Source organism: Spea bombifrons, chromosome 2 (genome assembly GCF_027358695.1).
Source record: "Spea bombifrons isolate aSpeBom1 chromosome 2, aSpeBom1.2.pri, whole genome shotgun sequence".
NCBI classification, from domain to species: domain Eukaryota; kingdom Metazoa; phylum Chordata; class Amphibia; order Anura; family Pelobatidae; genus Spea; species Spea bombifrons.
The window spans coordinates 45,407,085-45,471,947 of record NC_071088.1 but is presented as its reverse complement, the minus strand read 5'-3'; the positions used below and the strand labels follow the sequence as shown (position 1 = coordinate 45,471,947).

The 64,863-nt window shown below is 40.8% G+C and overlaps 1 protein-coding gene and 1 long non-coding RNA gene across 2 annotated transcripts; one reads left to right on the top strand and one right to left on the bottom strand.

The window, feature by feature from the left end:
- Positions 1 to 11,191: 11,191 nt before the first annotated feature.
- Positions 11,192 to 50,282, top strand: LOC128473652 (tetraspanin-18-like). Its single transcript, XM_053455904.1, has 7 exons — positions 11,192 to 11,248; positions 11,454 to 11,648; positions 16,515 to 16,589; positions 20,965 to 21,063; positions 24,197 to 24,376; positions 33,751 to 33,834; positions 50,058 to 50,282. The coding sequence occupies exons 1-7, from the start codon at positions 11,192 to 11,194 to the stop codon at positions 50,280 to 50,282; spliced, it is 915 nt and encodes a 304-aa protein (XP_053311879.1).
- Positions 50,283 to 55,523: 5,241 nt separating this feature from the next.
- LOC128475250 (uncharacterized) lies at positions 55,524 to 55,885 on the bottom strand. The gene is made up of 2 exons (XR_008346482.1): positions 55,748 to 55,885; positions 55,524 to 55,679 (listed from the first exon to the last, which is right to left on the bottom strand). It is a non-coding gene; the product is annotated as an uncharacterized LOC128475250 (long non-coding RNA).
- Positions 55,886 to 64,863: the final 8,978 nt, after the last annotated feature.

Below are 64,863 nucleotides of genomic sequence, written 5' to 3'. Positions count from 1 at the left end.
TCTGCCTCCAGAAATGCCTTTTACTCCTTATGTCACTCTGCCTCCAGAAATGCCTTATACCCCTAATATGCCACTCTGCCTCCCTGATATGCCTCAACCCTCCTATATGCCCCTCTGCCCCGTGATATGCCTTTTAACCCCCCTTTTGCCACTCCACCTCCAGATATGCCTTTTGACCCCCTATATGTCACTCTGCATCCAGAAATACCTTATACCCCTATATGCCACTCTGTCCCATGATATGCCTTCTAACCCCCTATATGCCACTCTGCCATATAGGGGGTTAAAAGGCATATCATGGGACAGAGTGGCATATAGGGGGGTATAAGGCATTTCTGGAGGCAGAGTGGCATAAAGGGGGTTAAAAGGCATATCATGGGGCACTCTGCCTACAGAAAAGGCTTATGCCCCCTATATGCCACTCTGCCTCCCCAATATGCTTTATACCCTCCTATATGCCCCTCTGCCCCATGACATCCCTTTTAACTCCCTTTATGCCACTCTGCCTCCAGATATGCCGTTGACCCCTTATATGTCACTCTGCATCCAGAAATGCCTTATACCCCTATATGCCACTCTGACATATAGGGGGTTAAAAGGCATATCATGGGACAGAGTGGCATATAGGGGGGTATTAGGCATTTCTGGAGGCAGAGTAGCATAAAGGGGGTTAAAAGGCATATCATGGGGCACTCTGCCTCCAGAAAAGCCTTATACCCCCCTATATGCCACTCTGCCTCCCTGATATGCCTCAACCCTCCTATATGCCACTCTGTCCCATGATATGCCTTCTAACCCCTATATGCCACTCTGCCATATAGGAGGTTAAAAGGCATATCATGGGACATTTTTGTTTACTTTATATGGCAAGCCGATCCAGCTTGCCATATTAAATAAAAAAATAATATATGCCACTCTGTCCCATGATATGCCTTCTAACCCCCTATATGCCACTCTGCCATATAGGGGGTTAGAAGGCATATCATGGGACAGAGTGGCATATAGGGGGTATAAGGCATTTCTGGAGGCAGAGTGGCATGAAGGGGGTTAAAAGGCATTTCATGGGGCACTCTGCCTCCAGAAAAGCCTTATGCCCCCTATATGCCACTCTGCCTCCCCGATATGCTTTATACCCTCCTATATGCTCCTCTGCCCCATGATATACCTTTTAACCCCCTATATGTCACTCTGCATCCAGAAATGCCTTATACCCCTATATGCAACTCTGACATATAGGGGGTTAAAAGGCATATCATGGGACAGAGTGGCATATAGGGGGATATAAGGCATTTCTGGAGGCAGAGTGGCATATAGGGGGACACACTTACATACACACACACACCGATTTTTTTTGTTTTTAACAAATACAAAACACATAATACAGTACAAAAAATACATCATTTTACTCACCTTCTACTTCTCTTGACTTCCTGGTAGCTGCACGCTGTTCTCCTCTATGCTGACAGCCAGGATGCCACTGACCTGACATCCGGTGCTGCAGCAGTCTGAGCGCGAGGGGGCGGAGCTTCCACCTCACGCTGCTCCCATCACTATGCAGCCATCAGACTGCTGGGAATGTAATCTGAACGGCCGATGCGTGCTGATGCCGCCGGCCGGAGCTACTTTAACACTTTTTTTTTTTATTTATATGGTAAGCTGGATCGGCTCGCCATATAAAGTAAAAAAAAAAGTATTAAAGCAGAGCCGGCCGGCGGCATCAGCACGCATCGGCCGTTCAGATTACATTCCCAGCAATCTGATGGCCGCATAGTGATGGGATCAGCGTGAGGGGTGAAAGGTCAGTGCGAGGGGGCGGAGCTTTCACCCCTCACACTGCTCCCATCACTAGGCGGCCATCGCACACGGCTGCTGGGTGCTGATGCCGGCCGGCTGGCCGGCCGCATCAGCACCCAGCGGCCGCTTTGATTAGATTTCGGGCAGCCTGGGGAGCAATTGCCCCCCTGCCCAGCCCGCCCCTGGCACCGAGGGAGGCGTTGAATGCCATTTGCAGCCGCTCAGCGGCTGTCTTCAGGGTAAGTCTGCTGGCCGCCCAGCCCACGGACCTTCCGGCCCACCGGGAAATTTCCCGGTATCCCGGTGGGCCAGTCCGGCCCTGGGCATAGGCACAGACTGACCGAAATGGGGGGGAAAAAAAGCGCACTTCCCAAATGTGGCCTTTTAACCCCAAACAGCAGTCAAACCCATGCATGGGTGGTATCACTGTACTCGAGAGATGTTGTTGAACACATATTAGGGTGTTGTTCCCACACTGCTGAGCATAGCTGGCGAAAGTCTCATTCCATTGCTGACTTTCTGCACTATAAATGTATGCTACATTCCTACTACTCTGCTCTCAACCTTGCTAAAGAAACCTACTTCACCTCCCTCATCTCCTCCCTGTCTCATAACCCTAAATGACTCTTTAGCACCTTCAATTCCCTTCTTCGACCTATACCTACTACCCCTTCCACTAACCTTAATGCCTCTGACTTTGCCACATATTTCAATAATAAAATCAAAACTATCAGATATGACATATCTGCACAGTCACCACCCTGCCCTCACCCTCCCTCTGACTATGCACCCTCCTACCCACTGACCTCTTCTCCATTCACTACATTACTTCAATTCTCTGCTGTCACTGAAGAGGAGGTACGTGCTCTTCTTCTTCAACCTTCCCACACAAAGCAAGGCATCATCCATAGCCAAGCCACCAGGTACCGCCGCATCTGCTCTAACAGTGATGACAGATACATGCATCTAAAAACACTGTCTGAGACATTCAAACAAAAGGGATACAAACCAAAGATCATAAATAAAAAAACACCACTGAACACCTGTTTCAATACAAACAAACATCCTCACGCATACCTTTAATAGCCACGTACAATCCTGCCCTAGAAGAAATATGAAAAATCATCAAGGATCTGCAGCCAATGCTAGCAGAGGATGAGGTGTTAAAAGACATTTTCTGTGAACCCCCATCTTGTCCTTCAGACAACCAGCTAATCTTAAACAAAAGCTGGTTAGTAGGAATCTACATACTGAAACAACACACACAGATAATGGGACCAAACCATGCAACAAAGCTCGATGCAAACTCTGCCAACACATCTGTACCAGCAACACAGCCACCCACAACAAGACATACAACATTAAAGGATCATACTCATGCACTTAAACAAATTAAACAATGGAGTTCCTGCCTGTTTGGCAGCCAGGCTGGAGCCATCTCTGACTACCTTGGGGCCTTGTATGACAGGTCATGAGGTTGTAAGGGACATAAGCATAAATACATATACATAAATACCTATACCAAATAACCACACACTGATAAATAAAAACAAACACTATGCTTGGATGAAACAGGCCGTGGCTTTTATTTAGTTTATCAAACATACATACTTTCAATGTAACGAAATAACTTTGCAACCATTGTAACATAAACATAACAAGCCCTTGGCACAAGCCCAGGGCATCCGACTAAAATCACATAATCTTGCCAACCGCCATAAAAGCCAGCCGGCATAACTTAAACTTACAGTTCCCCCTAAAGATATAGGGTAACTATACCCCGATAAAAGCCACGACAAAGAAACAACAATATAATACAGGGTGGGTGGGATGGCGCATCTTCATTAATTCCTCCATGGAGTCTTCAGCTTACCAACCTCGCCACTGCTCACCAGACTCAAAGGTCAGTGCAGTATCGGCTCAGCGGTTCGCCAGGTAAGTGAACAATCCCCTCAAAACGGCCCTATTTATAGGCGGTTTTCCCGCCCATTGCGCAGCGCAAAGCGCCCGCGAGGCAGGCACGCGGCAGCACGAGACCACTAAAAAGCGCGGCAATGCGCTAGCGCATGCGCAAACGCGCAACCACTTACATAACCTTCACATTTTTTTTTTTTTAATATAAACGTCTGACCTTTCCCTGACCCCACAGCCTATCCCTAGCACTAATAACCTGACCTTTATTTGCCCCCACAACCTCATGCCACCCTGCCCTATGGTTGCAGGCTTTATCATTCTGTCACAGTTGTATACATGATTCGATGCACCAAATGTACAATAGGGTGTTACATCGGTGAAACCTGCCAGCAACTTAATAAAAGGATGGGCACCACTTTACCCACACAGGTCACTCCATACATGACCTTAAAATCAAAACACTAAGAGGTAATGTCAAAAACACCCAAGAAAGAAAGACATTTGAAGCTGAAATTATAAATTTTTACGATTGCAAAAACAGAGGACTTAAAGTGGATTTGAGCTTCTTAGCACATTATCAAACTTCCTATAACCTGTGCCTTTTTTTCCTACATGCTGACCCCTGGTGCCTCTCTCCCCCTAGCCTTATCTGTTCAGTATATGCCACTATTTTCTATTTACCACCCTCTTGGTTTTGTGTCTGTTTTGTGTCTGCAAATACTTTACCTTGTTGTTTTAACCCCTGTTTTAACCCTGTATCAGAACATGTACTGGTTAGTTTTAAACTGTGTTTTTCACTTACTTGGTTGGAAATGCTTTCGACTTGATAAAGGGAGGACTCCCGAAAGCTCGTCCATTATTTTAAATACGGTTAGTCCAATAAAAAAAGATATTACAAGGTTCTGCAACATTCAGTTTTTTTTGCATTATTATACACTGGACTAACTCTTGTCCAACCACATGCCCCCCTGACCCAATCCCTTCCTATCTCACTCAGTCTCTTTCATCTACTCTTGTCCCTCCTCTAGCTCACATCTTAAACCTCTCCCTCACCACTGGATCCTTCCCATCCACCTTCAAGCATGCTACCATTACTCCAATCTGTGCGCTTCAGGATTCATTTCAAAATCCTAACTCTTACTTTCAAAGCCCTTCACAGCGGTTCCCCTACCTACATCTCATCACTCATCTCTAAATACACTCCACATCAGTCTCTCCACTCATCCAATGATCATTCTATCCTTTCTTTTGATTTCTAGCTCTCATGCACGCTTACAAGATTTCTCAAGGGCTGCCCCATCCTCTGGAATGCTCTCCCCCGGCCTATCCATCTTTCTCCCTGCCTTTATTCCTTCAAAACATCCCTCAAGACCCACTTCTTTAGGGACGCTTACAACATAGCACATTAACACCCTCCCATATTCCTTAAGGCTCACCTTTCCTATTCCCTCTCCTGCAATACTTTTACTAGTGTGGCTGGTCCATCCCTAACTATGGCACTTTTACCTATTGTGTAATACACCCTAAATCCCTCTAGATTGTAAACTTGTTTGAGCAGAGCCCTCCTCACCTGTTGTCTCTGTAAGTGTCAGGAACTGGGTCCATACAGATGACTGTAATATCCCAGAGCATCCAAAGATTGTGTTCAGGAGTTATTGCGCAGTAGTGGAGTTGGATAGGGCCTGGTGCAGGGCGACTGCACACACCGGGTGGGCATCTGGTACTAAATAAACTAAACATGAAATCTAAACACATATCAGAGAGACATACCTGTAGACTGCAGACTGAGACAAACATAACGGGTGGGGCACACCTCATAAAGGAAACAGCGCTGAAGCAAAGAGCAGAACTAGAATCCAGGAATCAGAGGTTCAGGACAGAACACACGGAAATCCAGAAATGGACCACAGCAATAAAGGGAAACAAAAGACATGCAGCTCCGCAGTCTGGATGGAGCCTGACAGTAAGTCAAATTGTTATGTTACATACTACTTGTTATGTCCTGTCCACCCATTGTACAGCGCTACAGAATTTGATGGTGCTATATAAAACAATAAATAATAATAATAATAAGATACATAAAAATTCAAACCCCCAGACAGGACTATCATTTGCGGTATTAAGTTTATGACACGTATATAAGTCTGAACATGTTGATTCCTTCTTACAGAGGTATGTTTCTGAAGTACGTGTTAAATATTATTAAAAGACATTAAATGGTGTGCTGATTTTGTCTGGGCTACAGTGGATGTCTCCTCGCTATATGTCATCGAACATCATAAAGGCCTTAAAGCAATAAATAAAGTCCGTTTAAAGGATGTTGATATCAAACTCCCCCAAATACATTTTATATTACATGGTATATCTTTTTTTAAATAGAATTAATTTTGGTTTGAGGCAAAATTCTATCTACAGAAATGTGCACCAGCCATGGGCACCAGATTTACACCAAGCATATTGGGAACAATACATATGGACAAGCAATCAATTTGGCGCAAATCTGATGCTATGGAAAAAGTATATAGATGATGTGTTAATTACATGGAAAGATTAAAAAAATATTTTATTGGAGTTCATTACACAAATAAATAGTAATGGCTATTATTTAACTTTTACCTCAAACATCTATTAAATTATATAGAATTTCTAGATTTACATTTATATTTAGATAATTGTCAAATAAATAATTATTTCAAACCCACAGATTGCCACCACCCAACTTGGTTAATAAATGTACCCATTTTAAATTGGCTGAATCATGTAATTACCGTATTTGCTCGATTATAAGACGAGGTTTTTTTCAGAGCAAATGCTCTGAAAAATACCCCTCGTCTTATAATCGGGGTCGTCTTCTAATCAGACCTCAAATAGAGGTCTGATTATGAGACTAGGATCCAGATCCCCCGCACCACTGCAGGGGACCTGGATCCTCCTGTCTCACCCCCCCCTCCCATCATACACACACTTACCGGTGCTTCCTGCTGTATTGCCGGGGCAGCGGGTTGACGTCTACGCAATTCGCGTAGACAACGTCCGCTGCAGCCGGAAGGAGGTGTGGCTAGCAGCGGGGGTTGTCTGCGTCCGTCGCGTAGACCTTCCCCAACTGTCAGAGATCAGAGTTCCCCGCACCGGTGCCGCACCGGTGCGGGGAACTCTGATCTCTGACAGCCGGGGAAGGTATTTGCGACGAACGCAGACAAACCCCCGCTGCCAACTCCACCTCCTGCTGCAGCGGAAGGAGACGTCAACCCGCTGCCCCGGCAATACAGCAGGAAATTGGAAGCACCGGTAAGTGTGTGTGTGTGTGTTAAATGGGGCATAGGGCATTTCTGGAATGCCTTATAACCCTATATGCCACTCTGGCACTTAGGGGGTTAAAAGGCATATTATGGGGCAGAGTGGCATATAGGGAGGTATAAGGCATTTCAGGAGGCAGAGTGGCATTAAGGGGGCATTTAATAGAGCACTCTGCCTCCTGAAATGCCTTATACCTCCCTATATGCCACTCTGCCCCATAATATGCCTTTTAACCCCCTAAATGCCAGAGTGGCATATAGGGGTATAAGGCATTTCTGGAGGCAGAGTGCTCTATACAATGCCTTTTAACTCCCTTAATGCCACTCTGCCTCCTGGAATGCCTTATACCTCCCTATATGCCACTCTGCCCCATAATATGCATTTTAACCCCCTAAATGCCAGAATGGGATATAGGGGTATAAGGCATTTCTGGAGGCAGAGGCACATAGGGGGTCAAAAGGCATACCATGGGGCACAGTGGCATATAGAGGGTTAAAAGGCATATCATGGGCCACAGTGCCAATCATAGCTTTTATTAAAAAAATAGTTTACATGAATTAACATTTACTGGTAAAACTTTTTTCCTTTAGGGTCGTCTTATATTCAGGCTTTTTCTTTTTTTCCTAAGTTAATATTCAGATTTTGGGGGGTCGTCTTATATTCAGGGTCGTCTTATAATCGAGCAAATACGGTAATAGTTATCCATCTACTTATGAATATACGGTATAATATAAAATTCCAGGTGTATTGTTGGAATTTTAATATTGTCACAAACTATGTATCAGGTGTCATAATATATATGAATGCTGAATTAGGGTACTGGAGGTTTTTAATAATGATATGCTTTTCCATGAGTATAACTGCAGGAACTATATTCTCTTTGTTAGTTTTTTTACGTGAAGGGGATCCGTACTCTGTCTGCTACATGGTGATTGCCCCTATAAATGGAACAGCATGAACAAACGATCTACATTAATGCTTTATTTTACCTCCTGAGGAAGCTGAGATACCAGCGGAACACGTTGAGGATAAGAAAGTATAAGAGGGCGTTTATTGCTGAACTTAGTTTTTAGTCCACTTATTTATCTATCCATTTTTTCAATTATTTATATATTGTGCGTGAGTATAGCATCCTGTATAGTGTTTTTTGCACATGATTCCAGTTTACATCTTGCAGCACTTTGATTGAGAGCACTTTACAGAACTTTATTGGGGGTTTTACAGTATATGGACTAAGCACTTCAATCACCTCATTATTTTGGTGGAGCTACAGAGCATGTTCTAGTGCAATATATAAATTGCAATTTATTTCACACCTCCAAATGGTAGGTGCCTAATCCCACCATTAGAGCAATTGCAGCATTTTAGAGGTTAATACCCATTTTGTACAGGGCATTGCTGCTGTTGGTCTGCCCGGAAAGCCAAAATGGAGCACATAGTCTAATATGGCTGCCTGTTACCATTGAAACAGAAGTAAAGTAAATAGTACTAGCGTGATGGCATGTGATCTCCCCACTGTCACTCCCACATAAAAAACACAAAATCACATACACAGGCAATAAATATATATATATATATATCTTCTTTTTTTTTTTTAGTAAAAACAAATTGGCTTATGGGCTTTTGTGAACTACAACGTGCGTGATAAGGATTGCCAGATGTATCTATGTTTCACCTATTTGTCCCATGGCAGTAATTTATTGTCCCTATTGATTTATTCACTAAAATAAAATAAATATTTTCATATGGCCTATATGTCATATTCATGTTCGAAACTGTAGGCACATAGATCACATCTTGAAAGGCTCACTGCTGAATTGGTAAGCAACAAGTAACATTTTCCAGTAAGCTGGTTAGGAGGCGGATACTGGTCAGTTCTGGAGCACTTTAGTAGGCAGCAAAGGAGGTCAAACAGTGATGAGCCTGGGCTTTCTGGTCACCCTACATAGACACCAGATAAGTGCTAACATAGTAAAAGAAAGCCTAAAGCCAGAACATGCATTCCAAATCTAAATGCAAGATTTGTTTCTTGCTGGAGGAAATTGCCAATGTTGGCCCTTCATAATGAATAATTACGATGAAACCACAACTGTCTTGCAAGCTATCCTGCCAACTATCCTTTTATCTCTCTCTTTCGCGTTGGCATCCAATGGCATACCAGGTGCATCATAAAAAAATCTCCCAACAGGACCAATGCCTAAAAAACATTCCTTCTCCCTGTGATCATGAGCTGGAGAGAGACAGAGAACAGTAATAAATAATGTTCACTGGGTCCCTGGCTTTAGGAATATATATATATATATATATATATATATATATATAATTTTTTTATTTTTAACTGTGGTTGAATGTTCCATTTTTATTTTTTGTTTTATTACATTTTTCTTTTTGTTTTTAATGTAATTCATGTACTAGTCATTAAATTATTAAAAGTAGAATTCCACCACTATTGTTCTCTCATATGTGACAATTCCTCGGTAACTGCCTACTCCAAATACATTCGATACGCAATCAAGCCTTCCTTGTTGCATCTTTTGCAACAAGTCAAGGTAAAATAAATAAATAAAGCATTACCAACGATTCTCAGAACAAGGGTGTCAGCAAAAACATTAATCTTACTCAAGCAAAAAGTGAAAGGTAATACAATCTAGGGCAAAGACCTATTTGAACAGAAGAGAAGAGGCTAGCTGGCATATATATATCTACCTATGTATGTGTGTACAAACACCCAGTATTATGAACAGACAATAATTCACCCATCCCAGAACAACATATCCCTAGGTATATTTTCTATAATACCAGTTTTATCACTGTTTTTGTTAATCCATTGCATGCAATTTTTCAGAGGGGCATTTCCATTTCCATGGATGGAGGGGTTGGATTTCCATGAAGTAATATAGAAACATAGAATTTGACGGCAGATTCTACATTTGGCCCATCTAGTCTCCTGATGTAAAGACTCAAACCATAATCCGTTTTTGCTTTTACTACATTTAGGAGAGCCATATCACATGCATGCTTAAATCCCCACATTTATATAACAGTGTATACGCCTTCACTTATCTATCACACTAGATCAGTAAAGTAAAAATTGTTTACATTGCAATTTTTCTTCTATAAGCATTAATATATATATAGGTATCAGCAGTTTTACTCATTATTGGGAATATTTGCCAACTTGATTGTGTTATAAACAAATTGTGAATCAATATTTTAAAGAAAGATTATTTTAATATTCATGAAGGTGCATTGTTACAGTAGTGGCACTTGTTCATTTGAGTCAAGTTGTAAGGGACGGTGCATTTAATTAAACTACAGCAAGGTCAGATTCTACTTCAGCCCTCTTGCGTTATTTTTTAATGACCTCTTGCATTACAGCCTCTTGAGGCCAGGCTCCCAGCTGCTCTTGTTTAGCTTGTCAATATCTAAAAAAGGGAGATTTTTCCCCCCCATAATCATTTGTAGCAGTCTCTTCACAAAAGCATCTAGAGGAAAAATATAATTTTTGGACAATAAGGACATTTTCTCAGATTACAAATTGGAAAACAAATTTAAGGTATGTTTTTCTTTTGATCATTTTAATTAAGTTAAAAATAAAACATTTTTGTCTGAGTACATATAAAAATAATTAGACATAAGCATTAAAGGATGAATACTATGAATGGTCAATATTTCAAGCACTTTAATAAAAACTTTTAGTAAATGAATGAACTTCTGGAAGAGATGACTTGCCATTTTTCTTAAATGTAGATTTGTTACTATTACTTTTAGTATTTTAAAATATGGGCTAAACAAGATTTTTAAATTAATACAAAAAAGATACTCAAAAGAATGCAGAGGATTAACATTAATATAGAGCAGAATTATCCAAACCAACTAGTGATTAGTAATGTGATTTTTTTTTTTTTTAAAAAATCCAGCATTTATGTAAAAACATTCTCTTGGAGTACTAGGAGTATATATATAAAAAATCCTCATTCATTTTATAATTAAATCAAACTAAGGTTTTTTGAAATCCAATTTTAGATGATTTAACAAAAATGGTAATTTGAAAATATATTTAAGATCATTTATCAGTGTTTTTCACCACTTGTTCATTTTACAATAAACTAAACTACAGATATCTTTAATTTGATATGTTTTAGAAATTGTTCAATTTTGAATTTCAGGTGACCGAGTCTACAATATGGGAATTTTAATGTTAATGAAGTATATGATGTTTCTCTTCAATGGTCTTATATTTGTGAGTACAAATTTGTATACAAGATAAACATATAAAGCTTATGTTTAAATTACATTTTTGTTTAGAGGTTTTCATAGGACTAATCCTTTAGTGACGTGCATGCGCACGTGTATGGGGTTCTAGACCAAGTAATTGCTGTAATTAAATGTAACAATACACATTTTAAAAAAATTAATCACATACATTTAATTTCATTTCTCTGCAGCTGGGTGGCATTTGCCTTTTAGGCATTGGTATATGGATTGTTGCAGATCCAGATGGATTTCAAAGTATCTTTACATCTAATCCATTGCTATATGCTGGGGGTTACATCTTGCTCTTTGTGGGGCTGGCGCTGTCGTTAGTAGGATTCCTGGGATGTTTTGGAGCAATTCGGGAAAACAGATCATTGTTATTATTGGTGAGTACATCTGAAAGCTGTAGAGTTATTTAAATGGTATTTCCATAGACTGTCGTGTCATTCCACACTGTTTTTATTCATGTAACATATTTTAAAGTGAGAATAAAGGTAAATAATTGTGTGAAAAAGTATATAAACCCTTTGGAATTACCTGGATTTCTGTATATTTCTGTGGAGGTTGTTGCTGCCAAAGGAGGGTCAACCAGTTAATAAATTATAAATGATAACGATTCACATACTTTTTCCACCCTGCATTGTGAATGTTTACATGGTTATTGTCTCTGTTTTACTAGTTGAAGTAGACTTTGTTGGTATCAAATTTAATGGCCCATATGCACAGAAACTCAGATTATTCCAAAGGGTATACAACGTCCTTTTCAGACATGAGTCTTTGGACATATCTGTGTGACCATGTAAGAATCATTGTTGAAGGAAGATGGGCTTTGAGTTAAACAAGGCTAGTCAGTCTGGCTTCATCAAGCAAATTCTTTATTTTACTTTCAATTTACTTAGGAGGCACAAAGCTTAACATCAAGCACAAAATATTTGTACAAATGACCCTTTGGTAGTTACAGCTGAAATTTTTTTTTTCTTTTTATTTTCTTTGTGTTGATTAATATTAAAATATTAAAATAAAAATAATAGTAACCTTTTTCCAAACTACCTCTAGCTCGGGCCAGTTGCTTTTCAATCAGTGTAATCTCCTGCCCTGATGTTATCTTATTTCCTTCACCGCAGCCTTACAAAGGCTGTCAGAACTGATCAACAACAATGAAGGTTGATTAACTAAACAGGTTGATTAACTAAAGCTGGATATTGTTGTCAAACTGTGGTTTCAACTCTACCTGCTTCACTTTTCGTTATGGAGGTCCAACTCCATTAAGCTTTCTCTAAAACAAGAGGAATACGCTTTTAATTTATAGATAACACTCTTTAGTGCCAGAGATCTGGACATGTTTCTTCTCTGGAGGTCTGGAATGATTTTAGTAGATTTGCTATAGATATTTAGGTAACAACTTTATAAGCAGTTAGCTGAACCAGCACTGGAGCTGACTAGCGTTAACATGGCAAGAGATATGTTTTGGTTGAATTATGGAAAACATTGGGGAGGTGGGGAAAGGGCCAAATCCTCTAGATTGTACGTTTGGGAGCAGAGCCTTCTATACCTAATGTATCAGTGTATCTTAGATTAATACGTACACATTCATGCTCACATAAACTTATACACAGACATTCATGTTCACCAACACTTATACATAGACATTCATGCTCACCTGCATTCCAGGTTGGAAGGGCCCTTTCTAAACTAATTTGAAGCGGCACGAGGAGACAGGAACAAGCAGTCGCAACAAAGAGCAAAGAGCCAGCATGGCTTACAATAGTCATTGTCAAAATGTTGTAGTAAAGCCATGTTCATTGTATAACTACACCAGCTGTTGTTGAGGTGTAAAATAATGCTAAAAAGCCTCTCCCTCTTTGTTGTATCATGTGCAAACATTTCCCGAGGCTTACATGAACCTTGGGACAAGATATACCTCTTTATCTTTGTATCTGTAATGTCTAATTGGAATAATCCCCTTCTCACTGAACAATTTTATCAGTTTCCTTGTCGACATTGCAAATTATGCAGTAAACCTCTGTTTCTTTACTATGCTTCTTTTCATGTGATTTTCTAGTATTGAGTTTTTGACATCAAGTTGCTCATATTATAATGACTCTTTGGATTCACCTAATGTGGCAGGGTCATCCTCTTTTCTTGCCTTGTGATATAAACCTTGGACATCAGACTTCCTTGGTGCTTCTCCCTTGACAATCTCTGTTATCAAACCTTTTGCAGAAGTCCACTTATTTTGGTTTAGGTGACCTTAAAAAAAGTGATTTTGAAACTAAGCTTTAGCTGTCACATACTCATAGCATTGCTTTTTGTAGTTCTCCCAGTAGACCTGTGCATTTGTATTCAGGCAAACCTGAAAACAAACATGAAGGGTTTTTGTTGTTCAGCCCGAATACCGAACAAACGAACATGGCGGCGGCAAAACGTATATGAAGGCAAAGACACACAACACGAAGAATCTTCGTGTTCGTCCTTGTTTACTAATCTCCATGATCCCTTCCCCATCTAGTATACCTTATCTATGCAGCATTGCAGGGGTTAACGGCAGCGGAAATCAGTAGGTTCGCCGTGCAAGCTACTTTATTAGTCGCCTGCAGGGGCCTCCTCTGGCATCAACCAATTGGTTGGTTTAGTTTTTGCCTTCATAGATTCTTAAAAAACAGTGCGTATTAGAGAATGTATATATCCCATACCAGGATATATTGTCTACACAGAAGTTTGCCTCGGAAGAGCAAAAGGGACTTGTCTATGAAGATATTCTGTTCTAGAGTATATTTAAGCAGAGAACTTTTGAGGGGAAAAGAACAATAGGTCTTAGTTCATATAGCCTATCAAACTGTGGATCACCTTTGGGGGGCCATTGGGCATTATCACTGAAATGCAGGACTCTAAGCAGGTCCAAATATCTGAACTTGCTCATGGTTCAGAGGAAAGGGGGTTGATAGTTTGATGTTTGTGCCCCAACGTGACCGATTGTTTTTTTTTTTTTTTTTATAATACCCATCATTATGGTCGATGCCCAGAATGTTTACATTTCATATGGGTCAATAGCATGTCAGCTTTGATAGTCAGGTGAGCCAAATATTGGTCAGTATAAACATTTCTCTGTCAAGACAAAGATTAAAAAAAAATTGTAAAAAAAAGAAATAAAAAGTTTCTGAAATAAATGGTCTCACTGGCATCAATACTGCTAGCGAGTTTCCATAAATAGGGAGATTTCTGGGGCTACCATGTTTAGATGTACCGAATAACTCTCCACAACAGGTGCAGGGTCAGTGCACCTCCTTTTGTGCGGTGGAAGGTGAACATCTCTGTCACCTTGTATGAAACATTGAACGTCAGATAAATATTCGCTATATGAGGCTGAAAGTATAACAACATTGGGGCATCTGAATCTGACGCCAAAATAGTGTAAGTTTCTTCAGCAGTGAAGAAGCGCATCATTGTTTTTTTTTAAAGTTTTCTCCCTTCTTAACTCTATAACCCACTACACTACCAAGCTGATGCTCTCTGTCTACTTAAAATCACAATGATAAAGGAGACAGGTAACGTCACAGAGCTCAAAAGCCATTGAATCATTGTGATTGGTTATTACAGTGATCACATGACTTTAGGCTGTTTCTAATAAGCTCCCGCGGGACTACCTTGTTTGGAGAGCCATAATTTTACAGCACACATTGAAGTGCGTTGCAGCAATTTGTTCAGGGCATACCGGTGCACCCTAAGAGGTGCCTTGGCACAGCGTTTTACAACACATTGTGCTTTCTGCAAATAAAGTTAATTTCTGCCACGACAAATATCCTGACCACAATCGTACCGTAATTACCCCACCCATCTTCATGCCCCAATGCCATCTTACTTCAACAACACACTATCATTTTCATCTTACTGCTTCAGCTGTTGTAGAGCTTCTCGTGTGTCGAGTGTTTTATGAGTTTTAGTCTACAGCAGCTGGAGTGGTAAATATACTGTGTGTATAAGTGTACAAACAGTAATGTGTGGAGTTTATGGGTACCACAGTGCTCCTCAGCAATTATACATTTTGTGCCTCCATTTGTTTTTATCCCCTTTTCCTTACCAATGGCACAACATATACATCAGCAACAGCTGCAGATATGGTCATGCACTACTGGACAAGTAATGCAATCATTATTGTACCTCACATCCCCTGTATTTCCCCCAGCAATATTCTACAGACCCTGTATTGCTCTCACAGTCCCTGTAATACACCCCCAGCAAGGGCGTAACAATCATGGTGACAGGGGTCGCAGCTACAATGGGCCTGCAACTCTAGGGTGTCTGGGTGACACCTGCAACCTCCCCTTTAAAAGCTGCTAACTGGGGGTAACACCTGCTGCTAGCGGAGTGTAGAGATCATCTGATCAGACTCCCTGCACGCTGTCTGACTCAGTATGCAGTAAGTGACATCACATCCACTTCCTGCATGTTGGATCAGTCTAAATGGAGGGAAATAAATGCAGGCAAGCTGTTTGGGGGTTAAGATGACACAGGCAAGCTGTTTGAGGGCTAAGATGGCACAGGCAAAGTGTTTGTCGACAAGGATGGCTCAGGCAAGCTGGGCACAAAGATAGCACAGTCAGGCTGTTTTGGGGCTAAGATGGCACAGACTAGCTGTTTGGGGACAGAGTTCGACTGGTAAACTGGTGGCAAAGCTGGCACATTTTTTTGCACCAAAATGTTGGCCCTGTGGTTTCTATGTATGTACTGTACCCCAGCCCTTGCATTGTACCTCCAAGCACATTCAAAGTATCTTCCAGCCCCTGTAACGTATCCCTGATTGCCTACCTTTTTTTGTTCACTGGTGGTGCGTATCCCTTGCAGCTGGTTTAACAAGAATGTGTCCAAAACGCCAGATCTGATGTCAAATCTTGTGCAAAAGAGAAACCTGACAGAAGACCTGCTTTTCCATTGCTGAGTTAAGTGGGCCAGTGAAGAGTGATCCTATGTATGCTTCCCTAAGTGTAAGATTATCCCCTAACTATGACTATAGGAAAAGTACAAAAATGCCATGGCCTCCTTAGGGGAAAATGTCTCTGATCTCAGACACTCATTGCTATTAAAATAAACTTCCCAATGGTAAGTCACTTTCCTAATTACAAAAAAATTATGAAAAAACTGATTTTCATTAGATTAGTCTGCTTTAAACATATGCATGTTTTAATGTTGTGTTTCTGTCTAATGTCACTTATTGATAACTAATCTAATTCATTGTATGTATTTTTTTATTCTAGTTCTTCATGCTGATTTTGCTATTCTTCACCGTGGAACTTGTTGGTGTTATTCTTGCACTAACATATCAAAAACTGGTAAATAACTCCAGATTAATGAATATGCTAATGTATGCTAAATTACAGGGCAAAAGAGACTTATTAGAAGCACAATAATAATTTTAACAAGAACACAACTGGTCACTGATTTAAACTCATTAAAACCAAATATAAATTGATTAAGCAAAATTAATTAAGAAAATCATCAAATTGAATAACACCATAAAAATATATGGTTTTGGATATTTGATATGGCTTTTCGCCACTAGGATCTTTAACCCCTTGTGTCTTGCTTGCTGATTAAAAGGCATGAACTTAAATCTTGCTAATATTTCTGGACGTTTGCTATGCACTTAAACTGTAACACATTTATAAGAAATGCCTCATACACACAGTAGTATAACTATTTTGTTCTAATTATAGGCCGAATATAAAGTGTTCAATGTTGTTTTAAAGTTGTTTTTTTGTCATTTAGTATGCTGGGTTTGTAACTGGAATATTGTACAAACAACCCACAAACCACCCACAAAAGTACCGTATTGGCCCGAGTATAGGCCGCACTTTTTTCCCCCGCTTTAGGTCTTTAAAGTGGGAGTGTGGGTTTAAATTCGGGGTTTGGTTCAGTTCGTATCTCCTGACGCCCAGGACATGCAGTTCCAGGTGCCGGGCAGGTGTTTTTTTTTTTCTTTTTCCATTTACCCACAGCAGGGTTAGGATCCAGATCCGCCGCAGCGCTGCAGGAGACCTGGATCCTCCTCACTGGCAGCCGTGGACGTCTGCGCTTTGCGCGTAGACAACCTCCGCTGACGGCACTTCTTCTATGGTGGGGCACCGGCGTGACATAACCTTCTGGTGCTCCACCATAGAAGCCCCGGCGGAAGTGCTGGTAGCGGAGGATGTCTGCGCAGACGTCCACCGGCCCCGCTAGACAGACAGGAAGAATGGGGGTGCATTGGTAAGTCGGGGGGCACTACTAGAAATCAGAGTGGCATATCAGGGGGGCAGAGTGGCATTTCTAAGGGCATAAAGCATATCTGGGGGTCAGAGTGGCATATCTAGGGGCATAAAGCATATCAGGGGCAGAGTGGCATATCAATAAGTAAGGTGCATAATGAATTAAGGGTGGGACCTTAAAATGGCTATTGGTTTTCTGTCTGTATATAAGATAGGCTGACAAACTGATAGATAACAAAAATGTTAAAATACATGTGTTCCTGTTCATTAGATAAAATACCGTTTTACCATTTCACTAATGTATATTTTTTCTTTAAAAAATTTTTTTTTCTTGAAAATAGCACCAAACTTTAAGGGTACGGCCTATATTCGAGCCAATACGGTATATATTTCCAGAAAACAGACAACCCAGGCTATGTTGGTAGGAGCATTTGGACATTTGCCATGCAGCCATTTGTCCTCCAATCACTGCAACTAAATGTATTTCAACGATTTTGCCAACTGTTCTACTTTGCCTAGTTTTTGCCCAGGTTATCTGCTGTGGCAGAGAAATTTCCCAAAACATGTTCAGATGCATCTCTAGATTAAGGAAACGCCCAACCTTCATGTTTATTTGTTGACTTGGTGGATATTACAAAAATGTAATACATAATTTTACCCATACAAAACATTGTCGACTGTTGGTCTCAAATCAGAAACAAATGTGTATAATCTATTAAACAATTTCTTTCTAAAAACAAACTAGAAAAGACACCTTTATACATTTTAGTTCGAAGAAGCAATTTTGCCTTTATATAATTAATCACCTTCTAGAAATCTAAATTGAGCACTGTACTTTATTGCATTATTTGCAAAGACTTCCCTTATGGCAGACAGGTAAAATATTCCATGTCAATACCACAACATGATTTTGCCAAACTATATATTGTCGTCATGTGTACTAATCTATACTGTATACTACAATAATCTTACTTACAAAGCAGAACCAATCTATACATACTAGGAAACCAATCCTTTTGCATAAATTCCTAAATGTATGCAGATGTCTAAGCTAAGAACAAAGTTGATTTTTTTGCTATTTCTCATTTAATAGTTATGTGCCTAATTGTTTTTGAAATATTTAAATTTCCACAGTTTGGTTTTTCAAAGCAGGCACCAGATGACGTTCACATCAGTAGGTTGTTTTTTTAGTGGGCCTTAATATTTTTATTTAACTAGTAGAATCTATGTTAGGCAAAGCTGACGGCAGCGGGAAACACCCCCATTTAAAAGAATTCGGTTCTTGACCCGGAGAACCGGAGGACCAGCGCTTGCCCGGCAATCTCCGGGTCAAACCCGGAGAGTTCCCAGGTATGCATATACAACAGCTACTGCACCAAATCTGCCGCTAGTGAGTGTGTTGCAGATGAACAGTCGGGCCAATTTTACTATCCTTTTTAGGTATTTATATAAATATTATTATAATATTTTTTCTGTTTTTAAAACACTAAATGGTAGCACTTTGGATTGCGTTCCGTGATACAGAACATACATATTTTTGTGTTTATTTACAAATAGTGTAAGGATTCGGCCCCAGCCCTGCAAACTGGCAGGAGTGGCCGTACCCTTTAAGAGGTCTGCCTGGAGTTGAGCTCTTCTCCACGGCTTGTTGTTTGGTTTACTGGTGTGACTGAACCCTGATAGGTTTTTGGCTAGGGTGACCACATTTTTGCCATTCAGGGACACACTATGAAGCACATGAGATTACACACAGGTGTATATTATATACGCACTGATTCACATATGCACTCCATCACATACACATAAAATACAGAAAGAAGTTTATATATTCACATGTAAACTATTTTTTCATATTTAATAAAAACAATGATTGAGAAAAATGCATATTTATCCCCGTCAGAAGTGCCGGCAGCAGCGGAGGTTGTCTGCGCGCATTGCACAGACCCCCAACTGCTTCCGGAGAGGAGGATCCAGGTCCCCTGCAGCGCCTCTATTTGAGGTCTGATTAGAAGACGACCTAGAATATAAGACCTCGTCTTATAATTGAGCAAATACGGTAATTATTAGGAAGCCTTGGAAACCAAGTTGATTTCAGATTTAATAATATACTTATAATATACATACAATCATTACAGACATGGGCATATTCCCCTCTATTACCAGACATGAGCCGATACAGAGAATAAACTCTTCTTTACCAGACACTACACACACACTCACTCACACAAACAGACAAATGCAGTCACACAAACAGACCAACACAGTGACAGACAAACGCAGTCACATATATAAGTCAAACACACACACCTGGTGCTGGATGCAGCTTACACTGAGCTTGGTGTGAAGGAGGGACTGTCAGGCAATCAGGAGAGTTGAGAAGTGTCTCATGTTTGGCTGAGACTTCATTTACTCAGACTTCTATTTCCAGGACAATGCAGTGTCCTGAATTGAGACAATTGGACAGAGGATGTTGCTGTAAATAAATAAGGGGTATTTGTTATCAGTAGGTACCTAATTTCTGGAATAAACCCGAAGTCAATTTTGAATCAATTTTTTTTTTCCTTATTGCTGCCGTATTCGACATATTATTCACATTTCATGAAAGATTATTAAAAATAAGTGGTATAAAGAGAAAGCCCTAGCTGTACTTGAAAAGACAATGTATAATTTGTGTTATATCGTAACAATGATATTCTAAAAATGGTAAGACCCTGCCACTGTCACAAAGGGTTTATGAAGGGGATCCTATTTGTATTTTATTAAAATTTTTTAACATATGTTGCCATGGGGAAAGTGGAAAGATATTTGAGGAAAGTGGATGGGGGCTTTTGGGGCAAATGGAAGGCACCTTGGGAATTAACGTAATGGGGCCTGACCGGTGGGAGACAGAAATTTATGATGTTGCCCTGTTAATGCCCATGAGCAGAAGAATACCTTAGCTGTGAATAGGCAACAATGAAAATCTTGTCATAGGGAGGTCTCAAATTCTGACTCACTTGTCATTTCAAAGTAAATAATCTCAAGAACAGTCCCATTTAAAAAGGAAGTTTAGAGCCCAAATACAAATTAAATTTCCCTACCAGGTTTTAAGTGATTGGTGCCATCTTTATCTTGGTCCATCTGCATCTACTTTTTAATTGTCTATGCTCTACCCATATACATTTACTAAGCTGCTACACATTATTTTGTGTTCTTTGTTTTTTTTTGCCAGTATGACCTTGCATATTTCCTATAATTGTGTTGAGCCATACATTAATGTAAAATTAGCCAATTAATGGTGAGAATTCGTGCCAAATGGTGATATGGCATGCTAAATATCTTTCCTGAGTATGCATTTATAAGTCATTAATAGATTATCTTGTCTATCTGTCTGTCTATCTCTATACATTCTGTATATCTATCTAAATCTAAAACATAATTATATGAGACCTGATGTTATGTTTTTTTATGTGCCCAATAGATCAAGGAAGAACATTTTCTTGTTGAGTTGCAGAAATTTTACAAAGGCGACAACTCCACCGAAGTCTTCAGTCAATCCTGGAACACCATCATGATAGCAGTAAGATATTCAGCTTTTTGAAACATTGGATTCATTCTCTACTCTACTGTTTTAAACTCTTTGCTCCCAAATTAAAGTGTAGGTATTAACCATTATGACTTTATTTCATAACTATGACTGTGCAGCACTGAAAACACATGTAACGAAAGTAATCAAAACACCATCCAAGTCCAGTTAAGTTAATTTATAAATAATATCATCATATCATTGAAGAGGTGTTCCTGGTGTCTACAAAGAGTGCACAAAATTTTATTTTTATCCAAGCAAATTCTTAAAAAATAATACATATTGTACGCTTCACATAAAAAAGGGACTATGGTTCAACAAATGTGGTTAAATGTCTTTAGGTAACAAAAAATATTTTTCATGAAGGAGTTTCTAACAAATTTTTAAAGGCTTCCCATATAGGTTACATTTGAAGAAAATGATTTACTACAGATCCAAAACAACAAGAAGTAATGTTGGGCGCTGTGTCAAATGCTGACTATCCAAGTTGATTGTGGCTAGCGGGACAATATAGTATTGTAAACCTTTTAAATATGTGTTAGAAAAGTTTTATGTTTGATATATTACAACACGGAAACTGGTTTTCTCTGTTTTCTCCTTTTTTTCTTTTCTGACAATCATTTGAGGCTATGGCAACACATCCAAAAATACACAGCAAAGTTATCTATGGATACAGTGATGATTTATTATATTTATACAGACTTATCTGGATTTGGGTAGTATTTAGTTGGTTATTTTTTATATTTAGTATTGTATAATTGGAGTTGGCAATCATGCTTTAGCTATTACTGCAGTGTAGTGCTGGTCAGTTATCATGGCCTGACTGGCCATCACAGGGCAGCCCTGGCACTTTAAGGCCAGTGGCCACCTGACGTCATTGCAGCTGACTGCTGGATATGCACTGCATATACTTATCTTTTTATGATGACATAGTGTGTGGCCTGGCATATCCAGCCAACGGCCACACTCTGTATCACCCTATCTGCTGCCGAAATGGCGGATGAGATTAGTATGGGGAGGCTTGGACATTTTAACATGCAGTACTAGGGGCAGGTTGGCCCTGGGGGCAAGGAAGAAATTCCCTCCCTTGGGTCCTAGAAAAAAGCTTCCAGGAAGGAAATGTTGTGAGGCAGTTTGGAGGCAGAGAGGAAAAGAGTAAGAGGGAGGGAGTATGTATGTATGTTATAGTGAACATGTATGTGTTAGCATGAGTTTGTATATCTAAATGTGTGTGTTAGCTTGAGTGTGGATGTTTAAGTGTGTGTTGCGTACTAGACCTGGGTGCCCATTCCTGGGTTCGGTTCGTGTGAATATTAGTGTACATTCTTTGTGTTCGTTTTTGTTGAAGGAGTTAATAAGGGGTTAATGCGGTACACACTACGCAGCAGCTTTGGCGCCAGGATTTTAAAGGTCCGTACGAGCAACTATATTGGTCGAGCAACTCTATTGAAGTGCGAGAAACTCTATTGAAGTGCACCAATTGGTTGATGCCAGAGGAGGCCCATGCAGACGACCAATAGAGTCGCTTGCACGACCCTTTAACTCCTGACGGGGAACTTGGCCTGTCTCCCCGCTCCAGGAGGTAAAGGTCTTTAATTCCAGACGGCGAACCTAGTGATTTCCGCTCCCGTTTTCTATGCAGAGCCCTAGTTTCCAGGGACTAAGAAAAGTATTCAGAGGTTGGGCAGACTAGATGGGCCGAATGGTTCTTATCTGCCATCACTTTCTATGTTTCTATCTAAATGGAATTGTTCCCAATGTTTTCGTGCTGAGCAGCATTGGCATAAAAATTGTTGGAGCTGTTTAGAGCATATTATATATTGTGTGAAAGATGGCTTCTATTTAAGCAGGAGATTGGAAAGAGCAGTTTATTCCAGTGACTAATGGGTTAACTGGTGGTCCTATTAACACAGGTGCCCCAGGTTTAACTCTGCAGTGTGAGATAAATGCAGGGTGGAGGAAACAGCCTCTCTCTCTGACAGCCCACTGCAATTTGTCGACATCTTGGAAGGAACAGGAGGTTCCACTGTGCTACAAGGTGGGCTGGTAGGAGAGATCACTTTTGGGAATCCGTTAGAAGTATATTCTGTTTTATTCTTACCGGAAACCAGCTTAGCTGGCCAGTTCTTTGTTAGTCAGGGAAGACTACTGTATAGTAAGCCTCCTTAACCCTGATGAAGGGAGGATAACTCTCGAAATCTTGTCTTTTAAATATTATGTTAGTCCAATAAAAAAGGTATCACCGCATACTGCAATACTCTGATTTTTTTGACATTGTGTCTACTGGACTAATACGGCTTCACCCTTTTACATTATATATATATACATATATATATATATATATATATATATAGTTAAGAACTGTCTATAAGTTTATAAACCTGTTTTTTTATTAGAACAACATAAAGTGAATTATGTGCCTACTCCAAAAACTAAATGAAGTGTCTTGCCATAATGCATAGTGCCACGTTTGCTGAAAACCAAAGCATATCAGCACAAACATGGTGGTGGAGGGATGATGATGATGATTTGGGGTTGTTTTTCAGCCACAGGAGGACAATCATTCCAAGCACACCAGCAAATCTGCAACACCATGGCTGAAAAAATGGAGAAGCCATGAGTGAAGAGCTAAGAACACCTTATGATTTAATAACTTTAGCAGCAATTACTTTATAAAGTTGCTTCAGTTCATTGAGGTTTTAGGGCATTTGTTTATGTACCTCTCTCTCTTAAGTTCCAGCAACAGCATTTCAACTGGGTTGAAGCCTGGACTTTGGCTGCGCCATTGCAACACCTTTATTCTTATCTCTTGGCTTCATTTTTGTTGAATAAATCATGACATGATGTAATATGTCGTGTTGTTGTTCATTTGAGGTTCTATTTAATTTTTAGACCAGCTAAGGAACAGATGATTGTTGTTATGTAGTGATATGTAAAACCATAGAATTCCAAGAGGGTGTACTTTCTTTTTCACATGACTGTACTTAAAATTCCTTTTTTCTAAAAAAACTGCGTAACTAAAACAGCATAATAATCATCTTCAGAGAAAAATCAATTTAAACAATAATGTACATTTCTATGATTTTAGTTTCCTATTTTTTATCATGCTTATTTATTTTAATTTCAGCTATCTTGTTGTGGCATATCTGGACTAAGTGATTTTGACAACAGATCCCATTTCCATTACATTTATCCTTTGACACCGTGGCCTGATGCCTGCTGCAGTCGTGATGATCCTGTTTTGTCCGGGATAATTCTTGACAGGGAGCAGTGCATGCAGAATAAGCCAGGCTTCATCAATAATCAGGTAATAAGCAAAAGCCACTTGTTTGAATTAAAAGTGTACAAAATGCATCTAATTAAAAACCATTTTTATCTCTGTTTATGAAGTAGGAATGCAATTAGTGTTCCTGAATTTCAGATGTTTTCTGTCTTTATCAAAATTTTACAAGATTTCTTAGGTTGTAGGTTAAGGCTGAGCCCTGTTTACTAAATAATGTTTAGAGAAATTACAGGCAGGGCACCAATGTAGAGAGGCTCAATATAACTATATAAAATATCATGCCTCGACTGCCAACAGGCACACTGGACAAATGCCTGGTGGACTGGTGCCTGATAAGACATTCTACATATCTTTATTGCCACTAGTGTGGCACATCCAGTGCTTTAGTGTGACTGTCTACTTGATACTATGAATATTCATCCGTTCCCTAATAATGTGAGCAAAATAAATCCCTAACACTGTAACCAGACACTTATTTCACCGAGATCCACATTGGCGTCATCAGGCCGGGGAATTAATAAGCGGATAACCCGGCTTTGGAGCCAGAATTTCAAGGTCCGTTAAAAAAAACCCTCTATTGGTCACCAGCAGGGGGCTCGTAGGGGTAAAAATATACCGCATTTGCTCAAATATAGGCCGCATCTGAATATAGGCCGCACCCTTAAAGTTTGGTGCTATTTTAAAGAATTTTAAATAAATTCCTAATGCACCTTACTTATAGATATGCCACTCTGTGCCCCAGATATGACACTCTGTCCAAGATATGTTTTATAACCCCAGATATGCCACTCTGCCCCAGATATGCCACTCTGTCCCTAATATGCTTTATAACCCTTGATATGCTTTATGCCCCCTAGAAATGCCCACCTGCGCCCAGATATGCTTTATACCCCCTAGAAGTGCCACTCTGCCCCACTGATATGCCACTCTGCTTCCTAGAAGTGCCACCCCCAGACTCCCTGATGTCTAGCGGGGACGGCCGGTGGATGTCAGTGCGATGTGCGCAAACAACCTCCGCTGCCGGCACTTTTATGACAGAGAAGCACTGGCGGGAGTGCCGGCAGTGGAGGTTGTCTATGTGCATCGCCTCAGCTGGTGAACGTATACGCGATACGCGTAGACAACCTCCGCTGCTGGCACTTTTGTGGTGGAGAAGCACTGGCGGGAGTGCTATGTGCATCGTCTCAGCCGGTGAACGTCTACGCGATTAGCGTAGACAACCTCCGCTGCCAGCACTTCTGCGCGGGCTTCTATGGTGGAGCACCGGAAGGTTATGTCACCTATAGAAGCCCTGGCAACGGAGTTTGTCTACGCGCAGGAGGATCCAGGTCCCCTGCAGTGCTGCTTACTCACAGCAGGGATAAATATTTTAAAAAACCACATGCCCGGATCTGCATGTCCCAGGTGTTGGGCGATACGAACTGCCCATCCCTGCGCTAAACCCAGAATTTAGGCCACACCCTCACTTTAGAGACCTAAAGTGTGTGTGTGTGTGGGGGAATTTACAGATAATACTGCTTTCTATAATAACAACCCCCCCCAAAACACATGTCCAAAGTGACCACTCATTCTATTCTTCAAAGGTAATCAAAGCTCTATTTATTCACTATATACTGAGTCAGACATTGATGGTGGTACAGCATAACTCCTAACACTATATAATAAACCTGACACAGTGGTACAACATAACCCCTATCACTATATACTGAGCTAGACACAGACTGTGGTACAGCATAACTTCCAGTACTATATACTGAGCCAGACATTGACTGTGGTACAGCATAGACCCCATTACTATATACTGAGCCAAACACGGATAGTAATACAGCATAACTATATACTGAGCCATTCATTGACAGTGGTAAAGCATAACTGCCATCACTATATACTGAGCCAGGTTCATTTCCTTATGGCACAATTAACACCTTGCAGTGATGCCATCTCCCACCCTCTCAACCGAATCCTACACTTTACTAAAGTGCTGTACATCAGATGAGGCAGTACTAGCGTTTATTTATTTTTCCATGAGAGTATTAGTCATGGTGGTGTTGGTACTGGTGCCAGTACATGTAGCAAAACCCCAAAATCATGAAATATGTCTTCCTGGTTCAACCATATAAAAGGTAAATCATGTGTTCTCATTACATTAGTGATTATAATGTGCGACCTAGAAAGATAAGTGGTGACAATAAGTCCAGCAATATGGCCACTGCGCTATTGAGGATTTTTGTTTTTTCTTGTGTCATGGAGGAATATATCACTTTTTTAACTTGGAATTAGAAATAAAGAAAATGTTTTACTACTGTGAATGCCCCCCCATTGTCTTTGTCTGCAATAGGTAATACATTTTACGCCTGTTTGGGATCTTGTTTGTTTTTTCTATTTCTTGATTAAAATGATGGCTTAATGCACCGTACCCAGGAGGCAACCACAATTTTTGTGGAGTTGCTATTTGAATTTTGGGAATATGCAGTTTGTTGTAGACTTGTGCAAATGGACAAAAAAAATATTTGGATTAATTTTTAGTTTCGTTTTTGGTCTGTTCATATTCGGTCAGCAAACTCTGTATCTTGCTCTTTCGGTTCAGACAAATTCAGAGGGCTTTTTTGATCTGCAAATAAAATTTGTTGATACTCATTTTTTTATTTATTCTCTCACACACTCTCATTATCTCTTAATGTATCTCTATCTTCTCTGACAACTACTTTTTTGTGTGCGCTTCACTTTCTCTTCATCTCCTTCTCCCAGCTTCCCCTGCATTGTCCCGGTTTCTGCTGTGTACTTCCCTTATTACAGAAATGAAGGACAGGCTGTCTGGCAAGGCTGTGGAAGTACTACACCAGGCCAGAATAATGCAGACAGATTTGCAGAGAAAGAGAAGTGTAAAAATGGTTACACTAACTACTCTAACACTTTGTCTGCTGCACATCCATGATGGAACTCTTCTGTTCCACCACATCCCAAAGGTGCTCTGTTGGAATGAGATCTGGTGACTGTGGAGGCCCTTGGAGTACAGTGAACTCATTGTCATGTTCAAGAAACTAGTTCGAGAGGATGTGAGCTTTGTGACATGGTGCATTATCCTGATGGAAGTAGCCATCAGAAGATGGGTACACTGTGGTCATAAAGGGATGGATATGGTCAGCAACAATACTCAAGTAAGCTGTTGCATTAAAGTTCGACGTGTTGTGGGTTCAGAGATGGTATTCTGCATACCTTGATTGTAACAAGTGGTTATTTCAGTTACTGTTGCCTTTCTGTCATCTCGAACCAGTCTGTCCATTCTCCTCTGACAACAATGAACTGTGACTTTGACAAATCCTCAGTCACTTTTCCTTGGTTACATTATTTCAGCCCATGGTCTTCAAATGGCCCCTACCAAATTAAAAGCAGTAACCGACTAGTGACACTTGACTGATATTAAAGGGGTGAACCACTTCCTTGGTTTTGCTAATTATTACCGTTGCTTTATTAAAACTTTTTTTAAGAATCGTTGCACCAATTACAGCCCTTACCAAGAAAGAGTCCAATGTTAAAAAGTGGTCACAAGCGGTAAAAGCAATCCTAAAACACCCACATACTAATAGGTCCTTTTATTGTGTAGGTTGATGCCCACAACAACTGAAGCCCAAGCGAACTTGCAAACTTTTGCTAAAAGCCCTCAAAGCCTGCAATACACTGCTCCATCTTCCCAACAACCACAGAAGACCATGTTAACTTGAAAACTTTTGCTAAAAGCCCTCAAAGCCTGCAATACACCCCTCCATCTTCCCAACAACAACTGAAGCCCAAGCGAACGTGCAAATTTTTGCTAAAAGGTATACAGAGTAGACCAAGAGATCTCCATAATTACCTGTTATTGTTTTCTGTAGTGTTATTAACATTTTCCTGTTTCTGTGCCAGAATTGCCTATTACCCTTTTATGTCTGTTTGTGCTTAATAGCCTAGGAATGCCCATACTAAGTCATGCAGCCTTTTTTTTTCACTGATTGTTTTTATTTGGTAAAATTTATGTCATGCCTGTAACTATGTGTGATATATTTTAATTTCTATCTTTCTGCTCCACTAACCCCTTATGTCATATATCTGCCCTCAAAGCCTGCAATACACTCCTCTATCTTCCCAACAACTACTGAATTATTTTCACACCCGCCCCTGCGTTGTCCTAATATATAGACTTAATCATCTGATCTATTTAAACATGCCAGTAGAGGGCACCAACTCTTCAGGTAACTTTATTACCCATTACTCCTCATTAAACAATCCCAAATTTCTTCCCTCTCCATCTCTGCACCTTCACAGCTACCCCAGTACCTCAACACTAAACCTTTATATGTGAAACCTGCCTGTGTTTACTCTGCTACTTCTGTCCCTCACATATTCTTCCCTATTCCTATCACCATCAACCACTAAACTCAACCAACATGCGTAACCTGAACAATCTTATCCCTATCATCTCTAACCATAAAGTCACTCCTGTCTTTAACTGTGCCCTATGGAATGCCCTCTCAGTATGCAACAAACTCGCTTGTATACATTACTTTTTTCTCTCCCACGCTTTTAACCTCCTAGCACTTGTTGAAACCTGGATCCCCTCCCATGATACTACCGCCTCTGCTGCACTCTCCTTTGGAGGATTACACTTCAGCCACACTCCTAGGTCTGATGGTGGTGGTGTAGACATCCTTCTCTCACCTCACTGCACCTTCCAGCATATACCAAGCCCTCCCTCCCTCTCATTCTGTTCCTTTGAGGTTCACACAATCCGTCTTTTCTCTCCACTCTTTGACCACTTTTCTGCCTGTCACCCTTTCTTCCTCTCTCCTAATTTCCCCGGTCTTATTATGGGTAACTTTAACATTCCTTTAGAAATATCTAACAACTCTGCTAGCTCCAAACTCTTCTCCATGACATCCTCTTCTGTTCTTTTTCAATGGACTAATTCCCCTACCCACACACTCACTTGATCTGGTTTTCTCCAGATGATGCTCCCTTTCAGATTTCTCCATCTCTCACTTCCCTCTGTCTAACCACCTTCTAACCTTTTCTCCAGTGCTAACCCCTAACAAAACAAACTCATATTTGTAGGCCATTACCAGATACCCAACACCATTACACAACTAGCCTCACTAGAACCTCTCTTACCTTCCATTTTAACCCTTTCTTGCCCAGACGCAGAAGCCTCCTTTTATAACAATACACTTGCCTTATCCCTCAACAGCATAGCTCCAATGACTAAATGTTACCCCCAACAATTGAAACGCTAACCGTGGCATACCAAAACCACACGGTTTCTTCAGAAGTGCTGCCGCATGGCTGACCGCTACTTAAGAGAATCCAAATCCAGTGAAGACTTTACTCACTATAAATTCATGCTTCGCTCTACTTCTCCACTCTCATATCCTCCCTTTCTTCCAACCCGCAACGCTTTTTTCTACCTTTAACTCCCTTCTCTGTCCCTCCGTACCCACATCACAGACCTCTCTCACTGCCCAAGATCTTGCTACCCACTTCAGACAAGATCGAGACTATTAGACAAGTCCTCTCTTCTTTACAACCCCCTCCTACACCACCACTCTCCCCACTCATCCCATACTAACTGCCTTTTCCCCTACAACCGAAGAACCTGTCCCCTTGACCCCATCCCATCACATCTCACAAAGTCCCTATGTCCATCCTTTGGTCCATCACTTACCCAGCCTTCAAAGATGCACACCCATTCTAAAAAATCATTCCTCAGATCCCATCTGTCTGACTATCGCCCTATCTCTCTGCCTTTTACCTCTAAGCTGCTTGAACGGATTGTGTACAATCCCCTTCCTAACTTCCTCTACTCTAATTCCCTCCATGACCTACTACAGTCTGGTTTCAAACCCATTCATTCTACTGAAACAGCTCTAACAAAAGTCTCCAATGACTTGCTCTCTGCAAAAGGTCCCTTCTCCATTCTTACACTGTTGGATCTCTCTGCTGCTTTTGATACTGTTGATCACCACCTTCTTCTTGACTCACTTGCTTCTATAGGCATTCAAGATACAGCTCTCTCCTGGATCTCCTCATATCTGTCTAACTGTTCCTTCTCTGTCAGCTTCTCTGGCAATTCATCATCGCCCCTTCCACTTTCAGTTGGTGTCCCCCAAGGTCCTTAGCCCTCTGCTGTTCTCTCTTTATACTTCATCTCTTTGCAAACTAATCAACTAATTTGTCCACCAGGACCCAAGGTTTCCAAGCAGAACATTGCCCAAAGCATCACACCGCCTCTACCGGCTTGCCATCTTCATGCTCATTAACACATTGTAGGCGCTTTCAGCAGTGGACAGGGGTCAGCATTCACCCTGAATGTGATACACTCTGTATTCTGAAACCTTTCTTTCAGAACCAGCATTAACATTTTCAGCAATTTGAGCTACAGTAGCTTTGTCATGGGCCAAGCCTCTCCCTTTACATGCATCAATGAGCCTTAACCACCCATGACCACTGCAGAACGGGAACACCCCACAATAACTCTGACTGAATTTTTCCCTACTTCTAACACATCAACTTTGAGGACAAAAACTTCACTTGCTGCCTAATATATCCCACCCACTGGCAGGTGCCATCATAACAAGAGTATCAGTGTTCTTCACTTCACCTGACATAATGTTATGGTTGATTGGTATATATCAATCTACACACTTTATTCAAGACTTCAATAAAGTAGGATAATCCACACTGGAAAATTTCCAATGATGATTTCAACATGATCCCACATAATCATCCTCACTAACCACTACAACACTGTAATGACCTCATAATAAAATGCCCTTGTCTTGTACAGTAGTGGAAAGTGCTTCAACTCTAATGTTCACATGTTACCAATATCTCAAAGCACCACAACAATGGAAAAAGGCCCAACATACCCAAGTTGCTACCAACATCTATGACCTATTGAAAAGCAAAACACCATAAGCCAAACATCAAGCCAAAGACCAACGCAAAAGGCCAGGATGATGCTGACTTTGTAGGACTTGCATTTACCTGTCTCTTGGCGCTATCAATATAAGTATAAACCAATCAGGTAGCACCAATAAACAATTGAAACACCTGCTGCATGGAAAAACATCAGACTTACCAAGCCTAGGTGCAAATAACAAGAAGCTGTTTTATGCGGCCCAAAAACAGTCAAGTGATATTAGCATCCAAGATGCTGAGATAGTAACGCTTTAATCTGTTCTACTAACTGTTTCCTATTCATATGAAACCACACTTAAGCAGCTTAAAAACTTTAAATATCCTGACCTCGAGATCTACCACCTTCCAGCTTCCCACACAAAACCTAGCATTTTAATCCATATGAAATAAACTGGAATGTTAACAAATCTTGGAAAATTTGGATGTATACCTCAGTGTTTGCCGCTAGCAACTCATATGTTCTATGAAAAGAGTTTTAATATACTAAACCCACATGATATGCTCTAAAAATTACAGTCCATAGAGCTATTACTGAGATAGATTCCTTGTTTACAAAAACCTGTCCCTTCTGTATACTTTCCATTACTTTACCAATGCCTCTGTCTCTTTAAGGGGCATATTTGCTCAAATACAAGACACATTTTTTTTTCAAAGAAAATACTCTGAAAAATACCCCTCATCTTATATTCAAGGTAGTCTAATAATCGGATCTTAGATAGAGGTCTGACTATAAGACTGAAATGCAGATCCCCCGCTACACTGCAGGGGACCTGGATCCTCCTCTCTGGCAGCCGGTGGACGTCTGCGCAATGTGTGCAGACAACAACTGAGCGCCGGCGTGACATGACCTTCCAGTGCTCCAATATAGAAGCCCCAGCGGAAGTGCTGGACACAAGCGGAGGTTGTGTCCCCTCATAGAGCATACACCGGCTGCCAGTGATTGTCTGCGCTTCAGCTGGGGCTTTTTGATGGAGCACATGGCCTTCGGGGGCTCAGTCATAGAAGCCCAAGTGGAAGTGCTGGGTGGCAGCGGAGGTTGTTTTTTGCACAAATCTCGGGATGCACTGGTAAATCTGGGGGGCAGAGTGGCATATAGGGGAGTATAAGGCATATAACGGAGAAAAAGCCCCCTTACTGCACTAAGCTTTAAACATTTAGCTCTTTTTGGATCCCTGCTCCTCAGTACATCCTACACGTACTTACTACACCCTGGCTGCCTGGGAGCAACAGAAGTCTGGATCTATATATATGTGCTGCAAAAGCACACTTTGCTGTGCTGTCAGGCCCTTTGAAGTAATCTCCGGTCGTCCACAGGACATGCTTGCTCTGGAAGCAAGCATGTCTGGTTATATGAAGACAAGATGGACTCCTCCTGGACTTGCTTCTGCTTAAAGAATACTGCACATGCCTGTATTTACAGTTTCCTCCAGGCATCACCATTCAGCCCTGGCAGCACGGAAGCACATTAAGGTCATGTTAACTTGACATGCCCTCTCTTGGCTTCTGACAGGACTCCATTACACTGACCAGCTTAAATGGCTTGCTCCACAGAGTTAGATTAGCCCCAACGCACTTGTAACGGAACCCCCTTGTACCTCGGCTGGGTACCTCCGTCAGAACCTTGCTTCCTCGCTGTTAGCAATCACACTCTTATCATGACCAGGCATTCCAAGGTTCTAGCATGAACTGGCTGATTTGGCATAATAGGAGTGTGATTGTTAACAGCAATCACACTCCTATCATGCCCAGGCAACCAGTAAATGCAGGAACCTGGGCATGATAGGACTGTGATTGCTGTTAGCAATCACACTTCTATCATTCCAAGTCAGCCAATACATGCTGAAACCTGGCTAGCTGCCCCCTTGTGTATTGACACTGCCAGCAGTATGGGGTCAATAACATACTCACTGTGCCATGCCCCCCACTTACACATCCATGCTATCACACATACACTCATTCATATACTCATTCATTCACAGATTAATTCCCTCAATCACGCTTACAACCCCACCCTCACCCACTTACCTGCACTGCAGATCTCTCACTCGCAGACTTACGCAGGGGCTGCTGCTTCCCACTGTGTAGCTTGCGAGCAACTTCTCTTGTGCCGAACAGCAAAAGCAGGAATAGAGCGGAGTCATGTGATGTGACATAAATTCACGTGACTCCGCTGGGTTCTGCTTCTGTGTGGTACAAGAGACACTGCTGTGCACGCAACACACAGGAAAGCAGCAGGGCCCTTGCAATTCTGCAATCCCGGTTGCCCTGCCTGCGGATCTCACGCGGGCCGCACTTCAAGGTCCGGCGGGCCGCATTTGGCCCGTGGGCGGCATGTTGGACGCCCCTGCTCTATGTGTATTTCACATGCTCATATCTGGAACTCTGAGTTTTAAGGTTTTTATTATTGTCTACATTATTACTCACTTACTTTTCATTTTTTATTTTAGGGTTGCTTCATCACGATTAGCCGAAGTTTAAAGAAATACATTTCCGTAGCAGTATATGTTGTTTTAGGAGTTCTTGGAATTGAGGTAAACAATATACCTGGTTCTAAAGGCTGTTTTTCTTGTGTTAAAAAACTTAATACATACCAGTAATAATGCAAGTAATGTCTGACAACATTTCTGCTGCAAAGAATGTAGTTCACAAAGGGCCAGTCCTACCTGGGTATGCAAATGTGCAAAAATGTGTGCCAGTGCATATCTGTTACCAGGGTGGGAACAAGGGGCCAGAAGGTGTGAGCCATCCCCTGATTCTGTGACCAGATTTACTGTTAAAATATCAAATATAATACCCAATTTGTAGAACACTTATGAAGGGGGCACTTTTCATAAGCAAGTACAATTGACCTCTATGGAAAGATTTCCTGAATATCAAGTTCTAATTTAAGCATGGGTATTATACATCAGTGCATATTAATATACCTGAATCTTTAAAGTAGTATAAGCTTGGTTAAATATAGTTAGATTAATGCAATGAAAATAAGTGGCATGACTCGCTTAATACAGTATTTGTCTATACTTAACATAATTTTCTTTAGCAACTGTATTCCAAGGTTGAATTACTCATGAGCAACTCATTTCTAACTTATCTTCACCTGATTAGGCAGAAAAAATTATAAAATACCTATAAAAAAAAGAGCTCTGCAAACCCAGTAACATGAAAAGCAGTCTGTAAAAAAAAGAATAAGGCTGGGGTTTTAGAATATAGCCAATCAAGGGAAATTATTGGAAGTATTAATACATTTTCTATTTTCTCACCTACCTATTTAGAATTACTCATAGGTAATGATCTGACAATAAAGGAAATGGAGAAACTAAAAATAAAATTCAACAACGCTTGAAAGCAGGCTGGAAAATAACTATGCACAACTCCGGGGGCTAGTGGCAGGTTTGCTGTGCTTCCTTGTGTCAGAATCTATTAATATCAAGTATACTGGCCAAATAACTGAAATGATAGAACTTAAAAATTCCATCTTCACTTTAGGTTTCTGATCTGAGCATAACCCCTTTGTACAGAACTAACCACTTATTGGGATTCAGGCTGAAAAAAAAGATGACAGAAAAAAAAGAACCTTAAAGAAGGAATCACAGCGCTTTGTAACTTAAAAACAAACACTTTAACCATTGGGTCTATGTATTTTAAAGAATATCTATTTACATATGCAGTTGTTGATATGATTGTATGAGATTGATTGCATTGATGCCTAAACTGTCAGTGTCACTATACTTCTTTCAAATCCGGCTTGACCTCCAATGCTTCACTGTATGATGTAAAATATACAGTACATACACTATATGATCAAAAGTATGTACACACTGCTCCTAATTATTGAGTTTAGGCATTTAGCCACACCCATTGCTAAGAGGACATACACTCACTGGCCACTTTATTAGGTACACCTTTCTAGTACTGGGTTGGACCCTCTTTTGCCTTCAGAACCGCCTTCATTCTTCGTGGCTTACTTTCTACAAGGTGTTGGAAACACATGATGGCATCACGCAGTTGCTGCAGATTTATCGGCTGCACATTTATGATGCGAATGTCCCGTTCCACCACATCCCAAAGGTGCTCTATTGGATTGAGATCTGGTGACTATGTAGGCCATTGGAGTACAGCGAACATTATCCTGCTGTTTAAGTAGCCATCAGAAGATGGGTACACTGTGGTCATAAAGGGATGGACATGGTCAGTGACAATACTCAGGTTGGCTGTCGTGTTTAAACGATGCTCAGTTGGTACATTTGGTACATACGGCCCAAAGTGTGCCAAGAAAATGTCCCCCACACCATTACATCACCGCCAGCCTGAACTGTTGATACAAAGCAGGATGGATCCATGCTTTCATGTTGTTTACGCCAAATTCTGACCCTGCCATCTGAATGTCGCAGCTGGGATCAAGACTCATCAGACTAGGTAACGTTCTTTCAGTCTTCCATTGACCAATTTTGGTGAGCCTGTGTGAATTGTAGCCTCAGTTTCCTGTTTCCAGCTGACAGGAGTGGCACCCCGTGTGGTCTTCTGCTGCTATAGCCCACCTGCTTCAAGGTTCGACGTGTTGTGCGTTCAGAGATGGCATTCTGCATACCTAGGTTCTGTCATCTCCACATAAACCACACTGCCCATTCTCCTCTGACAACAACAAGGCATTTTCGTCCTCACAACTACTGCTCACTGGATATTTTTTTTTCAAACCCTAGAGATGGTTGTGAGTTAAAATCCCAGTAGATTAGCAGTTTCTGAAATACTCATAACAGCCCGTCTGGCACCAGCAAACATGCCACGTTCAAAGTCACTTAAATATCCTTTCTTCCCCATTCTGATGCTCGGTTTGAACTTCAGCAAGTTGTGTTGACTATGTCTACATGCCTAAATGCAGTTGCTGCCATGTGATTGGCTGATAAGCTATCTCTGTTAACAGGTGTACCTAATAAAGTGGCCAGTGAGTGTACTTTGGCAGTAGATTGGGTGGTTCCGAGGAGATCAGTGACTTAAATGTGTCACTGTCATAGGATGTTTGTGAAGTTTCTGTTTTACTAGATCTGCCCCCGTCCACGTGCTGAAGCACATAGCGCATAAAAATTCCCTGTACTCTGTACCATCACTGTTTATTGCTAGTTTCATTAAAAAAATGGTTTTTCATGGCGTAGCATGTGCATACAAGCTGAAGATCACTATGTGCAATGGTAAGCGGCTGGAACAGTTGAAATGTGTTATCTGGAATGCTGAACGCTTCACAAATCAGATGGAAGTCCAAAGGATGAATCTGGGGTTTGGCGGATGCCAGGAAAATGCTACCTACTGTAAAATTTGGTGGAGAAGGGATAATGGTCTGGGGGTGTTTTCAGGGTTTGGGCTAGGTGCCTTAGTGCGAGTGAAGGATAATGTTTATTTCCAGCCAGGCCTTCTTGTCCAACATTAATGGGGACAAATGCTCTTTTGGCTGAATGGCACAAATTCCCACAGATAAAATCTTGTGGACAGATTGGAAGCTGGTATAGCTGCATAGAGGGGAAACACATATTAATGTCCATGGTTTTGGAATGGGATGTGCAACAAGCTAATATACAGTAGGTAGGATGGTCAGGTGTCCACATACATTTTTGTGATTGTTTAACCCACCCAACGACTTACCTAAAGAGGAGTCAAACAAAGAACTGGTTAATTGTGCCAGATAATTTATCAATTTATACAACGGTCTCTTTAAGACTAATAAGATTAACATGCAAATTCGGTACTTAAGAACTACTGACCAATCAAATAGTCCTAACACTGCTATCTCAAAGATTATGGAAGACAGGTAGATGGTTTTTATTAAAAAAATAATAATAATAGTGTTGATAGCACCCCATGCCAAACCAAATTTACATATGAACAATCCTAACAAGTGGTTTATGCATACTTTCTATGGATACTAGCCATAATGTTGACATCTCTATAACAATAGAAAACACATGTAAAATAACCTAATGGTGTTACATTTTTTCCCACCAGATGTTTGCCATGTTCTTTTCTCTGTGCCTTTTTTACAACTTTGATTAGAAGATGGAGAAGGCTGAAGGTAATCACACTTGGACATCTATCACAGAATGAAAACTTATTATACTGGTTTTAATTTCATTTTAAAACACATGGCTAAGAGGTTCATTCACTATATGCAAAAAGTGACTCAGTTTGACTTTGCACAATGTAAAGCTATTATAACTTAGTAACAAAACTTTCATGAAATCTCCCCACACTGTTCAAAAAGTACATTAATATGTATTCCTCGTTGGTGGGTCTGCATGGGACACTTGAGTATTCTTTAAAACTACTTTCAACTTTTGTTTTTTTGTTGTTTGGCAAATCAGTGTAATTGTTTTGGCGGTATTTAGTGTAAATGTCTTCCTTATGGAATCTATGAATTTGTGTCTCAGGGAGACAGTATTATTTAATCATGACATTCGCTGCCTTCACTTCACCTCTACAAAGGCCTACTGAACCAATCAATGACAACAACAACTCAACAACAGGGGAGCGATAAGGGAGCACTAATCATATCTTGAAAAAAGCAAGTGTAAACAGAAAAAGAACCAATATTCCACGTGTAATAAAACCAAATAAACAATGAATACTGTATTTGCTCGATTATAAGACGACCCCGATTATAAGACGACCCCCCAAAATCAAAATATTAATTTAGGAAAAAAACAAAAAGCCTGAATATAAGACGACCCTATAGGAAAAAAGTTTTACCAGTAAATATTAATTCATGTAAATTATTTTTTCATGTTTAATAAAAGCTATGATTAAGAAAAATATATTTTTTAAATTTCCTTTTATTTGCCAACCTGCCCCCCCAGTTATGCCACTCTGCCCCCAGAAATGCTTTATACCCCCCTATTTGCCACTCTGCCCCATGATATGCCTTATACCCCTATATGCCACTCTGGCATATAGGGGGTTAAAAGGCATATCATGGGGCTGAGTGGCATATAGGGGGTTAAAATGCATTTCTGGAGGTATATAGGCATATCATGGGGCTGAGTGGCATATAGGGGGTTAAAATGCATTTCTGGAGGTCCAGAAATGCATTTTAACCCCCTATATGCCACTCAGCCCCATGATATGCCTTTTAACCCAGCATGTACTGGCTGCCTTGGCTTGATAGGAGTGTGATTGCTGTTAGCAGTTTGATATATATATATATATATCAAACTGCTAACAGCAATCACACTCCTATCAAGCCAAGGCAGCCAGTACATGCTGGAACCTGGGATGATAGTAGTGGGATTACAGCCTCCCTATGCCATGCTACAACCCCCACCCCCCTTACACATCCATGCTATCACACACAAACACATTTAAATACTCATTCATTCCATTAATCACACATACTTCACACATTAAACACACATTAATCACACATACTTACCCAAAAACCCTCCCCCACCCCCTTACCTGAACTGCAGATCTCTCACTCGAAGACTTCTGCAGGGGACCGGCTGTACCAGCAACTTCTCTGGCCCCGCCCCCAGAGGAGGGAGGGGGAGATAGAGCTCTGTGAGGACGCTGCAAGCTTCCTGTCCTCCTGCTTCTAACAGAAGAGACGCTGCTCGCGACCGGTAAGCAGCATGGCCCCAGCAGACATTTTTTGGGGGGTCTGAGAAGACGACCCCGATTATAAGACGAGGGGTATTTTTCAGAGCATTTGCTCTGGAAAAAACCTCGTCTTATAATCGAGCAAATACGGTACTTCCCCACACTAAAAGCAGCTTCCAAAACACTCTTCCTCAAAGTGTAAACGAGATCCAACATCAAAATATGGAGCGCATATACATGGGGGAACAAAAACAAATACCAATAGTGTAATATGTAAAATAAAGAATAATTCAATGGGGTGTAAGATCCACTCACAAATGGGCTGGATACAAAAGGCTCATCAAACGGACTCAGATGAAAAAAGCAAGTCAAGACAGTTTTGTTCCCCTGGTATGCACCAGGGCTGCACAACTTCAGCCCTCAAGGATTTTAGAAAGCTCAGGAACTCTGTGTACCCTTTCCCTTAAAACAAGTATTTAAGATGTGTGTGCTGACTCTGGCATGTTTTGTTTGCAGCACTCAAGGACTTGAGTTGTGCACCCCTGGTATAGATATTAGGTGAGTTCTTAGTGCGTATGAATTGCTTAATTTGATCTATAAACGTTAATCCTTTGATTGCCAGCGGTCCGCATATATTTCACCCCCCTGGGAGGCCATGACATTTTTAAAAAAAATATACAGTATCTCACAAATGTGAGTACACCCCTCACATTTTTGTAAATATTTTATTATATCTTTTCATGTGACAACACTGAAGAAATGACACTCTGCTACAATGTAAAGTAGTGAGTGTACAGCCTGTATAACAGTGTAAATTTGCTGTGCCCTCAAAATAACTCAACACGCAAGGTATAAAAAAGACACTTTTTTGACATACTGTATGTAGTTAAATGTATACGTTGTACAGTATGGCATCTGCCAAGATGCTGTAGAGGTGCAGGTCAGTGAGATCTGAGAAACTGTGAGGTTTTACACTTTCTTAAGCAATTTAGTCTGAGCATGTTGACCCTTTAAGGGATAACTGGCCAACAGAAGTAAAAAAAAAAAAAAAAGCAAACAAAAGTTACTGATTAAACATTACCTTTTTAACCATGGGGTGACCTGATAAGCCTGTTTCCCAGGTAAAACAACACAAACTCAAGAATTTTCACAAAAACTTTGACAATCTCACCAGCTGTATCCCTTCCACTTTTCATCCGGTATAAAATAGTGGTAGCCAAATAAGAGAGTGATTGTTTCCTATAGCGCTGCTTTTAAAACAAGGTATTAATTTAAACCAAGGCAGCAGTTAACCTCTTTCCAATCTCCTGCTTACATTAAAGATAATCATCCTGTCACAATTTAAGTTCATGTATGTGATAGCATACACCATAATGCAGGGTAGGCAAACACCTTTTCTCTTTTTATCTAGCAAACCATAGAAAAGAATGCTAAAAAAATTATAAAAATGGAAATAATTATAATATTCGGATATATTCGGCGCATACATACGGCAAATAAACATGGTCTTGGATAGTAAATGTATAATATTTTTTAGATCAGCAGTTCCCATAAAGGTGTGGAAAAAAGGAATTTTAAGGCCGCATGTGTTTTTCTCAAGGAAACCACATTTTCTGGTATTTATTTAAATCAGAATAGGAGATATCTTTCCATAGCCCATTTATATTTTGAGTCCTCTTTCCAGGAAGGGCTTTATGCAGTACCCCACTATTATATTTATTGCTAATAATTACTAAGGCTTAGTGACTTATAAATGAAAGTATAAATAAAATAATAAATTATGAGGTGAGAGGTCACTGCTATAACCTAAAAATTGTTTCAAAAGGTCAACAATTGTACATTTAACAGGATTTAAATGGTCACAATCCCACTACATATGAAATATGGTGCCCTCTGTTCTCTTACATCTCCAGCATATACCAGAGTTTGCTGGTTGAAATTTCTTTATTATAGAAGGGACTATATACACCAGCGACGGAGAAGCCTAAAGAAGGACTCTTGAATTGTTACACAGTGAATGGCTTCTCTTAATGTACTCCCTGATCGGTAACGGCTATCCTCTGGGAGTGACTTATGAAGATCGTTCTCCCATTTCAGGAGTGTGCTAGGCTCCTGGATTTGTCCAATCTTCATAATCTGGAAATTTGTTTTGAGTTATGCTGTGCTTTAATAAATTGATCTATAATATCTGGTGTTTATTGGGTTATTGTTATTGGGTTTAATTTCAAAAAGGTGAAAAACTCTTTATTAACAATTTGGAATTTATCTTAAATGTCATGGCATGAAAAGATAGAAAAATCAAAAGAGATGTCTGATAAATTTATCATGCCCGCTTCGGTCCATTTGGTAATATCGATGTCTGGGATATGCAATTTTAATGCTTCTAATGGAGTAAATAACTCGTGTTATGGAGTTTATTTCACTATTTGATGCAGAGTACATAATAATTTACCCTTAAGAGGTTGGAACCAGAGAGGATTCATTTGGGTCCCTTCAAGATTTTACAGCCTATCATTGGTGGATGCAGGACCCAAGGACCAAATAATATTTTAGGGTTTAAAACCAGAAAAAAATAGGCAGAGTACATGGACAAAATTGTCCTTATCTGGTATCAAATTCTATGCTTCTATGAAATAATCATCGCAGGCATACATCAGCACCTTTCATTGCAATAATCATCACAGGGACAGCCTCACCGGCTGCAAAGATGATCAGAATAACAGCACTACAGTTGTGTAAAACCATTGGCCTTCAACTAGTGTGGCTCAGCTCGTTGGTAAGAAAGAAGCTACAAAAACTCTTCCTCACTTTATGTCTTCAGTTTTATACATACATAAAATCAGTGTATATCTAAGTGGAAATACTGGACCAAGTCATGCACAAGCTGGTGAAGATGTCTCAGGATCTGTCATTGTCCAGGTCATGGCCTTACATGGTTGTCATGCCAATCACAGCTGGATAAATCTGAAATCATGAAATAGTTAGTCAATAAGTATTTACATTCCCAGGACTCTTGATGGCCAAGGAGGTAGGTTGCATTGGACAAGGGGTAGCTTTCACATATCTTGATGGTTGTCATTTTGATAAAACATTTTTATTTTAATTTCTGTTATGGCAAAAGGCAATTTAGGCTAATATAGCAAATATAAATAACAAAAGGAACACTGAACCTCCATGTCGTGCCTTTACGTTGAATAAATCACTTGCTAATAGTATCCAGTATCAAATACCCAAAGTATGTTGTTACATAATAATAATACATCAAAGGCTACATAACAGTAGAAGAAAAGTATATTGAAATGTCTGATTAATTACATTTGTGGTTTGTTATAGCATTTGAACAATAAAGGATTTAAAAAAAACAAGTGGTTGCATAGCATATGTAACATAGATGGTGTTGGATAAATGTATTGAGAGAATAATTTTTTGGCTGCTGCTGGTAATGTCAAGAGAGGTTTTTTTTTAAAGGATAGAAGCTTCCCTGATCTCCAGCTGTCCATTTTAAAGCAGTCTATGTTACCTGGGCTGGTCCATATAACTTCTATAATGCACATAGGACAGTTGGTGAGATCTGAAGTCTCTCTTGTAACCACCCTATTAAGCAGCAACAGAGTGGGGGCCTGATCCTCCTAAGCATGGGCCGTTAGGGGATGGATCCCCCCTAGGAAATCATGCAAGGAGGACCGATAATGAAGAAATCCCCCCAGGGCTGTAGGAAGGAAGGAAGAAAGGCACTCGCCTCGGGCGCAGCTGTGATGAGCAGGATCACGGATCTCCTTAACCAGCCCAAACTAAGGTAGCACATGTGAGTGTACTCCCTGTGTGACATCAGCAGCGGGGCAGGCCATGCCCCCCTACATCATGCTGTGCCCCTCAATCAAAAGCTGTACGGCACCCAGGCGCCAAGCCCAAAGTCCAAAACGCGACATACGCTTTAGAAAATTTAATTTGAAAATGTCAAGTTTGAAAAAGGGAACAGGCATGTTGCGTTTTCTTCCAGTAACTTCAAAAAAACATAGAAACCTATGTCTGTTTTCTTTTTCAAATTCAAGACACTTACATTAATATATTTTGTGGTATTTTGGTCAACTGCACTGGTTTGGGGACCATTTTCAAATTCAAATATTAGAAAAAAAACATTTTGTTTTTCATTATTTTAATGTATTCATACTAAATTTTAGAAAAGAAAGCTGCATATGCCCTTAAAAAACAATTAAATTAAAAGGAGAATCATAGGAAACATAGTGTAAAAATACTGAAAACGTTTTTGGCACAAAACACCCTCAGTAAAGAAGAGGTTAGTGGTCTGGAATATTTTACATAAGACATGTAATTTAGGTTAAATGTTTACTAAGGTATATAGAAATATATCTGTCAAGGTTGCACTTCCCCCAATTAATGCCTCTAAAAATTAAACTTATTAATGAAAGAAAAAGGATCACTGCAATAGTCAAATTTTATTATGCTGATTTATGAGAATCATTGGGACAAATCTTGCTGTATCTGTACAAAGTTGTTCAAACAATATCCACTTGATGGCACTATCACTAAGCAGCAAAAAGCTGAAAAGATGAAGGATCAGATGTACTGTTATGAGATGATATTGGATTCAGTGTGTGTGTATGTGTGTGCAAAAGTGTGTAGAGACTAGAAGCACCCAAAACAGAGAAAACCTAGGAAATAAGAAAACTGCAAGCAAATATGTAATAATAATATATAAAATATATTAAGTGTTTTAATACAAAGCAAACTATGAGAAATCACGACAAAATGCTGTTAATTATAGGTATATAAACAAAGGAAAAAACCTAACTAAAGATTAACCCTTAAGGACCAGGCTGTTCTTTTTATTTTTTCCTACCCTTCGTGACCAAGGCTGTTTTAACACTTTTGAGGTGCTCGTGTTAAGCTGTAATTTTCTCTATTTTCTCCTATTTAGTGAGCCCACAAGTTATATATTGTTATCTTTAGAACAAGAAGGGCTCTCTTCGGTTACCATATCATCTAATTTCCTATGTAAAAAAAAAATATGGTGAGAAATTGAAAAAAAAGCACTTTTTCTCGCTTTTATTCTAAATAACTTGCCAAACAGATTCTACTATTTGTCCTGAGTTTAGAAAATAAGTTATGGGCGATAAGTACAAGTAGCTATTTTTGCTATTTCAAAACCATTTTTTCTAAATCTGGTCATACTGACCCCATGTGCTATTTGGGAGATATTTGAAGCTGTTCAATGCATTTTACCCCATCACACCATATATTTTTGAAAACTAGGCACCCCAATGTATTTCAAAATCTGGCATTTTACCCCTTTCCATGCACCAATTCTACTACCACCCTTTGTCAAACTCTGTGGTAGTATTTGTTTTTTTTTCCACACAACTTGTAATTAAGGTATAAATTTACAGCTCCTGATATATGTCCCTTCCAAGCAACACCTCAATATGTGTTCCACAACATCTCCCGAGCCAGGTTTGTTTTCAACTTGGAATTTTTACATCTGGTCCCTTTACATGAGGTGCCCTCATGTCGTATAACCATCTTCGAAGGCAGCCAATTCAATTTGCCCCATTAAACTATATATTTTTAAACTAGACATCTTAAGGTATTTCAAATGCTGGTATTTTAACCATTTTCATGCCCGAATTCTACCACTAGCCTTTGCCAAAAAATGTGGTAGTATTTTTTTCACACAAATTGTACTTCAGGTATGAATTTATAGTTCCTGGTAAAGTCACTGTCAAACACCCCAATATGTGTTCAGAAACATCTCCTGCGTACAGTGATACAGTGTGTTGGGTTGTTTAGGAGATTGAAAAACATTTTCAGCTTGAAATTTTGACATTTGGCCCTTCTGCCCCTATATCCTAATTGGGCCATCTGTGAAGCTGGCCACTTGAATTCCCCCCATTAAACCATATGTTCTTGAAAAGATACACCCCAATGTGTTTCAAATGCTGGTATTTTAGCTCTTTACATGCACTTATTCTACCACTGGTCTTTGTCAAAACTTGTGGTAGTCATTTTTGGTGTTTTTTGTGCCTCAGGTATGAATTTATAGCTCCTGGTATATGTCGCTTCCAAACAACACTCCAATATGTTGTGCAACATCCTCTGAGCACAGTGATACTACCCATACATAGGTTTGTTGGGTTGTTTTTTCCATTTTGACATCTGGTCAGACTGCACCTATGCCCTATTTGTGTAAGGCGGTGACCCATGACGCCTGTCAGGCGAGCACTCATGATGCCTGTCAGAAACCAATTCGTGCAGCACCTCACTCAAATACCTCCTGGCCCCTATGCACAAAGCCCTATACCCTTTACTTAACTCTGTGTTTGTCAACCCTCTCCTAACATTCCAGGATTTAGGTATTACTCAGGTTAATCTAAGTTGTTTTAAGATGTTTTTGTTAATTCATTGTGCAACACCTTAGACACAACTGAGTAATACCTAAATCCTAGACTGTTAGGTGTGCTCTTGAGGAGAGGGTTGCTGAGCACTATACTAGAGACTTGAGCAGGAGTGTTTTAAGCCTTTTAAAAGAAATGTTTTAATGCCAAACACTTGTTATCCTTTAATGCAATCCTCTATCCTTACGGCATTAACAGTCTTCTTGCCAGTGACAAATTCTGGCCTAAGCCAACTAGGCCTAGGGCAACAGGTCCAGGGGGGTGGGCGGTCTCCCTGCTCTCAAACTGGGTGGAAGACCCCCCATTATCCAGCTGCTTAATTGGCCGGTTACAGGAGAAACCTTTGATCTCCTCAATCAGTCCATGTACACTTTGGAGGCTATGCCTATTCAGCACAGCCCCATTTTGTATGGACGGCACGCAAATCAATGCAGGTATTATTTAGTTATAGGAGTTGTAAATGGGATGTCTGTCTCATATAACTCTGCCTCTAATGAAAGCAGGGGGATACTACAAAATGCTTTTTACACATCCTCAGTACAACTCCTATTTTAGACAATAAGGGCTGAACTCCCTTTATAATCAATGAACAGTAGCAGCAACAATCACATGTATGCTGCTGCTTCAGATTGTTCAGTATACTGAGCATGTGCAAGAATTTCACTTAATTTTCACAAACTGCTTCTTAGTTTCAGGACAGGCAGTCCAGAGTTAAATGAGACATAGGTCTTGTTTTGTAACTCCAATAAATAAACAATGCATGCCCTGCACTGCATGCAATGAAATGTAGTGAATCTATCTAGTCTACAATATTATGGACTAGACTGTGCTTTGAAATTAATATGTATGTTTTTAATACACATTAAAACATTAACTTATTGGTATAACTACCATAAATTAATTGGAGTATTGAATTGCTAAGGATTATAGCTTATACCATAATGAAAACTTGATTAACTATATCATATTGATATTATTTGCAATATTGTTTTTGATATGAATAACCTTTGAAATCATAAACATATTTCATTGAGCCTTTAGGAATTCTGGGCGCATCTTCACTGCAAAATTATCCCGGTTGCTTAAGAAGTGAGAAGACACATGGACACACAATTTCCACCTTCGAATCCACTCCGTCTAGTGTAAATGATTGCCCAGCAGTCAAAAATCAAAGTCACACTATCCCGGTGAGAGCGGTAATGCTAACACATCTGAGCATGCCACGAGAGCAAGCATGTAGTGTAATGAAAATTTGGTCTTTGCTGGTGTGGAAAGTCACAGTATATTTTCTCAAGCTGCTGTAACATGGACAGTTTAATTTTAATTATTTACTTGTTAAATCATGTTCTTTGTGTCATTCTAATAAATGCATTAGCAGAAATGGAGCTCTGCAATTTATAATTGTATTATTTTAAATATTACCCTGTGCATATTGAGATTTCGTGTACGACAAATACCAACATAGTTCGCAAGGCTGACGTGTCAGTAAAACATAAAGTAGGGAGAAATAGTGTGCATATGTTTCACTATATCGGCGTGAAGGTAGCAAAAATGTAGATTAAGGTAGGGTAGGGGTGTGTAGGTGACATGCAATGATATTTTTGTGTTCATTGACTGTATTAGTAGCTTTGTGGGATATGTATTTCATCTATTGGACATAGTTTACATGACCTCTTGGATTGTAGGAATGTCTGAATTATTTATTTTTCTAGTGATAAGTAATTTGGTGCAACAAACAGCAGCACCTAGAGCTGTATTGTTGTATATTTTTCTAAAATAATCCCCAGTAAGACAACCTAGTGTCTGCATAGGAAGCTGCCTCAGTCAGTAACCCACTATACAAAATTATTTTAATAAAGTTTCCTTTATTTGACTTAGGTAAAGTATGTACATGTGTTTCCAAAAATGTTCCTCTCAATATATTAGCTGATGCATCAGTAAGGGCCCTCTAAACTCATACAAACACATGTGAAATCTAAAAAAAAATATATTGCTCTGCAAAAAAGTCAGCATAATTTATGGAGATCGGTTAAAGCCAACTGTCAACAAAGTTAGAGCATAACCTTTATTTCACAATTAAAAAGCACTCATATTAACCGATGGTAAACTCTAGCCCTTAGATGCATGTGACACCAAACTTCACCAAACCCTTTCAAGAATGTATATAAATATATTGTCATCAAATAAATTCCAAGATATTTGTGTACCCCCCCAAAAAATATGTTGGGTAAGGTTTTTGGCAAGGTTGCCTATGAGACATTCTAAGAGACCTGAGCATTTTGCAGAGTTGATCTGTGCGGATGAGACAGCTGTATTCTCTGATTGGCTTTCGTGTTCTTCAAGATCAGCCAGGTCCTGGTCCACGAGAAGTACATCATAAACATAAGCTGAAAGGATCTCATGTGACTGTGCTCGGGAAGCTGTTGCTAAGACAAGCAAGATGTCATGTATTAAAAGGGGAATATGTTTCAGAGATAACATAATCTTGCCTCTTTACAAATCACCAGTAAGATTGCGTCTAGAATAAGCAGTGCAGTTTTGGGTACCAGAACCAAAAAAAAACATACTGGAAATCAAAAGGTTTCAGACCAGGGCTACAAAAAATAATTAAACTGTTAAAACCTTCATGACATTCCATGCCTTCATGAAAACAGTGGGCCAGAAAATGGAACATCATGAAGAAAGTAGTGCTGTCTGCTCTTGTGCACACCGCTATGAGTCGGTTCCTGGTGCAGGGGACCACCATTAACCCTCCCTGTTCTCAATGAATGCAATGCACCATTCATGTGTGGTGAGTGGTGCTGATGAGTCAGAAACAGATTAGGAGCCTCACAAATAAAAAGTAATAGTACAAAAAAAAATAAAAGCTATCCAGCAGGCTGGGTCGCTGTCTCCTCAGGAATCGTCATTTATGCTCCCCCATCTCATGTGATGGATGATCAAAGCCGATTTCTTTAGACAACCTACATAAATAAAACACATTAGTAACAGTACAGCATATACAGTAATAATACAATTTATCAGACAGGATATATATTTCTTGTATGTGCCAGAGCTCCATCTACCTAAATCCTGAATATATCCCTGGACTTGCCCCCTCCTGTTGCAGAAGTTGCAGCATCAATACTGAAGGAGTTCCAGACTTACTACAGTTTAAATCTGCCCTAGCCAAAGTTTTATTTAACACTGGTTTATATTAAAAAACTGTAACTGGCGCACTGTTTCTATTGAGTAGGAATATCTTTCCCCTGATTTCCCAGATCCAGATATGCCCTCATTGCCAGGAATAGACAGATCAGATGTTGTACTTTTAATACCATGAGTTGCTTTGTGCAATATACGGTACTAGTTTCTTGAATTTGCAGAAAAGTAAATGGCTGCCAGTGCTGGTTCTGGATATACCTGATGTGTGCATATGTGCAATGCTTTTTAGCAATATGCACAATGCAACCTTTAACTTGTTCCATTTCCTCCAGTAGCTCTATGAAGAAGTTTTCAACAGCAAGTCTTAACATTTGTCCCTGCTATCTGGTATTAGTAACATCTGCTATTGTTACTAATGCCTGGCTCACGTCTACCTTTGAAACTAATGTTTTTATCTTATGCCTAGTGCAACCAGTTGCCTAATTACTGTCACAGATGTCTTATAGTGACCCATATGACAAATTATTTTTGTGAAAAAGATCCTCCAGTTGTCAGAGTTGTTAAAGTTATCCTCCATAATACTAAATGGCAAACATATCAATATTTTTTTGTTGCTGTTAGCAAGTATATGGCCATTTTGCTAGGAATACTGTGAAACGTACTGACACTAGTTATGGGTTTAGCTGTAATTTTATGGCAAGACAGGAGGCTTCATATTTGCATCATCTTCTTTACTAAAACCTCCAGCAGCAAAGACATGTTTGGGGATACGTTTCTCAAAGAACTGAACCAGCATGTGAATATCTTCACATCCTTGAACAAGGCTCAGACCTCAATGTGGAAGGTCTTCAGTGCTGGAGATTTTTTTTGGTGAGGGCTGGTCGGCAGAGGGGCTGTGCCACCAGCAGAGCTGCCTTCCATGTCAAAAGGCCCAGATTCTCTAGAGGCGCCGCAAGGGGCAGAGGGACCCCCTCTTCCTTCAAGACCAGAGGCTCATGAGGTAAGACTCTTTTCAATTTTGCCTCATATCGGGCAGGTTATTTCATTGTTTTCCCAGCCTGGGAAGGTCTCACTCAGAACCCCTGGGTCCTTCAATGTGTCCAAGGTTTTCGTTAAGAATTCCTTTCCCATCCGTGTCAACCTTGTTGCCCTCACCCTATCCATAAGGCGGGGGATGTGCTACCGCTTGTACATGTGGAACTGATTTTCCTGCACGACAAGCGGGAGTCAGGCGCTCCAGTTTTTGTCAGCAATACCTTTCTTGCAAGGAAGAAGACTAGAGAGTTTTGTCCCGTTATGAATTTTAGAGTGCTCAATTCCTTTATCGTCTACCAGCATTTCAAGATGGAGGGATTCACCTCTTACGAGACCTGATGAGAGAAGGGGATTGGTTCTCGAGGTTAGATCTAAAGGACATGTACCTGAAGCTGCGCCTCAGACTAAACTGTCCTCCATCAAAAGGGACTTTCGGCGTCTCCTATGGCATTCATGCGTGTCTTTGTGACACCTGGCGTGAATGATAGGCCAACTTTCAGCATCCATTCAAGTTATTTTTCCAGGCCCTCATCATTGTTGGGCAATGCAACACCTAAAGGCCTCCTATCTTCGTCGTTCAGGGTTCCTATGACCAGGTCATTCGCCTAACAAATGAGGTGTGTCTGGAGTTGAGATGGTGGTTGTACCACATGGAGGCATGGAATGGTCAGGCCATTTTTGGGCACGCCCCAGATTTCTACCTGGAATCAGACTCCAGCCTTCTGGGTTGGGGAGCAGCCTGCAAAGACTCAGCCACGGGTGGACTCTGGACAAAAGAGGAGAAAAGTTTCCACATCAAGAGTTGATAGCTGGATCCTTCGCTATCCGCAGCTTCACATGTCGCACTGTTCCCTAGTGCTTCGGATGGATAGTGTGTCGGCCGTCCGCTATATCAATCGTTTGGGTGGATCGAGATCGCTTGGATGGTTTACGGGGATCATGGTATACATCGGGTTTATTATCTGAGGCTCGAGACCTGCTCTGGGGCTCCGGGCACTAGAAGATACTATCTTCAGACTTGGGGATCCTGGCATAGCTGGTGCGTGGAACGACGCATTGATCCCTTTACAGCACCAGTGGTGATGGTACTGAACTTTCTGGCTCATCTTTTTTTCATTAGGTAAGTCATTTCCGCTGCTCCTTTGTGTCCTATGTTTCTCCTTTTTGGCTGGTTTTAGTCCCTATGGTGACTAGATCGATCAAATGGATTCTTAGTTTGGCCAGTGTCTTTTGGGGTCCATTCGGTTCGGGGAGCTGCAGCCTCGGCCCTTGACTTGGGCGTTTCCCTCGAATATTCTTTCCGCTGCGGATTGGTCCAGGGAATAGACCTTTTGTGTTTTTCATTACCCTCCTCGGCCCTTGTTGCTTCTGCACTCTTGTGGTAGCTTTAAAATTGCCTCCTGTCTTGCCATATAATTGGGAATTACACTAATTTTACTAAATATTTTTTTCTGAATTTTCTATCGTACCCATACTAGACAGTACCCCCATATGTCATGTAAATATCTACAATCAAACAGATTTAATCTCCTCAGTCCAGAGCTGCATATACTTAAAAGGCAGAGCACTGGGATATGACGGCAGTGCGGAGGGGGTGACTGGCGGGACTGCCCTGGTTTCGGACTACGGCAGCACCAAAGATAGAAATGCCACTGGATGCAGGGACTGGAGAGGGAGGGTTGTGAACGTGGATCGATAGGCGTTGTGAAAGAAGAGGAAAATAGGCAGAGGAATCTTTATTGTCGGAGCAGACATGGGACAGAACATGCACAGGGAAGGAGAATAAGTAGGCTTACAAGTTAAAGTAGAGAAACATAGAATTTGACAGCAGATAAGAACCATTCCTCCCATCTAGTCTGTCCATTTTTCTTATTGTAAGGACTCTGACCTTAATCAGGCTTTGGTTTGTCTTAGATTCAGGATAGCATTATGCCTATCTCATGCATGTTTAATTTCCCTCACTCTATTAGCCTCTACCATTTATGCTGAAAGCCGCCTGTCTTGTCTGAGCCACTCAACAACTAAGGCAAATATCACTTGGGTCTATTCCAGGGCGATCCATAGCTTTCTGTCATGGTAGCCAACAATCAACTCAGAGAAAAGACATGGCCCACGGGAATTACCCTACAGACGAAATTACATTTTCTTAACAGCTACTGGAAATGATTCAGTGCAACCTTCAAAGAGCGCAATCTTATCTAGTGGGAGCCAACACACCATTTCAACAGTATCAATTTCAGTACCTGAAAACTTCAAACTAGTACAAGGACTCTCTTCCTGGTGACAAAAGAATCCCCAAATCCTTTGCAACTCTTTAAGTAGTAGGCAACAAAACTCTCACGTGCATTGTCCCTTATATAGTTCAAAAAATACCCCTTCTGCATTTCTGTCGGTGTACCCAAGTAAAAAGACGCAGCTGCTCTGGACTGAAAAGACTGGAAAACACTCCTATAACCTTGAGCCACAGAGCAATATCTTTATGGTCCCATCACATAAAGCCATTCTCTGCTCAATATAACTGGCCACCATACACTCTAAAAGCCTCCCTCTGTAACCCTAGCCCTGTCCAGGTAAATTTTTTCCAAGACCAACATTCAAAGCAGCTGCCGTGTGTGCAAAGTTCAAAACAGCGGCTGTGAGCGTGAATAAAAACGGCTGTCATGCGGCACTCAGGCCGACTCCGCCTAATGAAATTAAAGAGGCTAGCGCGCACGCACCACGCCGCCCAATGGCCGTGCCTCAGCACTTCGTCCCACGTCTTAAAAGGGGTGGGACGAAGACCTGAGGCACGGCCATTGGGTGGCGCGGCACGTGCACTCTGCCTCCAGAAATGCCTTATACCTCCTATATGCCACTCTGTCCCACGATATGCCTTTTAACCCCCTATATGCCAGCGTGGCATATAGAGGTATAAGGCATTTCTGGAAAAACCCCTTGTCTTGTGGAAAACCATTTAGGGAAAACAGTAGGAAACAACCCTGGGAGTGCCAGCTGAACCTGGACCACATTACCCACTTTGCCAGAACACTCCTGTGTGCTGAAATAAAAACAAAGAAGGGAAGTGGAAAATATGCTCACCCCTAGACCCTGAGTCACTGCTCCAAGAGAATCTTGCTCCATAATCAGCTATAGTGGCAGAATCGTTTTCTGGCTCCTCTCTGACTACACCAGGCATCAGAATTCCCACACGTCCCTGGAACCATTCTTCCCTATCTCTTCAGCCACCTGCCGAAGCTCCCGAAATAGCACCTCTACACTTGACGTGGTAGGTAAATCTCAAGTTGCACTTCTGAAAAATGATGTGTGTCATCTTCTTCCCCTTTTTATGGTGCCCAAACAGCCACCCCTAGTTAAGAACACGCCTCCGTAACTTGGGACATGTGGGGTGCCTGGAGGCTGCATTGCCATTTATAGACTGTGGACCCCTGGGATGGATAACATATTTCCAGCAAAAGATGGTAGAAACCAATTGCAGTGCAAGATCTGATTCCTCCAACTGGATTTATGTTTAAGTCACCCTGTACCTGATTAGGGGCCTGATTGGAATTAGAGCTCTCTTATGTGGTATTCTAATTTGCATGTATTCTGCTATTCTGTTTTGCATGTTGTGTTTCTAAGCATTACGAGTCACAGCAAGCCTACTGTAAGGTTCTTGTAGGCTTGTGTTGATTCTTCAATAAAGTCAGTTCCTGTTTTACCTCAATATAAGTTCTGTCATGTTATTGGAGTAAGCCTTGCTTCTCTGGCTTTTGGCTATGATCAAGTGTAGTACCCTAGTGGCGGGGGGGAACAACTTTATCCTCTGGCCTTAGGACTGAGGTGGCTTGGAGCCCGAGGTGTCTTATTCAAGCCCCCAGAGTAGTCCTGGGTCGACTTCACAACCTTTTTTTGAATCCGGCCACAGTGGTATGGCTGGGCACTATTTATTTATTTATTATCATCACAATTTGCACTGACTTAAGTGCACGTATGACATTGAGTTTTCTTTGAGTTACTTATTTTGAAAATGGTGAGACTGACACTGATTTTTTTGGACACGGATTTGTTTTTTACGTTTGAGCACTGTGCCGCAGTGATGCTGGACTCCAGTTTTTTGTTGGGAGAGGTAGTGGATGCCTTATGGCACCCTACCTCTTCCTTACAGTGGTCCCCCTCCTTGGCGGGTGATCAAGAAGATGCAGCCCTCTGGCTGAGGAGGGAAGGAAGACTTGGGATATCCCTTCGGGGAGTGCCAAGTCAGAAGGATTACGAAGGATCAGGCCTCTGCTGGGGCTTCTCACGGAGCACACAGAGCACCTCACGAGAAGCAAGACACAAAACAGAGTGGAGTATGTAAAATTAAGGGAGGCGTTATAGAGCTTTGAGCACCACAGGTTCCTTGAGGGCTGTAGGTGTCTTCTCCAAGGCTATGGATGTGCCACTAACAATTTTAGGGGCCACTTTAGGGCTCCTCTATACAAGAGTTATGCTTATACTTTTATTGGTTAACAAGATGTAAATGTATAATGTGCAGGAAACAGTAAAATAAATGTCACCATAGTAGACCAATTTAAAGAACTGTTAAAAGGTTATGAATAATATAAAAAAGATTAAAAAAACACAGTTCTGACTCAATGTTTTTAATATTTGCTGCCATCTTGTGTCAATCTTGGACAATGCAATTAAACATCTCAATATAAAGTATAATGTTCAATTAATGCTATTTGGCGTACCAATGATGATTCAAAACACTTCCCCTAAGAGCAGTTCAGAACCAAAATTTTAGGCAAATTTCCTTTGCACAAGGGAACCGACAACCCCAGATGTACAGTTTGGCCTTGTTGGTTCCCTCGTGCAGACGAAATTTGCCTCACATTTTGGGACTACCCTTGTTGCGGGATCAGGCTAATTTGTTCATGGTGATTTTCCTCTTTAATCACACAAGCGATCTAAAACTTGAGATGCTCAGTAGGACATGGTATTAAGCAGCTGTCTGTCCTCAAGTTATCTAGATAATGAACTTTTGTTGGCTACACCTGGGCTTCCTGTAGTTTTTTGGTTAAAGTTGGGCTTGAACCCACACTGAAAAACAGAGAGCAGTAGAAATGTTGGTGGTATAGTCTATGTGAAAAAGCAAAACAACCTTTTATTAAATACTAACAAAAATAAAAAACATACTGAAAAGGAACTCAGTTGTGCTAAAATAATTGATAATAGCCATTCCCTTACGTCCTAACTGGCAGCACAAGAGGGGTATTACTGCCCCTGTGAACAATTAGGACAGGTGGAAAATTAATGATTTAAACAATTAAATAAACAATTAACCCCCTTACCCCCCCCTATAAAGGGAACTCCACCCCTAACCACAGCGTGCTTTTTTCTGTCCTTTGGACATATTGGGACAGGTGGTAGTCTCTGTTTGAAACCTTGTGTTAGCTTGCTAACCTTTATTTTATTTATTTTCTTTCAGGTGTTCTCCTGTTTGGATCTATACCTGACTGGTTTGGATGTCTCCTCCCAGCTGCTTATCTTCATGTCTGCTGTACTCGTTTTAGCTGCTGAGGGGGAGGAATCCATTTCTTTCCCTCAGCAGCAGTGGTATCCATTAGAGATTATGTTCTTACTTGGATTCCTGATTTCTTTTGTGGCGTCTGATGTCACTTCCGGGGGCGTGGCTTCCCGGTTTGGCGCTCTGCCAGTGTATATTAACCTGTTAGTGTCCTTTAGGCTGTCTCTTGGTACAGCTATTAGTAGCCTTCCTAGAATCTGCTGTCTAGCTTTGGCTTTGTGTGTTTTCCTTCCCTTGCATTTTCAGTCTCAGGGTAAGTATACCTAATAAGATTTTTATGTTTAAATAAATCTCTTTATATTATTTTGGTCATCTCTTTTGCAGATGTCTTCCCGTACTCCAGAGGATCCTGCTCCTGAGGGGCGCAAGTCCACTGCCAAGCGCAGGCATTTTACCTGCCGTGGGTGTGATACACCTTTAGAGGATGCTTACCCTTATAGTCGCTGCCCAAGTTGCAGAGATTCCCCTGAGGCAGAACCCCATATACGGGATATGATGATTTGGGTTAAAGATTTTGTTGGATCCTCTATCAAGAGATTTGAGGATACACTCCAGATAAAGAGACCTAGGGCCCAGTCCCCTGCAAGGGTGGTCCCTATGTCTGAAGACGCTTATCTCACTGTAGATGAGCTTGACTCTTCTTCTGAAGAAGAACCTGCTTCATCGTTCTGGTTTCCCATTGAGAAAACCCAACGGTTACTAAAGTCCATCCGGTCGGGGGACCAGGATGTTGACTCTAAGGAAGCTCCAGAGACCACCTCTAGAGGGCCAAGGGCCTTCAAAGTGGATGAGTCTCTCATTAAGTTAATGGAGACTGAATGGAAACTCCCGGAAAAAGGTCCGGTTATCACCAAGCGGTTCAAATCTATGTTTTCTCTTAATGTAGACCAGCAGCGCCCTTGGGGTCCTCCCCCTAAAGTCGATATGGCCATCGCCAAGATGTCCAAGAGGACCGTGGTACCCGCGGATGATGGATCTTCTTTACAGGATCCTATGGATAGGCGCATAGAGTGTTCCTTGCGCCGCAATTATGCGGCTGCTTCTGCCTCTGCTACTGTGGCTATAGCCTCTACTGAGGTTACTAATTTTCTGTGCACCAGAATGTCTCAAATCCAGTCGGATATTGATGCAGGTATTCCAAGAGACGATATCTTGAAGCAGTTCAAGACAGCTCAACTGGCTGTGGAATTCCTTTCGGACGCTGCGCCTCAACATCTGAAGCTAGCCTCCAAATCTATGGCGCTTTCTGCTGCTGCAAGGAGACCCCTATGGTTAAAACCCTGGAAAGCGGACAACGCCTCCAAATTTTCGCTTTGTGGGTTGCCTTATGAACCTGGCAAGCTGTTTGACAGTGAGCTGGACAAGATCATGGAGGGCCTTTCAGACAAGAAAGGCAAATCCCTCCCCCAGCAGGTTTCCAGAGGGAGGGGCAGACTGTCCAGAGGATCCAGGTCCCAGGGACCTTCTAGATCCCAATGGCATCAGGGGACTCAGCAGAGAGGAGCAGGTCGCTCCCGTGGGTCCTATGAGAAGAGAAAGGACCTTTGACGCCGAGAGTCTGGTGCCAGAGAGTCCGGAGGTAACCCCTCCTCCAGTTCTAGACCCCCCGGTGGGAGGTCGTCTATCTTTTTTTCTGGAGGCTTGGGAGAGGTCCATACCAGACCTCTGGGTATTAGATGTAGTCCGATCAGGCTCCAAATAAATTTTGTTTCCCTACCTCCTCCAAATTTTGTTCTGACAAGGATTCTTTCGCGCGAGAGGCAAAGAGTACTAGAGGAATCTATCCACGCCTATATACAGAAGAAGGCTTTGGAGGAAGTTCCTCCAGAAGAGCGTGGATTCGGCGTCTATTCGCCAGTCTTCCTAGTGCCCAAGATCACAGGAGACTGGCGGATGATCTTAGACCTACGCTATTTGAACAAGTTCATAGCGAGAAAGAAATTCCGCATGGAGTCCATACGCTCTGTAATAAATATCTTACACCCGGGAGACGTGATGGTCTCAATAGACTTGAAGGACGCTTACCTACATGTTCCTGTTTGCCTAGCCCACAGGAAATATCTGCGGGTGGCTGTATCCCTTTGTGGCGTAGTGAAACACCTTCAGTTTGCTGCCCTTCCCTTCGGAATCTCCTCTGCTCCGCATACCTTTACCAAGGTTATTGTTGCCGTGGTAGCAATCTTGAGACTAGAAGGCCTAGAAGTCGTCCCATATTTAGACGATTGGCTTCTAAAAGCCGCTTCTGCAGAAATTCTGCATTCTCATCTTCAGCAGGCTCTGGTTTTTCTCCACCAGTTAGGGTGGATAGTAAACTACCAAAAGTCCGAGTTGGTTCCATCCACTTCCAGGAAGTTTCTGGGGTTCATAATCGACTCGACACGGATGACTCTCTCTCTGTCTCTCGACAGACACAATCGAGTTGTCAGAGCCACCAGTTCTCTAAGGACCCCTCAGTCGGTGTCCATCAGAACGCTTATGAAGATGTTAGGGCACATGTCAGCGACTGCGGATGCAGTTCCTTGGGCCCTTTGGCACCTACGCCCTCTCCAATCGGAAGTTTTGGGCATTTGGAATCGCAACCCCCTAGGGTTGAACAAAATGTGCACCTTGTCTCCTCAAGTCCGTCGCTCCCTCAGTTGGTGGGAGCATCTGAAAGATGGGAGGTCCTTGATTCAGCCAGCCTGGATTCTGTTGACCACAGACGCATCCCTTCTAGGTTGGGGAGCCCATCTAGAGGACATTCCAGTACGAGGTACTTGGTCCCGTCCAGAGAGCCTTATGTCTTCGAACTTCAGAGAGCTCAGAGCAATCAGATTGGCGCTCCTTCATTTTGCTCCGCAAATCCGCGGCAAAGCGGTGAGAGTTCGTTCAGACAACATGACGGCGGTTTATTACATCAACAAACAGGGTGGCACAAGATCTCAACCGCTTCTCAAGGAAGTGGGAATGATCCTATCTTGGGCAGAGCAGAACCTCTCCCACCTCTCTGCAGTCCACATTCGGGGATCTCTCAATGTGGTAGCGGACCGTCTGAGTCGGGGTCTCAGTGTTCCAGGCGAATGGTCGCTAAACCAGGAAGTATTTCATCAAATTACTCTTCGGTGGGGAATGCCAGAAATCGACTTAATGGCTACGAGGTTCAACGCCAAGGTGAAGATCTTCTGCTCCCTATACAGGGAGGACAATCCTTGGGCGATAGATGCTCTGTCCATCCCTTGGAGGTTCGGGCTGGCTTACATCTTCCCTCCAATTTCCATGATACCAAGGGTATTGATGAAGATCAGACAGGACCAGACCTCGATTATTGCGATAATTCCATTCTGGCCGAAGAGGTCATGGTTCACCCAGCTCATGGGGTCAGGGTCTGTACTGGCAGCTTCCAATATCAGAGAACCCTGTGTTTCTGGGCACAGGGTCTCGCCTAGATCTGAGAATTCTCAATCTGACAGCCTGGAGATTGACAGCTCCCTATTGAAGGATAGTGGACTTTCTTCTGGGGTCTTGACGACTTTGTCTCATTCAAGAGCGGAGTCTACTAATAGAGCTTACAACCGGATTAGACGTATTTTTTCTCTATGGTGTGTGAAGAACACAGTGGGTTTCTCAGATCCCCCCATTTCTTCCATATTACAGTTCCTCCAGGATGGTCTGGATAAAGGCCTAGCTCCCTCTACACTAAGAGTGCACACCTCAGCCATATCGGCTTTTCTAGGAAAACCCCTGTCCCAAGAACCCCTTATCAGGAGGTTCCTTAAAGGAGCCGAAAGGTTAAAACCTAAGATCCTGAGACCAGTCCCTCAATGGGACCTTTCTGTCGTGCTCAGGGGGTTATGCTCTCCCCCCTTCGAGCCACTGGAAAGCGTGGACATGAAGTACCTTTCCTGGAAGGCTGCCTTCCTAGTGGCGATCACCTCTGCCAAGAGAATTGGTGAGTTGCAAGCGCTGTGTGCCTTTGAGCCTTACACCCTATTCCTGCCTGATAGGGTTCTCCTAAGGTTCCTGCCAGCTTTCTTACCGAAGGTTCCTTCGTTTCAGGACATTAATCAGGTCATTTCTCTACCTGTTTTTCACCCGGATCCTTCAACAGAAGAAGAATCTCTTCTACATACTCTTGACGTCTCTAGATGTCTGCAGATCTATCTACAAAGATCCGGTGTCTTCAGGAAAGATGACAATCTCTTTCTACAGTTTTTTGGCAGGAACAAAGGATCTAAAGCTTCTAAACCATCCCTGAGCAGGTGGATAAAGGAAGCCATCAGAGAATCCTTCTCAGCTCAAGGCTTGCCTCCTCCCGCCTTTGTCCGCGCTCACTCTACCAGAGCGGTAGCTACCTCGGCTGCTGAGAGGGGCCTCATCCCTCTTCAACAGATTTGTGCTGCAGCCTCCTGGAGTTCTGACTCCACTTTTTCAAGCCATTATAGGCTAAATTTAAGACGTTCGGAAGACACTGCCTTTGGGCGGTCTGTTCTGAACGTCGTTCAGCCGGAAGACCCTCCCTCATAGGTAATCTTCTAGCTACTTCCCCTCTTGTGCTGCCAGTTAGGACGTAAGGGAATCGTTAATTTCTAACGATAATTTGTTTTCCCTTAGTCCTAACGGCAGCACACTAATTTCCCTCCCTCTTATATTTTTGTATTAATTATTGTTATAGCACACTGTGGTTAGGGGTGGAGTTCCCTTTATGGGGGGGGGTAAGGGGGTTAATTGTTTATTTAATTGTTTAAATCATTCATTTTTCACCTGTCCTAATTGTTCACAGGGGCAGTAATACCCCTCTTGTGCTGCCGTTAGGACTAAGGGAAAACAAATTATCGTTAGAAATTAACGATTATTGTGACTATACATATAATTCCTAGTAAATTGTCCAAGGGACTAATGCCAGCTGCTATACTAGGAAGCAATACTGTATATGATTATGAACAGGTCTACCTAACATTTCTCATATAACTGAAGACTCTGCAATCTAAATAGGTTGGAGTCTCTGTTATGAGCACCTAACATCTGTCACATGTGGCTTCATCAGGGAAAATGAAGGCATCAAGGGGAGGTAATTTATAGGAAGCAGGGAGAGAACTCTGTCCTCAGATGTAAGCAATGAATATTCATATAATATATTGAAAACTGAATATTTATAAGAAATAGTGAGCAGATTTATAAAATGAATTGATTTTGAAAAGAAAATCTTGCTGTATGCTGTATAGTTACAATTGGAATCAATAATAAACTCCAATTTTTATTATTACCCATTATTTAAATCAATTGATTATTGAAAACAAACAAAACAAATAAATGTATTAAATATTAAATATATGTATTAAATTACATTTTTATAAAAATTGTGATTGAAATTTTCATTGAGGCCATCAATAATTTTTTCACTTATAAATCCAGAAGGATTCTCTCTGCAGATTTTTTTTATTTAGATCCCCTTTTTATGGTCCAGCATTCAATTGTTCAATTGCTGTAAATGAAATCTGAGTGGTTATTCCCATATGAAATGTCTAGAAACTGAGGTGTCAGTGATATCATTTACAGAATTTACATGTTCTAAAATATGTCATCTGAAAGGACAATGTCTGCAGAAGGTGTAGACACCCAGAAGTAGACAGTCCAAAAGCAAAAGTCAATAATCAGTCCAGAAGGTCAAAGGCAGGGAGCACAGGATTATAAAGGGTAAACAAGCCGAGTTCGTGGAGCAGGAGATAATCAGTATAATCGTATAACAAGCCAAATGTCAAAAAGCTGGGAGGTCAAGCAGGTTTAAGTGGATTAACGAGCTGTAGTGAGGACAGAGTTGGTAACCTCATATGGACAGGTACCACAGCTTGGCAATACACAAGCAAAGTAGTGAGCGTTAGAAGAGTTTAAGTAAGGCTGTCTGGTATGTCCATCTGACCTATCTATGAGAATGTTCCTTGGGATGTTTGGACACACCCCTATGCAGCTGTATTCATTTAACCTGGTGAGGCCTCAGCTTTCTCATGGGAAGTGACTGATTCCCAGAGACAGGCACAGACAACCACTGTACCAGTCTACACTAGAACACTTTGGTGCTTTTCATTCTAGCGGCATGTCAAAGCAGCAGTCAAATAAGGTGACACCACTGCTTGGTCAGCTTATCACTGTTAGATGTGCTTCCTTCTCCAAGAGCTAGAGACTCTAGCTCACCACTACCACCTTCAGCAGGACTGTAGTGCGCTCCCTTTACCAGTCTTGAGTGTAATTTTTTAGCCATTCCATGCCATGTCCCCACCAACCCATGCCATGTCCCTACTAGCCCCTGCCATGCCCCCATCATTCCATGATGGTCTGCTGAGGCAGGTCCAGTGAGACTGTATCAGAAGCTCCAGATGTGACATCACATCGCCTCTCTTACAGCCACGTGGGATCTTTCGAAGCCTCAATGAGCTATGACAGAACACATTCTAAGACACTACATTGTGCCTTTTACAGTTTCTTCTAATACACAAATATTTTCCACTAGGAATGCTATGGAGTTAATTGATGGGATGATGAATCTGCCTGTGTAGAAAACTATTTGTTAAAGTTGGTTTTAGTAGAGAGAAGAAATCCCAGTATTGTGAGGTCCACGTTTGATGATGCGATCTAAGGACACCAGATTGCCTCCCTGAAGTACAGAGATCAATTTCAGATTGATATTATTGATGTTAAATTGCAAGACCAATGTTTTACATTTGATTGGAATATCATACCAAAGCAAAACTATATTATCTATGTATAACATCGAATATGTATTGGTGCATGCTGTGAACTTGGTCAATTTAGTGAGCAGGACGGTAGCCTCCCACCAACCTAAATATGAATTTGCATAACAAGGGGTACAGCAGATGTCCATAGTGTTGCCTCAAAGTTGCTGTGATTTGTATTGATTCCTCTAGAAAGTATCATATGGCCTGTATGCCAAAGTCACGAGCATTATTGTTATAAAGAGTTCCCACATCAAGGCTAGTAAAACTTATGGATATCATATTTTGTGTTTTTACAAAAGGATCTTAAAATTTTATCAAAAGATACACTGGCATTTTGTGTGAGGTTATCATTCCTAGAAGTAAAGATGGTTGGATTTTTAGAGGAGTAAAAATTTCCCTGTACTAGAAGATATATAATATTCCTTTATGGGATCCTTGATTAAGAGCTTACACCCTTGGGATCATTTAAGTACTATAAGCACATATTTTCATGTTGGTTGTTGAGAAGGACGATATTACCTCCTTTATCTGATTCTTGAGTTATATGTTCTTAAATCATTGTGTTATATGTTCGTAAATCAACGAGAGCCTGCTTTTCTGCGGTGTCAAGTTTGTCAAAGACTCGACTTAAATAAATAAATTATTTTTTCTATTGTCCCTGTTACTAACTGACAAAAATATCAACATAGGGTGAATTAGCAAAAGAGGGAGTATATTGTGATGGTGGTTTTAAGTTAGTATGTTTTTCAGTATTAAATATTTGGTCTTTTAACAAGGCATTAATATCTTTTAGACATTTGGAATCTTGAGTTGTGTAACCTGATAGCTTAGCTTCTCCTTACCCTCCTAAGGGTAAGGAGAAGCTATTTTGACCTAGGTGAGCTTATTAAAACCGGATGTTTGTATAAAAGAAAGGACCTTCTTGAGTAAATAGATATGTGCATCTGTCAAAGTGAAATTAGAGTTAATCTAATACCTGATATGTATGGCATTTTGCTCTTCAAAGATCTCTTGGGGCCTACCCAGAGTGAAAACATGAGTCCAGATGTAAACTTTCTTCTACTCTTGTAGACCTCACCAATGTATATTGGCCAAAAAGTACATTTGGAGTTGTTGGTTCCCTCGTGCATTGGAAATGTCCCTTGCATTTCGCGTCTGGACCCGAAAGACAGCCAGGGGCTAGTGGTGCAATGGTTCGTACACAAAAGGAGGATTCAGAGGCTAGAGGGATGAAAATCACTGCAAACCCTAATCTCTATGACTTCCTGTGGTGAAGAGAGAAAGGGATAAACCAGCTACAGGGCCAACTATTTTGTTTTTTTTTCAAAATGTGAATTTCCATCAAGAAAGATATTACCTCACTGTTGAAGCTTGACATACAGGAATTAGGAGTCCAGACAAACTACCTCGAAAAAGAGCAACATTATCTCTGGGATAATAATGAACGAGCTGTCTGGATTTGTTTGTGCCTATTTTGCAACACTTTTACCTAAAATATCAGAGCAAGACCTTTGTTTCTCATTGCTTACCTAGACCCAAAGGCCTAAAACAAAATACACCAAGAGATGTAGTAATGAAGATCTACTTTTATGAGGTAAAAGCAAAGCTTATGAGGCATAGTCAAATAAAGGCACATCTCCCAGACTGGTTCAAAGATCTATTGCTTTTCGTGGACCTCTCAGCTTTCACCATGCAAGTTAGATGCCAATTTTCTGACATCAAACAGATATTTTGGATATTTTGGAATCAGGTTCTGGCGAGGTTTCTCTGTGAAGCCCATTAACTTTCTACTATTTCTCCTTCCCTTTATTTCTATTTCTCTTCTTTCTCATTATATCTCCCCTTTGTCCCCATCTCTCCTCCTTCGCATTACGTCTCACTGTTTCCTTATTCATTGTCTCATCTTATTACCTCACCACTTTCTTCCCATCTATCTATCTCATTATGTCCCTCTTCTTACTACCCCCCCTCTTTTTAATTATTTCCCCTTCTCTCTCTGTCTCTTCCCTTTCTCTCTCCTCTTCATTATGGGACTTGTGCATTCGGATTCTTAAAAACTGGAAATGTACCGAATTTTGGTAAATTCGTACGAAGCACTGAAAATTATGCTAGACCCCCCCACAAATTGGACGAAAACAATGCAAAAAGAAAAAACATATAATTTTCATCCGATTTTGCGTTGTCTGTGGTCTACTACATATAAACGTGCAGGAAATGACTAGTAACAAAAGTTCACTTGCTGTCTATCAACTACTGTATTTTCATTTGTGTAATAAGAAAAAATATATATTTTAGTTTCTCCCTGTGTCAGCCCATCAACATTATTCTTCAGTTGTTTTGTATTTATGTTGGAAAGCTTGGAGAGGATTAACCTTGCTTTATCTTTTTGTTTTCCAGTTTCTAATTTAGCCACGATATAACATTTGCTGCCTCTTAATATTTCCTAAAATATGTCAATGGTCCATATTAGAAATATTTTACTTTACCTCTCTTTCACCTTTTAGGATTTTTTATGTCCAATTTATTTTGTTTAAATGTTTTTCCACAGTGTGTATATTGACCATTGTGTTTTATGCAGTTTATAAATATTCCATATATTTAACTATACCACTAACAAGGTGAAGTTGACTTTTCTTAGAGATGTATCATTTGTAGTTGGCATATCTGCAAACTAAAAAAACTTTTAACCATCAACTGAAAGTGAGCAGCCAAAATTATAAATACACAAGCCACTTATCTTAGTTTCTTCCAATGACTTCAAGAAATGAGAAAAAAACAGTATAGTATATCAAATATAATACTGGACAAATATATAGTGAGGAGTTTGGTCGCAAATACCGTATGCGCAATATTATATTTGATATACTACACTATAGTTTTTTTTTTTCTTGAGGTCATTGGAAGAAGCTAAGATAAGTGCCTTGTCTATTTATAATATAATTTTTGCAGCACACCCTCACTTGATGGTTAAAGTTTATTATCTTTAATTCTTATTGCACCAAGAGACTTTTGCTGCACTGTTATCGACATTATTTTTTGTGTGCAAATAAGCGCCAATTATAAACACACTGCAATTATTCATTAAAAAATAAAACTGTGACTTGGCAAACTAATAATACAGCTTCTATT

Bases quoted from the DNA above. Each gene is read 5' to 3' on its own strand.
- LOC128473652 (XM_053455904.1), top strand. From the start codon at position 11,192: ATGGGAATTTTAATGTTAATGAAGTATATGATGTTTCTCTTCAATGGT. The intron at 11,249-11,453 runs GTGAGTACAAAT...ATTTCTCTGCAG, and splicing joins TCTTCAATGGTCTTATATTT to CTGGGTGGCATTTGCCTTTT. The intron at 11,649-16,514 runs GTGAGTACATCT...TTTTTATTCTAG, and splicing joins ACAGATCATTGTTATTATTG to TTCTTCATGCTGATTTTGCT.